Source organism: Arachis stenosperma, chromosome 5 (genome assembly GCF_014773155.1).
Source record: "Arachis stenosperma cultivar V10309 chromosome 5, arast.V10309.gnm1.PFL2, whole genome shotgun sequence".
NCBI lineage: Eukaryota > Viridiplantae > Streptophyta > Magnoliopsida > Fabales > Fabaceae > Arachis > Arachis stenosperma.
In genome coordinates this window covers 87005645-87077733 of record NC_080381.1, presented here as the reverse complement: position 1 = coordinate 87077733, position 72089 = coordinate 87005645, and the positions used below count along the sequence as shown (strand labels likewise).

The 72089-nt window shown below is 40.0% G+C and overlaps 1 non-coding gene across 1 annotated transcript; it reads left to right on the top strand.

Annotated features, from left to right (window-relative positions):
* Positions 1-43091: 43091 nt before the first annotated feature.
* LOC130983337 (small nucleolar RNA R71) lies at positions 43092-43199 on the top strand. The gene has a single exon (XR_009087333.1). It is a non-coding gene; the product is annotated as a small nucleolar RNA R71 (small nucleolar RNA).
* Positions 43200-72089: the final 28890 nt, after the last annotated feature.

Below are 72089 nucleotides of genomic sequence, written 5' to 3'. Positions count from 1 at the left end.
GAGCTCATCAGTGTAACATCACCTTGGCCGTTCGCAAAGTAGGGACTCGACCTCCTCAGACCCCTTCCCCAAGAATCGGGACAAGTGAAGTTCCTCGTTGTAGGGGTGGATTACTTCACAAAATGGATTGAGGCAGAACCCCTAGCTAATTCCACTGCTCAACGAAGTCGGAAATTCTTGTACAGAAATATTGTTACAAGGTGTGGGGTTCCTTACTTCATCACCACAGACAATGGCACTCAATTCACGGACACAGGTTTCAGGAAGTTGGTGGCTGACTTGAAAATAAAGCACCAATTCACATCCTTAGAACACCCACAAGCCAATGGACAAGCAGAAGCTGCCAACAAAGTCATACTAGCTGGGTTAAAACGAAGACTATAGGACACAAAGGGAGTTTCGGCTGAAGAGCTCTCACAAGTCCTATGGGCATATCGGACAACTCCACACTTCACCACGGGGAAGTACCCTTCCGATTGGCTTACGGAATGGAGGCAATGATCCCAGTAAAGATCGAAGAAAGATCCCCCAGAATGATCCTCTATAATGAAGAGGTCAATTCCCAAAACCAAAGGAAAGAACTTGACCTACTTCCAGAAATCCGAGAAAGAACTCGGATCAGGGAGGAAGCGTTAAAGCATCGAATGGCCTCAAGATACTATCAGAAAGTAGTCCGGCGAAGCTTCGCCAATAATGATCTCATTGGTGCATGTAAATTATGATTATCAACAATGGTGCCAATAGACTTGGAGCTCTCAAACGTGAATACCACTTTGTCACAACTTCGCACAACTAACCAGCAAGTGCACTGGGTCGTCCAAGTAATACCTTACGCGAGTAAGGGTCGATCCCACGGAGATTGTTGGTGTGAAGCAAGCTATGGTCATCTTGTAAATCTTAGTCAGGTGGATTCAAATGATTATAATGGTTTTTGAAAATAAATATAAATAAAGCATAAAATAAAGATAGAGATACTTATGCAAATCATTGGTGGGAATTTCAGATAAGTGTATGGAGATACTGTGGTCCTTCTGAATCTCTGCTTTCCTACTGCTTTCATCCACTCCTTCTTACTCCTTTCCATGGCAAGCTGTATGTAGGGCGTCACCGTTGTCAATGGCTACTTCCCATCCTCTCAGTGAAAATGGTCCAAATGCTCTGTCACAGCACGGCTAATCATCTGTCGGTTCTCGATCATGTCGGAATAGAATCCATTGATTCTTTTGCGTCTGTCACTACGCGCAACAATCGCGAGTTTGAAGCTCGTCACCCTCATTCAATCCCTGAATCCTACTCAGAATACCACAGACAAGATTTAGACTTTTCAGATTCTCAAGAATGGCCGCCAATAATTCTAGCTTATATCACGAAGATTCTGATTAAGGAATCCAAGAGATATTCATTCAATCTAAGGTAGAACGGAGGTGGTTGTCAAGCACACGTTCATAAGGACGGATGATGATGAGTGTCACAGATCATCACATCCATCAGGTTGAATTACGAATGATATCTTAGAACAAGAATAAGCTTGAATTGAATAAAAGAATAATAGTAATTGCATTAATTCTCGAGGTACAGCAGAGCTCCACACCTTAATCTATGGTGTGTAGAAACTCCACCGTTGAAAATACATAAGTGATAAAGGTGTTCATTGGTTCCGGCCCCAGAGAGGGAACCAGGATGACCAAGACGTCTAATACAATAGTAAAAAGTTCTATTTATACTAAACTAGCGACTAGGGTTTACAAAAATAAGTCTAAGTGCAGAAATCCACTTATGGGGCCCACTTTGGTGTGTGCTTGGGCTGAGCTTGAGCTTTACACGTGCAAAGGCTTCTTTTGGGGTTAAACACCAAGTTGCAACGTCTGTTTGGCGTTTAACTCTGGTTTGTGACGTTTTTTGGCATTTTACTCCAGAATGCAGCATGGAACTGGCGTTGAATGCCAGTTTGCGTCATCTAAACTCGAACAAAGTATGGACTATTATATATTTCTGGAATGCTCTGGATGTCTACTTTCCAACGCAGTTGACAACGCGCCATTTGAAGTTAATCCAACAACATTAGCAGTCCTTTTTCAGCATGAATAAGATTTTTGCTCAGGTCCCTCAATTTCAGCCAGAAAATACCTAAAATCACCGAAAAACACACAAACTCATAATAAAGTCCAGAAATGGGAATTTTGCATAAAAACTAATAAAAACATCCCTAAAAGTAGCTAGATCCTACTAAAAACTACCTAAAAACAATGCCAAAAAGCGTATAAATTATCTGCTCATCACAACACCAAACTTAAATTGTTGCTTGTCCCCAAGTAACTGAAAATCAAATAGGATAAAAAGAAGAGAATATACTATAAATCTCAAAATATCAATGAATATTAGTTCTAATTAGATGAGCGGGACTAGTAGCTTTTTTACTTCTGAACAGTTTTGGCATCTCACTTTATCCTTTGAAGTTTAGAATGATTGGCATCCATAGGAACTCAGAGTTCAGATAGTGTTATTGATTCTCCTAGTTAAGTATGTTGATTCTTGAACACAGCTACTTTTATGAGTCTTGGCCGTGGCCCTAAGCACTTTGTTTTCCAATATTACCACCGGATACATAAATGTCATAGACACATGACTGGGTGAACCTTTTCAGATTGTGACTCAACTTTGCTAAAGTCCCCAACTAGAGGTGTCCAGAGCTCTTAAGCACACTCTTTTTGCTTTGGATCACGACTTTAACCACTCAGTCTCAAGCTTTTCACTTGAACCTGCATGCCACAAGCACATGGTTAGGGACAGCTTGATTTAGCTGCTTAGGCCTGGTTTTTATTTCTTTGGGCCCTCCTATCCATTGATGCTCAAAGCCTTGGATCCTTTTTACCCTTGCCTTTTGGTTTTAAGGGCTATTGGCTTTTTCTGCTTGCTTTTTTCTTTTTCTTTCTTAAAAATTTTTTTTCGCCACTTCTTTTTCGCAAGCTTGTGTGATTCACTGCTTTTTCTTCCTTCAAGGATCAATTTTATGATTTTTCAGATTATCAATAACATTTCTCTTGTTCATCATTCTTTCGAGAGCCAACAATTTTAACATTCATAAACAACAAGATCAAAAATATGCATTGTTCAAGCTTTCATTCAGAAAACAAAAAGTATTGTCACCACATCAATATAATTAAACTAATTTCAAGGATGAATTCGAAACTCGAGTACTTCTGGTTCTTTTGAATTGAAAATATTTTTCATTTAAGAAAGGTGATGGATTCATGGAATTATTCATAGCTTTAAGACATAGACACTAGACACTAATGATCATGTAGTAAAGACACAAACATAGACAAACATGAAGCTCAAAAATCGAAAAACAGAGAGATAAGAACAAGGAAGTTAAGGAATGAGTCCACCTTAGTAATAGTGGCGCCTTCTCCTTGAAGGACCAATGGTGTTCTTGAGCTCCTCTATGTCTCTTCCTTGCCTTTGTTGCTACTCCCTCATAGCTCTTTGATCTTCTCTAATTTCATTGAGAATAATGGAGTGCTCTTGGTGTTCCACCCTTAGTTGGTTCATGTCATGACTCAATCCTTCTAGAGAAGTGTTGAGTTGTTTCCAATAGTTGTTTGGAGGAAAATGCATCCCTTGAGGTATCTCAGGGATTTCTTGATGATGAGCTTCCTCATGCGTCTCTTGAGATCCATGAATGGGCTCTCTTGTTTGCTCCATCCTTTTCTTGGTGATGGGCTTGTCCTCTTCAATGAGGATGTCTCCTTCTATGACAACTCCAGCTGAGTAGCATAGATGGCAAATGAGATGAGAAAAAGCTAGCCTTGCCAAGGTGGAAGGCTTTTCGGCTACTCTGTAGAGTTCTAGAGAGATGACTTCATGAACTTCTATTTCCTCTCCAATCATGATGCTATGGATCATGATGGCCCGATCCACAGTTACTTCAGATCGGTTGCTAGTGGGGATGATGGAGTGTTGCATGAACCCCAACCATCCTCTAGCCACAGGCCTAAGGTCCAGTCTTTCTAATTGAACCGGCTTACCTTTTGAGTCTCTTTTCCATTGAGCTCCTTCCACACATATGTCCATGAGGACTTGGTCCAACCCTTGATCAAAGTTGACCCTTCTAGTGTAGGGGCGTACATCTTCTTGCATCATAGGCAAGTTGAATGCCAACTTTACATTTTCTAGACTGAAATCTAACCATTTCCCCCGAACCATTGTAAGATAATTCTTTGGATTCGGGTTCATACTTTGATCATGGTTCCTAGTGATCCATGCATTGGCATAGAACTCTTGAACCATTAAAATTCCGACTTGCTGAATGGGGTTGGTAAGAACTTCCCAACCTCTTCTTTGGATCTCATGTCGGATCTCTGGATACTCATTTTTCTTGAGCATGAAAGGGACCTCGGGGATCACCTTCTTCTTGGCCATGACTTCATAGAAGTGGTCTTGATGGGCTTTTGAAATGAATTTCTCCATCTTCCATGACTCGGATGTGGAAGCTTTTGTCTTCCCTTTCTTCTTTCTAGAGGTTTCTCCGGTCTTAGGTGCTATAAATGGTTATGGAAAAACAAAAAAGCTATGCTTTTACCACACTAAACTTAGAATGTTGCTCGTCTTCGAGCAAGAGAAGAAAGAATAGGAGAAAGAAGAAGATATAGAGGAAAGGGAGAGAGAGGTGTATTCGACCAAGAGGGATAAGAGAGGTTAGTGTTGTGTGAAAATAAAGAAGGATGGGGGGGTTTATATAGTGGAGGAAGAGGGAATGGGGTTCGATCATTTAGGGTGGGTTTGAGTGGGAAAGAGATTTTGAATTTGAAGGTAGGTGGGATTTATGGGGAAGAGTGGATGGATGTAAGTGGTGAAGAGGTTGAGGTGATTGGTGAAGGGTGTTTGGGAAAGAGTGTTATTGGATTTTGTGAAGAAGAGAGAAGGTGAGTTGAGGTAGGTGGAGATCCTGTGGGGTCCACAGATCCTGAGGTGATCCTGTAGGGTCCACAGATCCTGAGGTATCAAGGATTTATCATTCCTGCACCAATTAGGTGTGTAAAACGCCCTCTGCATGCAATCCTGGCGTTTAATGCCAGACTTAAGCTTGTTTCTGGCATTAAACGCCCAGATGTAGCATGTTTTTGGCGTTTAACGCCAAACTGATGCTTGTTTCTGGCGTTAAACGCTAGCTTTCCCCAGGGTATAATCCTGGCGTTTAAACGCCAGACTGCTGCTTGTTTCTGGCGTTCAACGCCAGATTCATGCTCTGTTTTGGTGTTGAACGCCAGCCAGACTCTCCTTACTGGTGTTTAAACGCCAGTAGGCTCTTCCTCCAGGGTGTGCTTTTTCTTCTGCTGTTTTTGATTCTGTTTCTAATTTTTGCAATTGTTTTGTGACTCCACATGATCATAAACCTAATAAAACATAAATAGAAATATAGATAAATAAAAATTGGGTTGCCTCCCAATAAGCGCTTCTTTAATGTCAATAGCTTGACAGTGAGCTCTCATGGAGCTTCACAGATGTTCAGAGCATTGTTGGGACCTCCCAACACCAAACTTAGAGTTTGAATGTGGGGGTTCAACACCAAACTTAGAGTTTGGTTGTGGCCTCCCAACACCAAATTTAGAGTTTGACTGTGGGGACTTTGTTTGATTCTGTATTGAGAGAAGATTACTGTGCCTCTTTTCCATGGTTTCAGAGGAAGATCCATGAGTTTTAAACACAAGGTAGTCTCCATTCAATTGAAGGACTAGCTCTCCTCTGTCAACATCAATCACAGCTCTTGCTGTGGCTAGGAAAGGTCTTTCCAGAATGATGGATTCATTCTCATCCTTCCCAGTGTCTAAGATTATGAAATTAGCAGGGATGTAAATGCCTTCAACCTTTACCAACACGTCCACTACTAATCCATAAGCTTGTTTTATTGACTTGTCTGCCATCTCTAGTTGCAGCTTGTACCTCAAAGATCCCTAGTTTCTCCATTACAGAGAGTGGCATAAGATTTATACCTAACCCCAAGTCACATAGAGCCTTCTCAAAGGTTATGGTGCCTATGGTATATGATACTAAGAATTTACCAGGATCTTGTTTCTTTTGAGGTAGAGTTTGCTGAACCCATGTATCTAGTTCACTAATGAGCAAGGGAGGTTCACCTTCCCAAGTCTCATTACTAAACAACTTGGCATTCAGCTTCATGATGGCTCCTAGATATTGAGCAACTTGCTCTTCAGTTACATCTTCATCCTCTTTAGAGGATGAATAGTTCTCAGAGCTCATGAAAATGGTAAAAAAGAGGTTCAATGGAATCTCTATGGTCTCTAGGTGAGCCTTAGATTCCTTAGGTTCCTCAATTTGGAACTCCTTTTTGTTTGTAGGACGTCCAAAGAGGTCTTCCTCATTGGGATTCACGTCCTCTCCTTCCTCTTTGGATTTGGCCATTGTGATTATATCAATGGCCTTGCACTCTCTTTTTGGATTCTCTTCTGTATTGCTTGGGAGAGTGCTAGGAGGAGTTTCAGTGATTTTCTTACTCAGCTGGCCCACTTGTGCCTCCAAATTTCTAATGGAGGACCTTGTTTCACTCATGAAACTTAAAGTGGCCTTAGACAGATCAGAGACTATGTTTGCTAAGCTAGAGGGGCTCTGCTCATAATTCTCTATTTGTTGCTGAGAAGATGATAAAAAAGGCTTGCTATTGCTAAGCCTGTTTCTTTGACAAACCACTATTTTATGGTTTACAATGTGTTTAATTATGTGATTTTATCATGGTCTTTACCCACTTATTCATATAATTAGTATGCATTTATATTTCCTTCCTAAAATTATTACATGATTGAAAACATGCTTCTTTGGTCTTAATTTAGCTAATCTTAATCCTCTCTTATTACCATTCGATGCCTTAATCTGTGTGTTAAGTGTTTCAGGCTTTATAGGGCATGAACAAGTGAGAGATTGGGAAGGAAGCTTGCAAAAATGGAAGGAACACAAGAAATTAAGGAGATGACCAGCAAGAAGTGGCGCGTACACATCAGCGACGCGACCGCGCGGAAGAAAGGAATTCGCAGTGACGCGGTTGCATGAGTGACGCGGACGCGCGGATTGGAAAAGCAGTAGCGACGCGGAGGCATGGACGACGCGCCCGCATGGAAAAGAAAAATGCCGAATGACGCGTCCGCGTGAATGACGCGTCCGCATGACGTGCGCGATCTGCAGAATTTCAAAAGTCGCTGGCAGAGATTCTGGGCCGGATTTCAACCCAGTTTTCGGCCCAGAAACACAGATTAAAGTTAGGGAACATGCAGAGACTCAAGATGCTTTTGATAATTCACAATTTTAGGTCTTAGATGTTGTTTTTAGAGAGAGATATTCTCTCATCTCTCTTAGGATTTAGGATTAGGATTTCTATTAGGATTAGGATTGTTTCTTCATATCAGGTTCAATAATTTATGTTTCTCTTCTACTTTTATTTACTCTGATATTTTTAATTGTGTTTGATTGATGTTGCCCAATCGGCTGATGATATTGTCCATGTTAGAATTGACATTTTTATTTAATATAATTTGAGATATTTCAGATTTATATGTTATGGATGCTTTGGCTTTATCTAATTTATTTTCATTCAAATAGATTTTATTCCCTTTTGGCTTTGGTTGATTAATTGGTAACTCTTGAGTTATCAAACTCATTGTTGACTGAAAATTGGAATTCTTCAAGAATTAATTCGAGATCCAATAATTCTAACTTTTCCCAAGGAAAGACTGGAATTTGAGGATTCGAATTAATTCATCCACTTAACTTACCTTCATAGTTAGAGGTTAACAAAGTGGGAGAAAAATCCAACTCTCATCACAATTGATAAGGATAACTAGGATAGGACTTCTAATTTCTCGCACCTTGCCAAGAGATTTTATAATTGTTAATTTATTTTCCTTTATATCTGTGCCCATTGCCCAAATTCCAAAACCCCAATTTACAAAGCTCATAACCAATAATAAGAACACCTCCTTGCAATTCCTTGAGAAGACGACCCGAGGTTTAAATACTTTGGTTATCAATTTATTTAGGGGTTTGTTACTTGTGACAACCAAAACGTTTGTAAGAAAGTTTGATTGCTTGGTTTAGTAACTATACTTACAACGAGAGTTTACTATACTTTCTAAACCATCAATCTTCAGTTCTTCAAAATGGCGCCGTTGCCGGGGAATTGCAAACGTGTGCCTTATTATTGGTTATTGTAAATATTTTTCAAAAATAAAAAATTCTTTTACTTGTTTATTTGTTTCTTCTTTTCCCCCTTATTTCTGATAACTACTATGAATTCTCACCCCTCTCGCTTTGAGTTTAGTTCTAATTTTGTTGCAAGGAATGGAAGCTATAACAGGAAGATGCATCAAGGTCAAAGCAATCAAAGATGGACGGAGCCAAGAGGATCTGATCAACCCTTTAGGCAACAACACCCTCCTAGATATCACAGATAAAGACCATCCTATAATGCATACCAAGCTGATAGATATGGTGGACCGCTGGTGGACGAAATTGTGATCATCAATATTGGCTCTTTGGTATGTACACAAAAACTATTGTGGCTCTTGGTTAAATTCACAACTCCGTTCAACTAACCAGCAAGTGTACTGGGTCGTCCAAGTAATAAACCTTACGTGAGTAAGGGTCGATCCCACAGAGATTGTTGGTATGAAGCAAGCTATGGTCACCTTGCAAATCTCAGTTAGGCAGATTAAAATTGTTTAAGATTTCGGAAATTAATAATAAGAAAATAATAAAAGGGATAGAATACTTATGCAGATTCATTGGTAGGAATTTCAGATAAGTGAATGGAGATGCTGTATGACTCAAGGACGCCTGCTCTCCTACTGCTTCTACTCAGTCTTTCTTACTCCTTTCCATGGCAAGCTGTGTATAGGGGTTCACCATCAGCGGTGGCTACTTTCAATCCTCTCGGGAAAATGATCCTATGCGGCTGTCACTCGCACGGCTAATCGTCTGGAGGCATCACCCATGGTTGATGGCTACATCCCATCCTCGCAGTGAAAACTAATGCTCACGCACTCACAGTACGGCTAATCACTCCCGCGCCTACTGGAATAGAATCCCTTGATTCTTTTGCGTCTGTCACTAACGCCCGCACTTGCAAGTTTGAAGCACGTCACAGTCATTCATTACCTTTCGGATTCCCAGGATCCTACTCGGAATACCACACAAGGTGAGACTTTCCGGATCCTCATAAATGCCGCCATCTATCTAGCTTATACCACGAAGATTCTGTTGGGAATCTAAGAGATATACATTCAAGCTCGGTTGCATGTAGAACGGAAGTGGTTGTCAATCACGCGCGTTCATAAGTGAGAAGATAATGAGTTATCTAACTCATCACATTCATCATGTTCTTGGGTACGAATGAATATCTGGAATAAGAATAAAAGAGGATTTGAATAAAAGAAATAGAATTCATTAATACTTGAGGTACAGCAGAGCTCCACACCCTTAATCTATGGTGTGCAGAAACTCCACTGTTGAAAATACATAGTAAAAAGGTTCAGGCATGGCCGAATGGCCAGCCCTCTCCATGATCAAGTGACCGAATATTCAAAGAGATTAAACTGTCAAAAGATGTACAATAGATAAATGTCCTATATATACTAGACTAGCTACTAGGGTTTACATGAGTAAGTAATTGATGCATAAATCCACTTCTGAGCTTGATCTATCCACGAGGAGGCTTCTCTTGGAGTTGAACTTCGAGTTATGACGTGTTTTGGGCGTTCAACTCCGGATCATGACGTTTTTCTGGCGTTTAACTCCAGACAGCAGCATGTAATTGGCGTTCAACGCCAGGTTACGTCGTCATTCTTCGAATAAAGTATGGACTATTATATATTGCTGGAAAGCCCTGGATGTCTACTTTCCAACGCCGTTGAGAGCGCGCCATTTGGAGTTCTGTAGCTCCAGAAAATCCATTTCGAGTGCTGGGAGGTTAGAATCCAACAGCATCAGCAGTCCTTTTGTCAGCCTTTTTCAGAGTTTTGCTCAAATCCCTAAATTTCAGTCAGAATTTACCTGAAATCACAGAAAAACACACAAACTCATAGTAAAGTCCAGAAATGTGAATTTAACATAAAAACTAATGAAAACATCCCTAAAAGTAGCTTGAACTTACTAAAAACTACCTATAAACAATGCCAAAAAGCGTATAATTATCCCTCATCACAACCCAAACTTAAATTGTTGCTTGTCCCAAGCAACTGAAATCAATAGGATAAAAAGAAGAGAATATACTATAAATTCCAGAATATCAATGAATATTAATTATAATTAGATGAGCGGGACTTGTAGCTTTGCTTCTGAATAGTTTTGGCATCTCACTTTTTCCTTTGAAGTTTATGATGATTGCTTCTCTAGAACTTAGAATTTCGGATAGTGTTATTGACTTTCCTAGTTAAGCATGTTGATTCTTGAACAGCTACTTATGAGTCTTGGCCGTGGCCCTAAGCACTTTGTTTTCCAGTATTACCACCAGATACATAAATGCCACAGACACATAACTGGGTGAACCTTTTCAGATTGTGACTCAGCTTTGCTAGAGTCCCCAGTTAGTGGTGTCCAGAGCTCTTAAGCACACTCTTTTGCTTTGGATCACGACTTTAACCACTCAGTCTCAAGCTTTTCACTTGGACCTTCATGACACAAGCACATGGTTAGGGACAGCTTGGTTTAGCCGCTTAGGCCTGGATTTAATTTCCTTGCGCCCTCCTATCCATTGATGCTCAAAGCCTTGGATCCTTTTTACCCTTGCCTTTTGGTTTTAAGGGTTATTGGCTTTTTCTACTGCTCTCTCTTTTTTTTTTTCTATTTTTTTTTCGCCATTTTTTTTTCGCAAGCTTCTTCTTGTTCACTGCTTTTTCTTGCTTCAAGAATCAATTTCATGATTTTTCAGATCATCAATACCATTTCTCTTTGTTCATCATTCTTTCAAGAGCCAAATTTTAACATTCATAAACAACAAGATCAAAAGACATATGCACTGTTCAAGCATTCATTCAGAAACAAAAGTATTGTCACCACATCAATATAATTAAATTAAATTCAAGGATAATTCGAATTAATGTACTTCTTGTTCTTTGATTAAAACATTTTCTTTAAGAGAGGTGACGGATTAATGGAATTTATTCATAGCTTTAAGGCATGGTACATACTAATGATCATGAAATAAAGACACAAACATAGATAAACTCAACATTAAAAACCGAAAAACAGAAAAAATAAAACAAGGAATGAATCCACCTTTAGTGGCGTCTTCTTCTTGAGGACCAATGATGTTCTTCAGTTCTTCTATGTCCCTTCCTTGCCTTTGTTGCTCCTCCCTCATTGCTCTTTGATCTTCTTTATTTCTTGGAGAATGATTGAGTGCTCATGATGTTCCACCCTTAATTGTTCCACATTGTGGCTTAAATTTTCTAGGGAGGTATTGAGTTGCTCCCAATAGTTGTTGGGAGGAAAGTGCATTCCTTGAGGCATTGTGATGATGAACTTCCTCATGTTCTTCTTGAGGGCCGTGAGGAACTTCTCTGTTTGCTCCATCCTTTCTTGGTGATGGGCTTGTCTTCTTCAATGGACACATCTCCATCTATGATAACTCAGTGAGTAACATAGATGGCATATAAGGTGGGGAAGGCTAGCCGTGCCATGTGAAGGCTTGTCGGCTATTTTGTAGAGTTCATTGGAGATGACTTCATGAACTTCTACTTCCTCTCCAATCATGATGCTATGAATCATGATGGCCGATCCACAGTAACTTCAGATCGGTTGCTTGTAGGGATGATGGATCTTTGGATGAACTCCACCATCCTCTAGCTACAGCTTGAGGTCCAGTCTTCTTAGTTGGACTGGCTTGCCTTTGGAGTCTATTTTCCATTGGGTGCCTTCCACACAAATGTCCTTAGGACTTGGTCCAACTTTTGATTAAAGTTGACCCTTCTTGTGTAGGGGCGTTCATCACCTTGCATCATGGGTAAGTGAAACGCCAACCTCACATTTTCTGGACTGAAATCTAGTATTTCCCCCGAACCATTGTGATGTAGTTTTTGGATTCGGGTTCATACTTTGATCATGGTTCCTAGTGATCCATGCATTGGCATAGAACTCTTGAACCATTAAGATCCCGACTTGTTGCATGGGGTTGGTTATGACTTCCCAACCTCTTCTTTGAACTTCATGTCGGATCTCCGGATACTCATTTTTTGAGCTTGAAAGGACCTCAGGGATCACTTTCTTCTTTGCCACAACATCATAGAAGTGATCTTGAGGCTCTTGGAGATGAATCTTTCCATCTCCCATGACTCGGAGGTGGAAGCTTTTGCTTTCCCTTTCCCTTTTCTGAGGAAACTCCGGCCTAGGTGCCATGGTAATGGAAAAACAAAAAAGCTTATGCTTTTACACACTAAACTTAAAATTTGCTCGTCCTCGAGCAAGAAAGAAAAGAATATAGAGAAGAAGAAGAGAATATGGTAGAGGGAGAGAGTAGGTTCGGCTATCTGGGAGAAGAAGGGATTTGTGTTGTGTGAAAATGAAGAAATGGGAGGTTATTTATAGGGAGAGGGAGGTGGGAGTTCGGCCATTTTGGGTGGGAAGGGGTGGGAAATTGAATTTGAATTTTATGAGGGTAGGTGGGGTTTATGGGAAGGGGGTTGATGTGAATGGTGAATGGGGTAATTGGGAAGAGGACTTGAGTGATTAGTGAAGGTTTTGGGAAGTGTGATATGGGAAGAGTGAAATGAGATTTGGATTAGGAGAGTGTGATTAGGATTAAAGGTAAGGTGGGAATATGGTAGGTGGGATCTGTGGGTCCACAGATCCTGAGGTGAGGATCCTGTGGGTCCACAGATCCTGAGGTGAAAACAAATACCATTCCTTCACCATATAGCATGTAAAATGCCTTCATGCATCATTCTGGCGTTCAAACACCATTGGTGCATGTTCTGGGTGTTCAACGCCCATGTAATGCATGTTTCTGGCGTTGAACGCCAGTTTCATGCTTGTTCCTGGCGTTCAGCGCCAGTTTGTCCTCTCTGTGCACCATCCTGGCGTTTAACGCCAGGTTGTGCTTGTTTGGGCGTTCAGCGCCAGAATGGTGCTCTGTTCTGGCGTTGAACGCCGGCCAGATGCACCTTACTGGCGTTGAACGCCAGTCTGCGCTGCCTCCAGGGTGAAAAAATTTTTTCTCTGTTTTGACTCTGTTTTAATTTTTTTTGATTTTTTTCGTGACTCCTCATGATCATGTACCTAATAAAAAAAATAACAAAGAAACAAAATAAAATAAAATTAGATAAATAAAATGGGTTGCCTCCCAACAAGCGCTTCTTTAATTCAATAGCTTGACAGTGGCTCTCATGGAGCCACATGGTGATCAGGTCAATTTAGTGTGTAGTCCCAACACCAAACTTAGAGTTTGGATATGGGGTTTGCACACCAAACTTAGAGTTTGGTTGTGGCCTCACAACACCAAACTTAGAGTTGACTGTGTGGGTTTTTGACTTTGAGAGAAGCTCTGAGACTCTTTTGTCATAGAGGGATGGCCATGTGCCTTAACACAAGGTAGTCCCCATTCAATTGAAGGACTAACTCACCTCTGTTGACATCTATCACAGCTCCTGCTGTGGCTAGGAAAGGTCTTCCTAGGATGATGCATTCATCATCTTCCTTCCTAGTGTCTAGGATTATGAAATCAGTAGGGATGTAAAGGCCTTCAACCCTTACTAGCACGTCCTCCACTTTCCATAAGCTTGTCTATGGACTTATCTGCCAATTGTAATGAGACAAGGCAGGTTGTACCTTAATGATCCCCAGCTTCTCCATTACAGAGAGTGGCATAAGATTATCCCTGACCCAAGATCACATAGAGCTTTTTCAAAGCTCATGGTGCCAATGGTGCAGGTATTAAGAACTTGCCAGGATCTTGTTTCTTTTGAGGTAGAGTTCTCTGAATCCAAGTATCTAGTTCACTAATGAGCAAGGGAGGTTCACTTTCCCAAGTCTCATTACCAAACAGCTTGGCATTCAGCTTCATGATAGCTCCTAGTATTGAGCAACTTGCTCCAGTCACACTTCATTCTCTTCAGAGGATGAATATCTTCAAGCTCATGAATGGAAAGGAGATTTAAAGGAATCTCTATGGTCTCTAGATGAGCCTCAGATTCCTCAGATCCTTAATAGGAAACTCCTTCTTGCTTGAGGAACGTCCCAGGAGGTCTTCCTCACTAGGATTTCGTCCTCCTCCTCCCTTGTGCATTCGGCCATATTGACTATGTCAATGGCCTTGCATTCTCCTTTTGGATTTTCTTCTGTATTACTTGGGAGACTATTGGGAGGAGTTTCAATAACTTTCTTACTCAGTGGCCCACTTGTGCTTCCAATTTCTAATGGAGGATCTGGTTCATTCATGAAACTGAAAGTGGCCTTTGACAGATCAGAGACTATATTGGCTAAATTAGAATTGTTTTGTTCAGAGTTCTCTGTCTGTTGCTGAGAAGATGATGGATATGGCTTACTATTGTTCAGCCTATTGCGTCCACCATTGTTAAAGCCTTGTTGAGGCTTTTGTTGATCCTTCCATGAGAAATTTGGGTGATTTCTCCATGATGAGTTGTAGGTGTTTCCATAAGGTTCACCCATGTAATTAACCTCCGCCATGGCAGGGTTCTCAGGATCATAAGCTTCTTCAGAAGCTGCCTCTCTATACTGCTGGATGCATGTTGCAATCCATTCAGATTTTGAGAGTCATGTTGACTTGTTGAGTCAACACTTGTTTTGAGCCAAATGGCATTCAGAGTATCAATTTCAAGAACTCCTTTCTCTGAGGTATCCCATTGTTCACGGAATTCCTCTCAGAAGTGTACATGAACTGGTTATTGCAACCATGTCATGAGCTCTTGAGCCTCTTCAGGCATTTTCTTCAGGTGAATAGATCCACCTGCAGAATGGTCCAATGACATTTTCGAAAATTCAGAGAGACCATAATAGAATATGTCTAATAGGGTCCATTTGAAAAATGTCAGATGGACATCTTTTGGTCAGCTGCTTGTATCTTTCCCAAGCTTCATAGAGGGATTCACCATCTTTTTTTTGAAGGTTGAACATCACTCTCAACTTGCTCAGCTTTTGAGGAGGAAAGAATTTATCCAAGAAGGCAGTGACCAGCTTATCCCATGAGTCCAGGCTATCCTTGGGTTGTGAATCCAACCATATTCTAGCTCTGTCTCTTACAGCAAAAGGGAAAAGCATGAGTCTGTAGAATTCAGTTAAAAACTGATAAGGATCTTCAAATGGAAGTCCATAAAACTTGCAGTTTTGTTGCATTAAAGCAACTAGTTGAGGCTTAAGCTCAAAGTTATTGGCTCCAATGGCAGGAATGGAGATGCTTCTTCCATCAACTTGGACTTGGCTTTGTAAGTCACCAAGCATTCCTTGCATTATTATTATTTTCGGCTGCCATCTCCTTCTCTTGTTCGAAAATTTCTGAGAGATTGTTTCTGGATTGTTGTAATTTAGCTTCTCTTAATTTTTTCTTCAGAGTCCTTTCAGGTTCTGGATCTATTTTAACAAGAGTGCCTTTTTCCCTGTTCCTGCTCATATGAAAGAGAAGAAAACAAGAAAAGAAAGAGGAATCCTCTATGTCACAGTATAGAGATTCCTTTATGTTAGTAGAAAAAGAAGGGGGTAGAAGAATGAAGAAGAATTCGAATTTTTAGATGAAGAGAGGTGAAGAGAAGTGTTAGTAATTAAATAATTAAATAGAATAAGACGAGAGAGAGGAGAAATTTGAAAATAATTTTGAAAAAGAGTTAGTAATTAAAATTAGAGAAAAATGTAATTAAAATTAAAATGAAACAATTAGATTAAAAATAATTTTTGAAAAAGGGGTGAGATATTTTCAAATTAGAGAGAAAAGTAGTTAGTGTTTTGAAAAAGATAAAAACAAACAAAAGTTAGTTATTGAAAAATTTTGAAATTATTTACTTCACTAACAAGAAACTACAAGATAAGATTCTAGAACTTAAAGATTGAACCTTTCTTAACAAGAAAGTAACAAACTTCAAAATTTTTTTGAACCAATCACATTAATTATTAGTGAATTTTCGAAAATTAGATGTAAAGATAAGAAAAAGATTTTAAAAATATTTTGAAAAAGATTTTTGAAATTTTCGAAAAATAAAAAAAATGAAAAAGACATGATTTTTGAAAAGATTTTGAAAGAGATTTTTAAAATTTGAAATTTTGACTTGACTTGTAAGAAACACTAATTTTAAAAATTTTTTGACCAAGTCAACCCAAAATTTCGAAAATTTGGAGGGAAATAAGGAAAAGATATTTTTTTTTATTTTTGAATTTTTAATTATGAGAGAGAAAAACAACAAAAATACTCAATGCATGAAATTTTTAGATCAAAACAATGAATGCATGCAAGAATGCTATGAATGTCAAGATGAACACCAAGAACACTTTGAAGATCATGATGAACATCAAGAACATAATTTTGAAAAATTTTTGATGCAAAGAAAACATGCAAGACACCAAACTTAGAAATCTTTAATGCATGGACTCTAACAAACAAAAAATGCATATGAAAAACAACAAACAACACAAAACAAGAAATCATCATGATCAAACAAGAGGACTTGTCAAGAACAACTTGAAGAACATGAAGAACACTATGAATACATGGAATTTTCGAAAAATGCAAGAAAAATTTTTAAAGCATGCAATTGACACCAAACTTAAAACATGACACAAGACTCAAACAAGAAACACAAAATATTTTTGATTTTTATGATTTTATGATTTTTTTTGGATTTTTATTAATTTTTTTCGAAAACAAAGTTGAAAAAAGAAAAAAAACGAAAATAATAAAAAAATATTTTTGAAAGATTTCTCAAAACTTTTTGAAAAGAAAATTACCTAATCTGAGCAACAAGATGAACCGTCAGTTGTCCATACTCGAACAATCCCCGGCAACGGCGCCAAAAACTTGGTGGACGAAATTGTGATCATCAATATTGGCTCTTTGGTATGTACACAAAAACTATTGTGGCTCTTGGTTAAATTCACAATTCCGTTCAACTAACCAGCAAGTGTACTGGGTCGTCCAAGTAATAAACCTTACGTGAGTAAGGGTCGATCCCACAGAGATTGTTGGTATGAAGCAAGCTATGGTCACCTTGCAAATCTCAGTTAGGCAGATTAAAATTGTTTAAGATTTCGGAAATTAATAATAAGAAAATAATAAAAGGGATAGAATACTTATGCAGATTCATTGGTAGGAATTTCAGATAAGTGAATGGAGATGCTGTATGACTCAAGGACGCCTGCTCTCCTACTGCTTCTACTCATCTTTCTTACTCCTTTCCATGGCAAGTTGTGTATAGGGTTCACCATCAGCGGTGGCTACTTTCAATCCTCTCGGGAAAATGATCCTATGCGGCTGTCACTCAATTAATAATAAGAAAATAATAAAAGGGATAGAATACTTATGCAGATTCATTGGTAGGAATTTCAGATAAGTGAATGGAGATGCTGTATGACTCAAGGACGCCTGCTCTCCTACTGCTTCTACTCAGTTTCTTACTCCTTTCCATGGCAAGTTGTGTATAGGGTTCACCATCAGCGTGGCTACTTTCAATCCTCTCGGGAAAATGATCCTATGCGGCTGTCACTCGCGGCTAATCGTCTGAGGCATCCCATGGTTGATGGCTACATCCCATCCTCGCAGTGAAAACTAATGCTCACGCACTCTGTCACAGTACGGCTAATCACTGGTTGGTTCCCGCGCCTACTGGAATAGAATCCCTTGATTCTTTTGCGTCTGTCACTAACGCCCAGCACTTGCAAGTTTGAAGCACGTCACAGTCATTCATTACCGGAATCCTACTCGGAATACCACAGACAAGGTTAGACTTTTCGGATTCCCAGGATCCTACTCGGAATACCACAGACAAGGTGAGACTTTCCGGATCCTCATAAATGCCGCCATCTATAGCTTATACCACGAAGATTCTGTTGGGGAATCTAAGAGATATACATTCAAGCTCGGTTGCATGTAGAACGGAAGTGGTTGTCAATCACGCGCGTTCATAAGTGAGAATGATAATGAGGGTTATCTAACTCATCACATTCATCATGTTCTTGGGTACGAATGAATATCTTGGAATAAAAATAAAAGAGGATTTGAATAAAAGGAAATAGAATTTCATTAAACTTGAGTACAGCAGCTCCACACCCTTAATCCATGGTGTGCAGAAACTCCACCGTTGAAATACATAAGTAAAAGAGGTTCAGGCATGGACGAATGGCCAGCCCTCTCTCATGATCAAGTGACCGAATATTCAAAGAGATTAAACTGTCAAAAGATGTCTAATACAATAGATAAATGTCCTATATATACTAGACTAGCTACTAGGGTTTACATGAGTAAGTATTGATGCATAATCCACTTCCGGGGCCATTTGGAGTTCTGTAGCTCCAGAATCCATTTCGAGTGAGGGAGGTCAATCCAGATCAGCAGTCCTTTTGTCAGCCTTTTTCAGAGTTTTGCTCAAATCCTAAATTTCAGTCAGAATTTACCTGAAATCATAGAAAAACACACAAACTCATAGTAAAGTCCAGAAATGTGAATTTAACATAAAAACTAATGAAAACATCCCTAAGAGTAGCTTGAACTTACTAAAAACTACCTAAAAACAATGCCAAAAAGCGTATAAATTATCCGCTCATCAACCGCCTAGTAGCTACCAACAAGCCCCACGTATGCTCAGAGACCATCCTCACAACATAACTTTGAACCACCACACTCACAAGCCCCTTTCCACCATTCACCTCCATATGACCCTAATTCTCATTCACCACACCAACTACCATATGAACCATACCCAGAACCACCACCTCAATATACACCATCTCCATATCCATATCAAGATGAACCACTTCCGTGTTATGAACCTTTTCTCCCAACAAATGAACCCTCCTATTCACCCCAAACCTCCATGGAAAGCAAACGTGCCTCTATCACTAGTCTCGCCTCTACTCTTCAAGCACTTATATCCCGCTTGGGCCAACCCTCTACACCCAATATTCAACCCACAAGCTCCAATGCACTTCCATCCCAACCACATAATGATCTACCCATCCCATCACCACCATCAGTGGAAGAGCACCAACATCCATCAATCTAAGAGCAACATGATCCCACTGATATATAATTGACATGGAACAAGAGAGGGATGATCATCTTCGTGAATCCATACTTCATAAGGAGCTAGAGGAGGCACTAAAGGTGCTAGTAGAGACCCTTGAAGTTGACAGCGCGACTGAAGAACTAGTGAAAAAAGACGACAAGGAGGATTTTGTGCTTGAAGGTGAAGAAATAGTTGAAAAGAAAATCATCGAGGATGAATACGATTTCATACTTCAATACCTGGATCAAGCAAGAAATCGATTACCTTTCCAACGTTCGGATATTCAAAGAACCCCCATGGTTTCATGTGGGAAATCTACTGAAGAACATAGCAGGAAGGAGAAATTGGGCACTCTGGTGGATAGTAAGCAAAACGATTTGATATTGGAACAGGTGGAGGAAGCCGGAATTATTGAAAAAGAAGAGAAGGCAGTGGTTGAAGACTTAAGAGATGCTGAACCTCCATGGAAAAGTCAAGTTACAGAGCATCCTTCAAAGACGTTTGAAGCTGATGTTGAGGAGGATGTACAACCTCCAAAGCATATCATAGTTGAAGACTTTGAGGAGATGATCAAGAGATGGATTCAGTCATTAATGAATTCTTATCTACATTTGAATCCTTTCCCATTGGACTTGACATGGAGATTAAAGAAGAAAAAGCACAACCTCCCATGCCCTTGGTGCAAAATAAAGAAGACATTGAATCGGAAGAAATCCACCAAGAGGAAGAGGTTGATATTGAAGAAGATTGCAAAGAGGTGGAAGATGTCGAAGAAGAGCACAAGGAAGTGAAACCTGAACGTTCATTAGAAACACCTCCCCCTAAGTTGCCATCATCCTTCACAACATTCAAGTGGGTGAAATTCATATCCCTTAGCTTTCTAATTCCACTTGAATATGGGCTAGTGGAGACGGATGGTCAACTTAGAGCTCTCTGTGGCATTAAGAGTAAGAAGAAGATGGTCAGTGATAAGATTTATCCTACAAGGTTCAACATGGTTGTGTGCTCAAAATTTAAACGCAAAGGTTGGTGTAAAGCTCAACTGAATGGGTCTAGGAAGTTGTTTGGCCACTTTAGTGAGGATTCAGATTGCCTATCACCCGGTTGGAACACTAATGATCAACAAGAAGACGGGTGCAAAAGCAAGGTTTGGGACCCTGGAATTCAATCTAGAAATCAATACTCTTGGGGCCTTGTCACTTGCTTTAACTTACTTGAAGGCTTTCTACGCCTAGTTTGGGATCCCAGAGGCTACTGGAATTCTAAACACTGGTGGAGATTCCTGGATCAGTACAAGCACAAGCCACCAGAACAAGGAGCTCACCAGAATGTCCAACTTAAGGACTTTAACTAAAAGTGTTAGGTAGGAGACAACCCACCATGGTATGATCGTTCCTTTTTCAGTTTAAATTTTAGTCTGTTTTTGAGTTTTGATTGAACCTGGAATTTTGCATAACATTCTTTGCATCTGCATTTGCATCTTATTCGAAAAAAAAATCGCACGCGACGCGACAGTCGTTGACGCGTCTGCGTCACCAGTGCGTTGGGAAGAAAAGAATTGAACAGAGAGTCACGCGAGAGCGTGGCTGGCGGCGCGCCTTTAGCATAATTTGACCCCACGCGACCGCGTCGCTCACGCGATCGCGTCATGTGGGAACTTTGGCCTCCCACGCGACCGCGTCACCCACGCGGCCGCGTGCCATGAAAATCGACGTGAAAAGGGTGCATAGCCGAAAGTTATGTTGGATGGTGCTGGACTGGTACTGAAAGCACAACCTTACCACGCGGACGCATGGCTCACGCGTCCGCGTCTTATCCCCATATTGGCCACTCACGCGATCGCGTCACCCAAAATTTGGCAAAATAAGATTTTAAACAGAGAGTTGTGCGAGCGCGAGGCTGCCCTCGCGCCAGTAGTGTAAAACGTGTCACGCGACCGCGTGACCGATGCGATCGCGTGACCGATGCGACCGCGTCGATTAACTTCAAACACAAGTCACGCGACCGCGTGCCCCACGCGTCCACGTCACTTGCACCGCACAACTTATCCTAATTTGCCAAATATCTTATCTTTTCTTCCCCAATCCTAATTTTTCCCTCCCTCCTTTCTTACTCACTTCTTTCCCTTCTCATTCTTCTTCTCTTTCATTTTATTTATTTGCATATTCCATTCATTGCATTTTAATTTAGTGTATATTCTTCCTTCTTTTCTAAATTCATTATTTTTCCTTTGGTGTTGACTTTTCTTATTTAACTGTTGCATCTTCTCTTGAATTATTTTTGGTGCTTAGTGACTTGTTTTATTCTGGTTAGGTAATATTATTTATATCAATGCCAATCTTTTATACCTATATCACTTTTGCATTGACATGGATTTATATTATCTCTCCTTACCCACACTCTCTTCCCTCATTTTTGCACATTTTTACATTATTGATATGCCATGTGTCTCTACTGTTTTTTTTTTCACTTGCATGTTGTAGCTACCATGCAATTGAGACCCCCATTATTTGGCATTAACCCACCCAGACTTTATTTATATTCTTATTTTTATTTCTGGGTTACTTTATCTTCTTTTCCCTCTTCTTTCAGGATGGCCACCACAAAGGGAGAGGAAAAGCTTCTTACTGGGGAGACAAACAAGTTCATCTGCTCAATCTTTGGAGAAAGGCATCGGTTGGAGCAGCCCGTCCACTTATATATCTTAGCATGCACTGAGGACGATGCAATCTTTAAGTGTGGGGAGGTCGATACCGATCTCCATGGGTTAGTTATTTTCTGACTCAACACCAATGTTTAAACTTCTCTGTAGTTAGTTCTTGCATTTGCATGTTTGATTGCATTATAGTTAGATTTTGTGCATATTTTACCACCACTTGGTTGAAGTAATAAATTTCTTTTCAAGACTTTATTTCACTAATTTAAATTAAAAATTAAAATTTTCTATGTGTTAAATTTGTTTGAAGTTGTATTTGGAACATGGTTTTTGAGCCAAAGAACACACAACATGTGAGATTTGAGCTTAATTGTATGGTTACAATATTTAACCATAAAATTTTATTCTTGTGTGTTTTTCTTCTCTATGATTGCAATCTTTATTTTGTTCCAGTCTATATGTCCAATATTTAGTGTATTTACATGTTTGCATATGATTGAGGCCATTATTTGATTTTAGCTCACTTATCCCAAATAAGCCTACCCTTTACATCACCCTTGTTAGCCACCTTGAGCCTTTTAATCCCCTTCTGTTCTATAACCACATCACTAGCCTTAAGCAGAAAAACAAAAGTAAAAATTCCAAATTGAATCTTTGGTTAGCTTAAGATAGAGATTATGTATCAACTAAGTGTGGGGAAATTGAGGGAACATGGGTTAATAAAAGGAATGTATCATGTTATTAATTTTGAAGATTGAGAAATTCGGGAACCTACTCATATAAAACAGAAAATTAAAAAAATTCCATATGCATTGATATGTTATTTTAGTTTTTATGTCTCTATAAAAATATGTATATATATATATATATATATATATATATATATATATATATATAATATAAATAAATAAATAAGGGGACAAAATTACCCCAATGTTAAGTTAATAAAAGATCAATGCATATGTGACATAAATCAAAAGAAAAGTTGACACATGAGTATGTGATATAAAAGTGGGAATTATGGGCAGCTAGGCATGATTTTAGAAATTATATAGAATGTATGTATGATAGGTGATAGCTCAGGTTACTCAAAGATTCAATTTATAGCTCACTTAGCCATACATATATCCTCACCCTTGCCTTGGCCCCATTACAACCTTGAAAAGACCTCATGATGTGTGCATGGGTATACTAAATATTTGTTGATTAGTTAGATGAAGGACAAAGTTTAGAAAGCATGATTAGGGAAGAATAGAGTGATTGACCTTAGACACTTGAGAGATTAGAGTGATATACACTACTAGTGAGGGTTCAGTGCTTGATTTTATGTTCCCTGCTTTCATGAGCTATCTTCTTACAAGTTTACCTGTCTTTTATTGTGTAATTTTAATTAGTAAAATTTGATTCATGTTTGTCTTGAAAAAGCTTATTTACTTTTAACCAAATAGGTAGAATCAACTTTGCATGTAGTTGCATTCACATTCATAGGTTGCATTGCATAAGTCTTGCCTTTCCCTACTCATTTATTTGGTCTCCTTGAATTTAGCATGAGGACATGCTAATGTTTAAGTGTGGAGAGGTTGATAAACCACTATTTTACGGTTTACAATGTGTTTAATTGTGTGGTTTTATCATGGTCTTTACCCACTTATTCATATAATTAGCATGCACTTATATTTCCTTCCTAAAATTATTACATGATTGAAAACATGCTTCTTTGGTCTTAATTTAGCTAATCTTAATCCTCTCTTATTACCATTCGATGCCTTGATCTGTCTGTTAAGTGTTTCAGGCTTTATAGGGCATGAACGAGTGAGAGATTGGGAAGGAAGCTTGCAAAAATGGAAGGAACACAAGAAATTGAGGAAATGACCAGCGAGAAGTGACGCGTACGCGTCAGCGACGCGACCACGCGGAAGAAAGGAATTCGTAGTGACGCGGCTGCATGAGTGACGCGGACGCGCGGATTGGAAAAGCAGAAGCGACGCGGAGGCATGGACGACGCGCCCGCATGGAAAAGAAAAACGCCGAATGATGCATCCGCGTGAATGACGCGTCCGCGTGACGTGCGCGATCTGCAGAATTACAAAAGTCGCTGGCAGAGATTCTGGGCCGGATTTCAACCCAGTTTTTGGCCCAGAAACACAGATTAAAGTTAGGGAACATGCAGAGACTCAAGATGCTTTCGATAATTCAAAATTTTAGGTCTCAGATGTAGTTTTTAGAGAGAGAGGTTCTCTCCTCTCTCTTAGGATTTAGGAATAGGATTTCTATTAGGATTAGGATTGTTTCTTCATATCAAGTTCAATAATTTATGTTTCTCTTCTACTTTTATTTACTCTGATATTTTTAATTGTGTTTGATTGATGTTGCCCAATCGGCTGATGATATTGTCCATGTTAGAATTGACATTTTTATTTAATATAATTTGAGATATTTCAGATTTATATGTTATGGATGCTTTGGCTTTATCTAATTTATTTTCATTCAAATAGATTTTATTCCCTTTTGGCTTTGGTTGATTAATTGGTAACTCTTGAGTTATCAAACTCATTGTTGACTGAAAATTGGAATTCTTCAAGAATTAATTCGAGATCCAATAATTCTAACTTTTCCCAAGGAAAGACTGGAATTTGAGGATTCGAATTAATTCATCCACTTAACTTACCTTCATAGTTAGAGGTTAACAAAGTGGGAGAAAAATCCAATTCTCATCACAATTGATAAGGATAACTAGGATAAGACTTCTAATTTCTCGTACCTTGCCAAGAGATTTTATAATTATTAATTTATTTTCCTTTATGTCTGTGCCCATTGCCCAAATTACAAAACCCCAATTTACAAAGCTCATAACCAATAATAAGAACACCTCCCTGCAATTCCTTGAGAAGACGACCCGAGGTTTAAATACTTCGGTTATCAATTTATTTAGGGGTTTGTTACTTGTGACAACCAAAACGTTTGTAAGAAAGGTTGATTACTTGGTTTAGTAACTATACTTACAACGAGAGTTTACTATACTTTCTAAACCATCAATCTTCAGTTCTTCATTCTTCCACCATTATTAAAGCCTTGTTGAGGCTTTTGTTTATCCTTCCATGAGAAATTTGGATGATTTCTCCATGAGAAATTATAGGTGTTCACATAGGGTTCACCCAGGTAATTCACCTCTGCCATTGCAGGGTTCTCAGGATCATAAGCTTCTTCTTCAGAAGATGCCTCTTTAGTACTGTTGGATGCATTTTTCCATCCATTCAGACTTTGAGAAATCATGTTGACTTGCTGAGTCAACATTTTGTTCTGAGCTAATATGGCATTCAGAGCATCAATTTCAAGAACTCTCCTCTTCTGAGGCGTCCCATTACTCACAGGATTCCTCTTAGAGGTGTACATAAATTGGTTATTTGCAACCATGTCAATGAATTCTTGAGCTTCTGCAGGTGTTTTCTTTAGGTGAATGGATCCACCTGCAGAATGGTCCAGTGACATCTTAGAGAACTCAGACAGACCATAATAGAATATATCCAAAATGGTCCACTCTGAAAGCATGTCAGAAGGACACTTTTTGGTCATCTGCTTGTATCTATCCCAAGCTTCATAGAGGGATTTACCATCTTTTTGCTTGAAGGTCTGAACAACCACTCTAAGCTTGCTCAGCTTTTGAGGAGGAAAGAACTTAGCCAAGAAGGCCGTGACCAACTTATCGCACGAGTCCAGGCTATCTTTAGGTTATGAGTCCAACCATGTTCTAGCCTTGTCTCTTACAGCAAAAGGGAAAATCATGAGCCTGTAGACTTCAGGATTTACTCCGTTAGTCTTAACAGTCTCACAGATCTGCAAGAATTCAGTTAAAAACTGATAGGGATCTTCTGATGGAAGTCCATGAAACTTGCAGTTCTGTTGCATTAGAGCAACTAGTTGAGGCTTTAGCTCAAAATTGTTTGCTCCAATGGCAGGAATTGAGATGCTTCTTCCATAAAAGTTGGAAGTAGGTGTAGTATAATTGGTGCACAAAATTGTGATCATCAATGGCGCCATCAACATGGTACGCTCAATTGTAATCTCAACTCTTTATCATAACTTTGCACAACTAACCAGCAAGTGCACTGGTCGTCCAAGTAATAAACCTTACACGAGTAAGGGTCGATCCCACGGAGATTGTTGGTATGAAGCAAGCTATGGTCATCTTGTAAATCTCAGTCAGGCGGATTCAAATGGTTATGGAGGATTCATGATTAAAAGATGAATAAAACATAAAATAAAGATAGAGATACTTATGTAATTCATTGGTGAGAATTTCAGATAAGCGTATGGAGATGCTTTGTCCCTTCTGTCTCTCTGCTTTCCTACTGTCTTCATCCAATCCTTCTTACTCCTTTCCATGGCAAGCTGTATGTTGGGCATCACCGTTGTCAATGGCTACAGTCCCGTCCTCTCAGTGAAAATGTTCAACGCGCTCTGTCACAGCACGGCTATTCAGCTGCCGGATCTCGATCATGTCGGAATAGAATCCAGTGATTTTTTTGTGTCTGTCACTAACGCCCCACAATCGCGAGTTTGAAGCTCGTCACAGTCATTCAATCCTTGAATCCTACTCAGAATACCACAGACAAGGTTTAGACCTTCCGGATTATCTTGAATGCCGCCATCAATTCTAGCTTATACCACGAAGATTCCGATTAAGGGATCCAAGAGATATCCACTCAATCTAAGGTAGAACGGAGGTGGTTGTCAGGCACACGTTCATAGGTGAGAATGATGATGAGTGTCACGGATCATCACCTTCATCAAGTTGAGGAACAAGTGATATCTTGGAACAAGAATAAGCTGAATTGAATAGAGAAACAATAGTAATTGCATTAATACCTGAGGTAGAGCAGAGCTCCACACCTTAATCTATGGTGTGTAGAAACTCCACCGTTGAAAATACATAAGAACAAGGTTCAGGCATGGCCGTGAGGCCAGCCCCCATGATCTAAGAACTAGACGTCCAAAGATAGCTACCAAGATGAGAATACAATAGCAAAAGGCCCTATTTGTAGAGAACTAGTAGCTTAGGGTTTACAAAGATGAGTAAATGACATAAAAATCCACTTCCGGGCCCACTTGGTGTGTGCTTGGGCTGAGCATTGAAGCATTTTCGTGTAGAGACTTTTCTTGGAGTTAAACGCCAGCTTTTGTGCCAGTTTGGGCGTTTAACTCCCATTCTTGTGCCAGTTCCGGTGTTAAACGCCAGAATTTTTGAGCTGACTTGGAACGCCTGTTTGGGCCATCAAATCTCAAGCAAAGTATGAACTATTATACATTGCTGGAAAGGCCATGATGTCTACTTGCCAACGCAGTTGAGAGCGCGCCAATTGGGCCTCTGTAGCTCCAGAAAATCTACTTCGAGTGCAGGGAGGTCAGAATTCAACAGCATCTGCAGTCCTTTTTAGCCTCTGAATTAGATTTTTGCTTAGATCCCTCAATTTCAGCCAGAAAAAACTTGAAATCACAGAAAAACACACAAACTCATAGTAAAGTCCAGATAAGTGAATTTTAACTAAAAACTAATGAAAATATAATAAAAACTAACTAAAACATACTAAAAACATACTAAAAACAATGTAAAAAAGCGTATAATATAAAATTAAATAATATAAAAAGAAGAGAATATGCAATGAATTCCAAAAACATCTATGAAGATCAGTATTAATTAGATGAGCGGGGCTTTTAGCTTTTTGCCTCTGAACAGTTTTGGCATCTCACTCTATCCTTTGAAATTCAAAATGATTGGCTTCTATAGGAACTCAGAATCCAGATAGTGTTATTGATTCTCCTAGTTAAGTATGATGATTCTTGAACATAGCTACTTTATGAGTCTTGGCCGTGGCCCAAAGCACTTTGTCTTCCAGTATTACCACCGGATACATACATGCCACAGACACATAACTGGGTGAACCTTTTCAGATTGTGACTCAGCTTTGCTAGAGTCCCCAATTAGAGGTGTCCAGGGTTCTTAAGCACACTCTTTTTGCCTTGGATCTCAACTTTATTTCTACCCTTGCCTTTTGGTTTAAAGGGCTATTGGCTTTTTCTGCTTGCTTTCTCTCTCTTTTTCTCTTTTTTTTTTCGTGTACTCTCTCCTTTTTTTTTTTGAATTCACTGCTTTTCTTGCTTCAAGAATCATTTTTTATGATTTTTCAGATCCTCAGTAACATGTCTCCTTTTTCATCATTCTTTCAAGAGCCAACATTCATGAACCACAAATTCAAAAGACATATGCACTGTTCAAGCATACATTCAGAAAACAAAAGTATTGCCACCACATCAAAATAATTAATCTGTTATAAAATTTGAAATTCATGCAATTCTTCTCTTTTTCAATTAAGAACTTTTTTCATTTAAGAAAGGTGATGGATTCATAGGACATTCATAACTTTAAGGCATAGACACTAAGACACTAATGATCATGTAATAAGACACAAACATAGATAAACATAAGCATAATTTTTGAAAAACAGAAAAATAAAGAACAAGGAGATTAAAGAACGGGTCCACCTTAGTGATGGCGGCTTGTTCTTCCTCTTGAAGATCTTATGGAGTGCTTGAGCTCCTCAATATCTCTTCCTTGCCTTTGTTGCTCCTTTCTCATGATTCTTTGATCTTCTCTAATTTCATGGAGGAGAATGGAATGTTCTTGGTGCTCCACCCTTAGTTGTCCCATGTTGGAACTCAATTCTCCTAGGGAGGTATTGATTTGCTCCGAATAGTTTTGTGGAGGAAAGTGCATCCCTTGAGGTATCTCAGGGATTTCATGATGAGGAATTTCCTCATGTCCATGAGTGGGATCTCTTGTTTGCTCCATCCTTTTCTTAGTGGTATTCATGGGAACTTGGTCCAACCTTTGATCAAAGTTGACCCTTTTTGAGTTTGAAGGGGACCTCGGGGATCACCTTCTTCTTGGCCACAACTTCATAGAAGTGGTCTTGATGCACCCTTGAGATGAATCTCTCCATCTCCCATGACTCGGAGGTGGAAGCTTTTGCCTTCGCTTTCCTCTTTCTAGAGGTTTCTCCGGCCTTAGATGCCATAAATGGTTATGGAAAAACAAAAAGCAATGCTTTTACCACACCAAACTTAGAAAGTTTGCTCACCCTCGAGCAAAAGAAGAAAGAAGAGAGTAGAAGAAGAAGAAATAGAGGAGATAGAGGTGGCTTTGTGGTTTGGCCAAGGGGGAGAAGTAGTGTGTAGGTTATGTGAAAATGAAGGAGTGAAGATGAGTTTATATAGGAGTAGAGAGGGGGTTTATGGTTCGGCCATTATGGGTGGGTTTAGGAGGGAAAGTGGTTTGAATTTTGAATGGTGAGGTAGGTGGGGTTTTATGAAGGATGGATGTGAGTGGTGAAGAGAATAGTGGGATTTGATAGGTGAGGGGTTTTTGGGGAAGAGGTGTTGAGGTGATTGGTGAATGGGTGAAGAAGAGAGAGAGTGGTGGGGTAGGTGGGGATCATGTGGGGTCCACAGATCCTGAGGTGTCAAGGAAAATTCATCCCTGCACCATGTGGCGAGCAAAAATGCTCCTTCTACCAATTCTGGCGTTAAACGCCGGGCTGGTGCCCATTTCTGGCGTTTAACGCCAACTTCTTGCGCCTTCCTGGCGTTTAACGCCAGTCTGGTGCCCCTTTCTGGCGTTAAACGCCCAGAATGGTGCCAGACAGGGCGTTAAACGCCCATTTGCTGCCCTTACTGGCGTTTAAACGCCAGCAGAGTTTCCTCCAGGGTGTGCTATTTTCCTTTCTATTTTTCATTCTGTTTCTGCTTTTTTAATTGATTTTGTGACTTCCCATGATCATCAACCTATATATAAAAAAAACATAAAATAACAATGGAAAATAGATAAATAGAACATTGGGTTGCCTCCCAACAAGCGCTTCTTTAATGTCAGTAGCTTGACAGTGGGCCCTCATGGAGCCTCACAGATGTTCAGAGCAATGTTGGAACCTCCCAACACCAAACTTAGAGTTTGAATGTGGGGGTTCAACACCAAACTTAGAATTTGGTTGTGGCCTCCCAACACCAAACTTAGAGTTTGACTGTGGGGGCTCTGTTTGACTCTATTTTGAGAGAAGCTCTTCATGCTTCCTCTCCATGGTTACAGAGGGATATCCTTAAGCCTTAACCACAAAGGATTCTTCATTCACTTGAATAATCAATTCTCCTCTGTCAACATTAATCATAGCCTTTGCTGTGGCTAGGAAGGGTCTCCCAAAGATGATGGATTCATCCATGCACTTCCCAATCTCTAGGACTATGAAATCAGCAGGGATGTAATGGCCTTCAACCTTTACCAGAACATCCTCTACAAGTCCATAAGCTTGTTTCTTTGAATTGTCTGCCATCTCTAGTGAGATTCTTGCAGCTTGTACCTCAAATATCCCTAGCTTCTCTATTACAGAGAGAGGCATGAGGTTTATGCTTGACCCTAGGTCACACAGAGCCTTCTTAAAGGTCATGGTGCCTATGGTACAAGGTATTGAGAACTTCCCAGGGTCCTGTCTCTTTTGAGTTAATCTCTGCCTAGTCAAGTCATCCAGTTCTTTGGTGAACAAAGGGGTTTCATCCTCCCAAGTCTCATTACCAAATAACTTGTCATTTAGCTTCATGATTGCTCCAAGATACTTAGCAACTTGCTCTTCAGTGACATCTTCATCCTTTTCAGAGGAAGAATACTCATCAGAGCTCATGAATGGCAGAAGTAAATCCAATGGAATCTCTATGGTCTCAGTGTGAGCCTCAGATTCCCATGGTTCCTCATTAGGGAACTCATTGGAGGCCAGTAGACATCCATTGAGGTCTTCCTCAGTGGCGCTCACTGCCTCTTCCTCCTCTCCAAATTCGGCCATGTTGATGGCCTTACACTCTCCTTTTGAATTCTCTTATGTATTGCTTGGAAGAGTACTAGGAGGGAGTTCAGTAACTTTCTTACTCAGCTGACCCACTTGTGCCTCCAAGTTTCTAATGGAGGATCTTGTTTCAGTCATGAAACTTTGAGTGGTTTTGATTAGATCAGAGACCATGGTTGCTAAGTCAGAGTGGTTCTGCTTAGAATTCTCTGTCTGTTGCTGAGAAGATGATGGAAAAGGCTTGCCATTGCTAAACCTATTTCTTCCACCATTATTGTTGTTGAAACCTTGTTGAGGTCTCTGTTGATCCTTCCATGAGAGATTTGGATGATTTCTCTATGAAGGATTATAGGTGTTTCCATAGGGTTCTCCCATGTAATTCACCTCTTCCATTGAAGGGTTCTCAGGATCATAAGCTTCTTCTTCAGATGAAGTGTCCTTAGTACTGCCTGGTGCCGCTTGCATTCCAGACAGACTTTGAGAAATCATATTGACTTGCTGAGTCAATATTTTGTTCTGAGCCAATATGGCATTCAGAGTATCAATCTCAAGAACTCTTTTCTTCTGATTCGTCCCATTGTTCACAGGATTCCTTTCAGAAGTGTACATGAATTGGTTATTGATGAGCGGATAATTTATACACTTTTTGGCATTGTTTTTAGTATGTTTTTAGTATGATTTAGTTAGTTTTTAGTATATTTTTATTAGTTTTTAGTTAAAATTCACTTTTCTGGACTTTACTATGAGTTTGTGTGTTTTTCTGTGATTTCAGGTATTTTCTGGCTGAAATTGAGGGTCCTGAGCAAAAATCTGATCCAGAGACTGAAAAGGACTGCAGATGCTGTTGGATTCTGACCTCCCTGCACTCGAAGTAGATTTTCTGGAGCTACAGAAGCCCAATTGGCGCGCTCTCAACGGCATTGGAAAGTAGACATCCTGGGCTTTCCAGCAACATATGATAGTCCATACTTTGCCCAAGATTTGATGGCCCAAACCGGCGTAGCAATTCGGCCTCAGAAATTCCAGCGTTAAACGCCGGAACTGGCATAAAACTTGGAGTTAAACGCCCAAACTGGCATGAAAGCTGGCGTTTAACTCCAGAAAAGGTCTCTACACTTGAAAGCTTCAATGCTCAGCCCAAGCACACACCAAGTGGGCCCGGAAGTGGATTTTTCTGTCATTTACTCATTTCTGTAAACCTTAGGTTACTAGTTTACTATTAATAGGATCTTTTGACATTGTATCTGTACCTCATGACACTTTACACGTTTTCTTTGTGTACCTTCCACAGCATGAGTCTCTAAACCCCATGGTTGGGGGTGAGGAGCTCTGCTGTGTCTTGATGGATTAATGCAATTACTACTGTTTCTTATTCAATCATGCTTGCTTCCATTCTAAGATAATACTTGTTCTTAATCCGGATGAATGTGATGATCCGTGACAATCATCATCATTCTCAACTATGAACGTGTGCCTAACAACCACCTCCGTTCTACCTTAGATTGAGTAGTTATCTCTTGGATTCTTTAATCGGAATCTTCGTGGTATAAGCTAGAACTGATGGCGGCTTTCAAGAGAATCCGGAAGGTCTAAACCTTGTCTGTGGTATTCTGAGTAGGATTCAATGACTGAATGACTGTGACGTGCTTCAAACTCCTAGCAGGCGGGGCATTAGTGACAGACGCAAAAGTATCGATGGATATTATTCCGGCCTGACCGAGAACCGACAGCTGAATTCCGCTATGCTGTGACAGAGCATATGCAATCGCTTTCACTGAGAGGATGGGAGGTAGCCATTGACAACGGTGAAACCCTACATACAGCTTGCCATGGAAGGAGCCTTGCGTGCTTGAAGAAGGAGACAGTAGGAAAGCAGAGATTCAGAGGATGGAGCATCTCCAAAACCCCAACCTATTCTCCATTACTGCAATACAAGTAACCATTTCATGTTCTTCTGCTTTTTACAATCAATCCTGATAATTTTTGATATCCTGACTAAGATTTACAAGATAACCATAGCTTGCTTCAAGCCGACAATCTCCGTGGGATCGACCCTTGCTCACGCAAGGTATTACTTGGACGACCCAGTGCACTTGCTGGTTAGTTGTGCGGGATTGCAAAAGTGTGATTGCAATTTCGTGCACCAAGTTTTTGGCGCCGTTGCCGGGGATTGTTCGAGTTTGGACAACTGACGGCTTATCTTGTTGCTTAGATTAGGACTGTTTTATTTTTGTTGGTTTAGAGTCTTTTAGTTGAGTCTAGTTTCATATTTTAAGTTTGGTGTCAATTGCATGCTTTTGCTTTTCTTTTAATTTTCGATTTTTGCATGTTCTTAGTCCCTTTTTGAGTCAGAAAAATTCTAAGTTTGGTGTCCTCTTTGTGTTTTTCCCTTAAAAATTTTCGAAAAAATTAGTGTTTGATTTCTAAAAATTTTAAGTTTGGTGTCTCTTTGTGTTTTTCTCTTTCCTCTTTTCAAAAATCAAATCTTTTTCATAAACATTTTTCAATCATATCTTTTTAATTGCTATTTTCAAAATCTTTTTAATTGACTAATTGATTCAGTTCTCAATTTGCTTTGATCTTATTTTCTTTTTGATTTTCGAATTTTTATTTTAATTTTCCTTTGTTTTATTTTATTTTTTTCGTTAATTCAAAAAAAAAAACAAAATTTATCTCTTTGCAATTATTATCGTTTCCCTTTTGTCCATTATGGACTTAAGTGGGATTAATCAGTCCAAAAGGACTCTGGGGTCATATGCTAACCCCATTACAGCTGCATATGGGAGTAGCATCTGTACACCTCCCTTCAAAGCAAGCAGCTTTGAGCTGAATCCTCAACTCATTATCATAGTGCAGCAAAATTGCCAGTATTCCGGTCTTCCACAGGAAGAACCTACTGAGTTTCTGGCACAGTTCTTACAAATTGCTGACACAGTACATGATAAAGAGGTAGATCAGGATGTCTACAGACTATTACTGTTTCCATTTGCTGTAAAAGATCAGGCTAAAAGGTGGTTGAATAACCAACCTACAGCAAGCATAAAGACATGGAAACAGTTGTCAGACAAATTCCTGAATCATTTTTACCCTCCAAAAAGGATGACACAGTTAAGACTGGACATCCAAGGCTTTAAACAAGAGGATAATGAATCCCTTTACAATGCCTGGGAGAGGTATAGAGGTATGCTAAGGAAATGTCCCTCTGAAATGTTTTCAGAGTGGGTACAGTTAGACATTTTCTACTATGGGCTTACAGAAAAAGCTCAGATGTCTTTAGACCATTCTGCTGGTGGATCTATACACATGAGGAAGACAATTGAAGAAGCTCAAGAGCTTATAGACACTGTTGCTAGAAACCAATACTTATATTCTAGCAATGAGTTCGTTCCAAAAGAGGAAGTCATGGCAGTAGTCACTGACTCTAATCCTCAAGAACAGATAATTGAGCTTAATCAACAATTACTCCTGATGACAGAACAGTTAGCAGAATTTAAAGAGATGCTCTATGAAACTAAAGTTGCTAACAAGAGCATAGAACTGCAGTTGAATCAAGCAAAACAGCAAATATCTAAACAGATAACAGAGGAGTGTCAAGCAGTTCAATTGAGGAGTGGAAAGACCTTGAATAACACTGCTCAAAAGAGTAAAAAGCCAAACAGGGAACAAATGACAGAGGATAACCAAACCACTGTTCAAAATCCCTCTGAAGACAGTAAGAGCCCAGAGAGGAATGATATTGGCGTTCAAACGCCAGAAAGGGAAGGAAAGTTGGCGTTAAACGCCCATTCCTTGCTCAGTTCTGGCGTTCAAATGCCAGAAAAGGGAGAGAAGTTGGCGTTTAACGCCCAAACTTCACCCATTCCTGGCGTCCAAACGCCAAGGGAAGACCAGACACCAGAGAGTGCTGACAGTAATCCCTCTAAAAAGGCTTTTTCAACCACTTCTGTAAGGAATAAACCTGCAGCATCTAAGGTTGAAGAATATCAAGCCAAGATGCCTTATCCTCAGAAACTCCGTAAAGCGGAACAGGATAAGCAATTTGCCCGCTTTGCAGACTATTTAAGGACTCTTGAAATAAAGATTCCGTTTGCAGAGGCACTTGAGCAAATACCTTCTTATGCTAAGTTCATGAAAGAGATCTTAAGTCATAAGAAAGATTGGAGAGAAAATGAGAAAGTGTTTCTTACTGAAGAATGCAGTGCAGTCATTTTGAAAAGCTTACCAGAAAAGCTTCAAGATCCTGGAAGCTTTCTGATACCATGCACATTAGAAGGCACTTGCACCAAGACAGCTCTATGTGATCTTGGAGCAAGCATCAATTTAATACCTGCATCCACTATCAGAAAGCTTGGGTTGACTGGAGAAGTCAAACCAACCAGGATATGCCTCCAACTTGCTGATGGCTCCATTAAACATCCATCAGGCATAATAGAGGACATGATTATCAAGGTTGGGCCATTTGCCTTTCCAACTGACTTTGTGGTGCTGGAAATGGAGGAGCACAAGAGTGCAACTCTCATTCTAGGAAGACCATTCCTAGCAACTGGACGAACTCTCATTGATGTACAAAAAGGGGAAGTAACCTTGAGAGTCAATGAGGATGAGTTCAAGTTAAATGCTGTAAAAGCTATGCAGCATCCAGACACACCACATGACTGCATGGGCGCTGACATTATTGACTCTCTGGTAGAAGAGATCAATATGGCTGAAAGCCTAGAATCAGAGCTTGAGGACATCTTCAAAGATGCTCAACCTGATCAAGAAGAACCAGAGGAGGCAAAGGAATTTTCGAAAATTCCTCAGGAGGAGGATAAGCCTCCTAAGCCTGAACTCAAACCACTACCACCATCCCTGAAATATGCATTTCTGGGAGAGGGTGACACTTTTCCAGTGATTATAAGCTCTGCTTTAAATTCACAGGAAGAGGAAGCACTGATTAAAGTGCTAAGGACACACAAGACAGCTCTTGGGTGGTCCATAAGTGATCTCAAGGGCATAAGCCCAGCTAGATGCATGCACAAGATCCTATTGGAGGATAATGCCAAACCAGTGGTCCAACCACAGAGGAGGCTAAATCCTGCCATGAAGGAGGTGGTGCAGAAAGAGGTCACTAAATTACTAGAGGCTGGGATTATTTATCCTATTTCTGATAGCCCCTGGGTAAGCCCTGTCCAAGTTGTTCCCAAAAAGGGAGGCATGACAGTGGTTCATAATGAAAAAAATGAACTGGTTCCTACAAGGACAGTCACAGGGTGGCGCATGTGTATTGACTACAGAAGGCTCAACACAGCCACCAGAAAGGATCATTTTCCTTTACCATTCATAGACCAAATGCTAGAAAGACTAACTGGCCATGATTATTACTGCTTTTTGGATGGCTATTCAGGCTACAACCAAATTGCAGTAGATCCTCAGGACCAAGAAAAGACAGCATTCACTTGCCCTTCTGGCGTGTTTGCCTACAGGAGGATGCCTTTTGGTCTGTGCAATACACCTGTAACCTTTCAAAGGTGCATGCTCTCTATCTTCTCAGATATGGTAGAGAAATTTCTGGAAGTCTTCATGGATGACTTTTCAGTATATGGAGACTCATTTAGCTCCTGTCTTAATCACCTAGCACTTGTCTTGAAAAGGTGCCAAGAGACTAACCTGGTTTTAAACTGGGAGAAATGTCACTTTATGGTGACTGAAGGAATTGTCCTTGGGCACAAAATTTCAAGCAAGGGAATAGAGGTGGATAAGGCAAAGGTAGAGGTAATTGAAAAATTACCACCACCTGCCAATGTTAAGGCAATCAGAAGCTTTCTGGGGCATGCAGGATTCTACAGAAGGTTTATAAAAGATTTTTCGAAAATTGCAAAACCCTTAAGTAACCTGCTAGCTGCTGACACACCATTTGTGTTTGACACACAGTGTCTGCAGGCATTTGAGACCCTGAAAGCTAAGTTGGTCACAGCACCAGTTATCTCTGCACTAGATTGGACATTGCCATTTGAACTAATGTGTGATGCCAGTGACCATGCCATTGGTGCAGTGTTGGGACAGAGGCATAACAAGCTTCTGCACGTCATTTACTATGCCAGCCGTGTTCTAAATGACGCACAGAAGAACTACACAACCACAGAAAAAGAGTTACTTGCAGTGGTCTATGCCATTGACAAGTTTAGATCCTATCTAGTGGGATCCAAAGTGGTTGTGTACACTGACCATGCTGCTCTTAAATACTTACTCACAAAGCAGGATTCAAAACCCAGGCTTATAAGATGGGTGTTGCTTCTGCAAGAGTTTGATATAGAAATAAGAGACAGAAAAGGGACAGAGAACCAAGTGGCTGATCATCTGTCCCGAATAGAACCAGTAGCAGGGGCGTCCCTCCCTTCTACTGAGATTTCTGAGACTTTCCCAGATGAGCAACTCTTTGCCATTCAGGAAGCTCCATGGTTTGCAGATATTGCAAATTTTAAAGTTGTAAGGTTCATTCCCAAAGAGTACAGCTACGTGCAGAGAAAGAAATTAATTTCAGATGCCAAGTACTACCTCTGGGATGAACCATATCTCTTTAAGAGATGTGCTGACGGAATGATCCGCAGATGTGTACCCAGAGAAGAAGCACAAAGGATCCTATGGCACTGCCATGGATCACAGTATGGAGGGCATTTTGGAAGTGAGCGAACAGCCACTAAAGTCCTCCAGTGTGGCTTCTACTGGCCTACTCTCTATAAAGATTCCCGAGAGTTTGTGCGTAACTGTGACAGTTGCCAAAGAGCTGGTAACCTGCCTCACGGATATGCCATGCCTCAACAAGGGATATTAGAGATTGAATTGTTTGATGTATGGGGAATTGACTTCATGGGGCCATTTCCACCATCATACTCAAACACTTACATTCTGGTGGCAGTGGACTACGTATCTAAGTGGGTAGAAGCAATTGCTACACCCACTAATGATACCAAGACTGTACTGAAATTCCTCCAGAAAAACATCTTCAGCAGGTTTGGTGTTCCCAGAGTACTAATCAGTGATGGGGGCACCCATTTCTGCAATAAACAGCTATACTCTGCTATGGTTAGATATGGAGTCAGCCATAAAGTGGCAACTCCGTATCATCCACAGACAAATGGGCAAGCTGAAGTCTCTAACAGAGAGCTAAAAAGAATCCTAGAACGGACTGTGATAGCCCGGAGAAAGGATTGGGCAAAGAGCTTGGATGATGCTCTGTGGGCATACAGAACAGCATTCAAGACTCCTATAGGAACTTCTCCAAACCAATTGGTGTATGGGAAGGCCTGTCATTTGCCTGTGGAACTGGAACATAAAGCCTACTGGGCAACCAGATTCCTAAACATGGATGCACAGTTAGCTGGAGAAAAGAGATTACTTCAGCTAAATGAGCTAGAAGAGTTCAGACTCAATGCCTTTGAAAATGCAAAAATTTATAAGGAAAAGGCAAAGAAGTGGCATGACAAGAAATTGTCAACCAGAGTCTTTGAGCCAGGACAAAAAGTTCTGCTCTTCAACTCCAGGCTCAAACTGTTTCCAGGAAAACTCAAATCTCGGTGGAGGGGTCCGTATGTGATTACAGGAGTCTCACCATATGGGTATGTTGAGCTTCAGGATATTGATTCTGACAAAAAGTTCATTGTTAATGGACAGAGAATCAAGCATTATCTTGAAGGAAATTTTGAGCATGAATGCTCAAAACTGAGACTTGAGTGATTCTCAGTGAAGGTCCAGCTAAAGACAGTAAAGAAGCGCTTGCTGGGAGGCAACCCAGTCATTAGGAGGTTGTATGAATTGTTCTTACAGAGGCAAGTATCAAAAATGAAGGAATTCACAGAGTTACCGAAGGATTCAGCTCAAAAAGCAGAGAAAATGAGCTTACTAGCGAAAAAACGCCAGTAAGGGGCATTTTGGGCGTTAAACGCCAGAATAGGTACCATTCTGGGCGTTTAACGCCAGTAATGGTACCATTTTGGGCGTTAAACGCCAGAATGGGCACCATTCTGGGCGTTTAACGCCAGGTGTGCAGCATCCTGGGCGTTTTGGAAAAACGCCCAGTGATAAAGGATTTCTGGCGTTTAACGCCAGCCAGGGCACCTGGCTGGGCGTTAAACGCCCAAAAAGGGCACCAAGTGGGCGTTAAACGCCAGAATGGGTGCCATTCTGGGCGTTTAACGCCAGAAAGGTGGGGGGACCACAATTTTGTTTTCAAATCAGATTTTTCCAAACTTTCCTTTTCTTACCCATATTTTTCTACAAAAATACATTTCAATCTCTCATCATTCACTTTCTAATTTTCAAATATCGAAAATCACTCTTCAAATCTTTCAAATCATTCCCAAATTTTGTTCAAAAAAATCACCCTTTTCTCAATTTCTCTCCATATCTTCTCAAATCTCCTTTCAATTTTTCGAAAAACTCCCCTCCCCACCTTATAAATACACGTTTGGTTCCCTCTCTCCATCACACCATTCGAATTTCCTCTTCCTCCCCCTCTCTTCTCTCTTCTCTTTTGCTTGAGGACAAGCAAACCTCTAAGTTTGGTGTGCTTTTCCGTGATCACTAAGCCAAGATTTATCAAGATCATGGCTCCTAAGGGAAAACAAACCAATTTAAGAGGAAAGAAAGAGACTAATCCAAAGAATCTTTGGAATCAAGAGAAGTTCTTAACCAAAGAGCATAAAGACCATTATCACAAAATAATGGGCCTGAGGTCAGTGACCCCGGAAGTTAAATTTGATCTGAAAGAAGATGAATATCCGGGGATCCAAGAGCAAATTCGAAACAGAGGATGGGAAGTTCTAACCAATCCTGAGATAAAGGTTGGAAGGAACATGGTTCAGGAATTCTACTCAAATCTGTGGCTGACAGATAAGCAGAGAATGACTGGAACTGCTTACCATACCTACAGAACTATGGTCAGAGGGAAAGTTATGTACTTCCATCTGGACAAAATAAGAGAAATCTTCAGACTACCTCAACTGCAAGATGATCCTAACTCCTTTAATAGGAGGATGGTGAGAGTAGATAAAGGGTTGGATCAAGTTCTAGAGGACATATGCCTCCCTGGAACTAAGTGGATAACCAATTCAAAGGGTGTCCCAAACCAACTCAAGAGGGGAGACCTCAAGCCAATTGCAAGAGGTTGGCTAGACTTTATTGGGCGTTCCATATTGCCCACTAGCAACCGTTCTGAGGTCACCATCAAGAGGGCAGTGATGATTCATTGCATTATGCTTGGAAAAGAAGTGGAGGTCCATCATGTGATTGCTTGTGAGATTTACACAATTGCAAATAAGAATTCCACTGAAGCCAAATTGGCTTACCCAAGCTTGATCTCCTTGCTCTGTAAAGAGGCTGGGGTGAAGATGGGAGTAGATGAGTTCATACCCATTGAACACCCAATCACCAAGAAGTCAATGGAAGGACAAATGCAAGACAACTCTATCAAAAGGAGGGCGCAGGAGTTCCTCCCTGAATTCCCTGAAATTGGCTACTGGGCCAGCCTAGAAGCGTCTATCACCAAGTTGCAAGAAACTATGGAGCAACTGAAGGAAGAACAGCAGAATCAGAACTGCATGCTCTGCAAATTGCTGAAGGAACAAGAGAAGCAGGGGCGTGAACTCCAAGAGATGAAACGCCAAAAGCTCTCCTCTCAAGCTGAGGGAGCATCCACTTCTCAAAATCAAGGTTGTTGAGTCCTAACTCTGTGAAAACCTCTATCATTAGGAGCCTAGTTTAAATTTTTGTTTTCTAATTTTTTCTTTTAGTTTCATCTTATATCTATTTTTGAGTCTTGTTCTTAATTCATAATTAATAAAATTTAAAGTTCATGCCTTAAAGATATGAATGTCCTATGAATCCATCACCTCTCTTAAAAGAAAAATGCTTTAATCACAAAAGAACAAGAAGTACAGGATTTTGAATTTATCTCTGAAACTAGTTGAATTAGTTTGATGTGGTGACAATACTTTTTGTTTTCTGAATGAATGCTTGAACAGTGCATGTGTCTTTTGAATTTGTTGTTTTAAGAATGTTAAAATTGTTGGCTCTTGAAAGAATGAGGAGAAAGAGTACTGTTATTGAGGATCTGAAAAATCATCAAATTGATTCTTGAAGCAAAAAAAAAAAAGCTGTGAAAAAAAAAATTTTTGAAAAAAAAAGAAGAAGAAAGAAAAGGAAAAAGAAAAAGAAAAAGAAAGAAATAAAGTTGTGAACCAAAGCAAAAAGAGTGTGCTTAAGAACCCTGGACATCTCTAATTGGGGACTTTAGCAAAGCTGAGTCACAATCTAAAAAGGTTCACCCAATTATGTGTCTGTGGCATGTATGTATCCGGTGGTAATACTGGAAGACAGAGTGCTTTGGGCCACAGCCAAGACTCATACACTAGCTATGTTCAAGAATCATTATACTTAACTAGGAGAATCAATAACACTATCTGAGTTCTGAGTTCTCATAGATGCCAATCATTCTGAACTTCAAGGGATAGAGTGAGATGCCAAAACTGTTCGGAGGCAAAAAGCTACTAGTCCCGCTCATCTAATTGGAGCTATGTTTCTTTGATATTTTGGAGTCTATAGTATATTCTCTTCTTTTTATCCTATTTTGATTTTCAGTTGCTTGGGGACAAGCAACAATTTAAGTTTGGTGTTGTGATGAGCGGATAATTTATACACTTTTTGGCATTGTTTTTAGTATGTTTTTAGTATGATTTAGTTAGTTTTTAGTATATTTTTATTAGTTTTTACTTAAAATTCACTTTTCTGGACTTTACTATGAGTTTGTGTGTTTTTCTGTGATTTCAGGTATTTTCTGGCTGAAATTGAGGGTCCTGAGCAAAAATCTGATCCAGAGACTGAAAAGGACTGCAGATGCTGTTGGATTCTGACCTCCCTGCACGCGAAGTGGATTTTCTGGAGCTACAGTAGCCCAATTGGCACGCTCTCAACGGCATTGGAAAGTAGACATCCTGGGCTTTCCCGCAATATATGATAATCCATACTTTGCCCAAGATTTGATGGCCCAAACCGGCGTAGAAATTCGGCCTCAGAAATTCCAGCGTTAAACGCCGGAACTGGCATAAAACTTGGAGTTAAACGCCCAAACTGGCATGAAAGCTGGCGTTTAACTCCAGAAAAGGTCTCTACACTTGAAAGCTTCAATGCTCAGCCCAAGCACACACCAAGTGGGCCCAGAAGTGGATTTTTCTGTCATTTACTCATTTCTGTAAACCTTAGGTTACTAGTTTACTATTAATAGGATCTTTTGACATTGTATCTGTACCTCATGACACTTTACACGTTTTCTTTGTGTACCTTCCACAGCATGAGTCTCTAAACCCCATGGTTGGGGGTGAGGAGCTCTGCTGTGTCTTGATGGATTAATGCAATTAGTACTGTTTCTTATTCAATCATGCTTGCTTCCATTCTAAGATAATACTTGTTCTTAATCCGGATGAATGTGATGATCCGTGACAATCATCATCATTCTCAACTATGAACGTGTGCCTGACAACCACCTCCGTTCTACCTTAGATTGAGTAGTTATCTCTTGGATTCTTTAATCGGAATCTTCGTGGTATAAGCTAGAACTGATGGCGGCTTTCAAGAGAATCCGGAAGGTCTAAACCTTGTCTGTGGTATTCTGAGTAGGATTCAATGACTGAATGACTGTGACGTGCTTCAAACTCCTAGCAGGCGGGGCGTTAGTGACAGACGCAAAAGTATCGATGGATATTATTCCGGCCTGACCGAGAACCGACAGCTGAATTCCGCTATGCTGTGACAGAGCATATGCAATCGCTTTCACTGAGAGGATGGGAGGTAGCCATTGACAACGGTGAAACCCTACATACAGCTTGCCATGGAAGGAGCCTTGCGTGCTTGAAGAAGGAGACAGTAGGAAAGCAGAGATTCAGAGGATGGAGCATCTCCAAAACCCCAACCTATTCTCCATTACTACAATACAAGTAACCATTTCATGTTCTTCTGCTTTTTACAATCAATCCTGATAATTTTTGATATCCTGACTAAGATTTACAAGATAACCATAGCTTGCTTCAAGCCGACAATCTCCGTGGGATCGACCCTTGCTCACGCAAGGTATTACTTGGACGACCCAGTGCACTTGCTGGTTAGTTGTGCGGGATTGCAAAAGTGTGATTGCAATTTCGTGCACCAGTTATTTTCAACCATTTCAATGAGTTATTGAGCTTCTGCAGGCGTCTTCTTCAGATGAAGAGATCCTTCAACAGAGCTATCCAATGACATCTTGGACAGTTCAGACAGACCATCATAGAGGATACTTGTGATGCTCCATTCAGAAAGCATGTCAGAAGGACACTTTTTGATCAATTGTTTGTATCTTTCCCAAGCTTCATAGAGGGATTCACCTTCCTTCTGTCTGAAGGTTTGGACTTCCACTCTAAGCTTACTCAATTTTTGAGGTGGAAAGAACTTTGCCAAGAAGGCATTGACTAGCTTTTCCCAAGAGTTCAGGCTTTCTTTAGGTTGTGAGTCTAACCATATCCTAGCTCTGTCTCTTACAGCAAATGGGAATAGCATAAGTCTGTAGACCTCAGGGTCAACCCCATTGGTCTTGACAGTGTCACAGATTTGCAAGAACTCAGCTAAAAACTGATGAGGATCTTCCAATGGAAGTCCATGGAACTATCAATTCTGTTGCATTAGAGAAACTAATTGAGGCTTAAGCTCAAATTTGTTTGCTCCAATGGCAGGGATAGAGATGCTTCTCCCATAGAAGTCGGGAGTAGGTGCAGTAAAGTCACCCAGCACCTTCCTTGCATTGTTGGCATTGTTGTTGTTTTCGGATGCCATGTCTTTTTCTTATTTGATGATTTCTGTTAGGTCCTCTACAGAGAGTTGTGCTTTAACTTCTCTTAGCTTTCGCTTCAAGGTCCTTTCAGGTTCAGGGTCAGCCTCAACAAGAATGCTTTTGTCTTTGCTCCTACTCATATGAAAGAGAAAAGAACAAGAAAATATAGAATCCTCTATGTCACAGTATAGAGATTCCTTGAGGTGTCAGAGGAAAAGAAAAATAGAAGGAAGAGGTAGAAGGATTCGAACTTATCAAGAAAGATAGAGTTCGAATTGTACATTGAGGAGGAGTGTTAGTCCATAAATAGAAGGATGTGAGAAGAGGGGAAGAAATTTTCGAAAATTAAAGTGAATTAATTAAAAGAAATTTTAAAAATCATTGATTTTCGAAAATTAAAGTGGGAAAGAAATTAAGTAATTTTGAAAAAGATTTTGAAATTAGAAATCAAAAAGATTTGATTGAAAACTATTTTGAAAAAGATGTGATTAGGAAGATATGATTGAAAAGTTATGGTTTTAAAAAGATTTGATTGAAAAGATATGATTGAAAAACAATTTAAAAAATTTGATTTTTAAAATTAATGACTTGGCTAACAAGAAATTTAAAAGATATGATTCAGACATTAAACCTTTCTCATCAGAAAAGGCAACATACTTGAAATGTTGAATCAAATCATTAATTGTTAGCAAGTATTTTTGAAAATGAAAAGAAATTAATTTTGAAAATATATGATTGAAAAGATATGATTTGAAAAAGATTTGATTTTGGAAAATTTTGAAAACTTGAAAAAAAAAATTGAATTAAAAACAGAATCCTCCCTCGTGTGCCATCCTGGCGTTAAACGCCCAGAATGGTATACATTCTGGCGTTTAACGCCCAAAACTCACCCCTTTTGGGCATTAAACGCCCAGCCAGGCACCCTGGCTGGCGTTTAAATGCCAGTTTTCCTTCCTCTCTGGGCGTTTTGAACGCCCAGCCTTTTTCTGTGTAATTCCTCTGCTGTATGTTCTGAATCTTCAATTCTCTGTATTATTGACTTGAAAAGACACAAATTAAAAATTTTTTGGATTTTCAATAATGAGGAATAATCAAAATGCAACTAAAATCAAATAAACAATGCATGCAAGACACCAAACATAGAAGTTTGTATACTACTGACACTAACAAATTGAGAATGCATATGGGAAACATCAAAACACACGAAACAAGGGAATTTAAAGATCAGAGCAAGGAAATCATCAAGAACAACTTGAAGATCAATTAAGACACATGAATGAATGCAAGAAGAATAGAAACATGCAATTGACACCAAACTTAAAATGCGACACTAGACTCAACAAGAAACATAAAATATTTTTGGTTTTTATGATTTTGTAACTTTTTTAGATTTTTTTGAAATTTGAGTGAAAAAGAAAATAAGGATATCAATATTCTTAATGAGAATTCCAGGAATCATGCAATGTTAGTCTAAAGCTTTAGTCTAAAGAAATTAGACATGGCTAGCCAAGCTTCAGCAGGACATTACATTCAAGAGCTAAATTGATGAGGATCAATTAGCTTTGGTGATGATAAGAACATCACCGTGAAACTCTAGAATTCATGCTAAAAAATTCTGAAAAATATCTAATCTAAGCAACAAGATGAACCGTCAGTTGTCCAAACTCAAACAATCCCCGGCAACGGCGCCAAAAACTTGGTGCACGAAATTGTGATCACCAATGGAGCCATCAACATGGTACTCTCAATTGCAATCTCAACTCTTTATCACAACTTCGCACAACTAACCAGCAAGTGCAGTGGGTCGTCCAAGTAATAAACCTTACGCGAGTAAGGATCGATCCCATGGAGATTGTTGGTATGAAGCAAGATATGGTCATCTTGTAAATCTCAGTCAGGCGGATTCAAATGGTTATGGAGGATTCATGATTAAAAGATGAATAAAACATAAAATAAAGATAGAGATACTTATGTAATTCATTGGTGAGAATTTCAGATAAGCGTATGGAGATGCTTTGTCCCTTCCGTCTCTCTGCTTTCCTACTGTCTTCATCCAATCCTTCTTACTCCTTTCCATGGCAAGCTGTATGTTGGGCATCACCGTTGTCAATGGCTACAGTCCCGTCCTCTCAGTGAAAATGTTCAACGCGCTCTGTCACAGCACGGCTATTCAGCTGTCGGTTCTCGATCATGTCGGAATAGAATCCAGTGATTCTTTTGCGTTTGTCACTAACGCCCCACAATCGCGAGGTTGAAGCTCGTCACAGTCATTCAATCCTTGAATCCTACTCAGAATATCACAGACAAGGTTTAGACCTTCCGGATTCTCTTGAATGCCGCCATCAATTCTAGCTTATACCACGAAGATTCCGATTAAGGGATCCAAGAGATATCCACTCAATCTAAGGTAGAATAGAGGTGGTTGTCAGGCACACGTTCATAGGTGAGAATGATGATGAGTGTGACGGATCATCACCTTCATCAAGTTGAGGAACAAGTGATATCTTGGAACAAGAATAAGCTGAATTGAATAGAGAAACAATAGTAATTGCATTAATACCTGAGGTAGAGCAGAGCTCCACACCTTAATCTATGGTGTGTAGAAACTCCACCGTTGAAAATACATAAGAACAAGGTTCAGGCATGGCCGTGAGGCAAGCCCCCATGATCTAAGAACTAGACGTCCAAAGATAGCTACCAAGATGAGAATACAATAGCAAAAGGTCCTATTTGTAGAGAACTAGTAGCTTAGGGTTTACAAATATGAGTAAATGACATAAAAATCCACTTCCGAGCCCACTTGGTGTGTGCTTGGGCTGAGCATTGAAGCATTTTCTAGAGACTTTTCTTGGAGTTAAACGCCAGCTTTTGTGTCAGTTTGGGCGTTTAACTCCCATTCTTGTGCCAGTTCCGGCGTTAAACGCCAGAATTCTTGAGCTGACTTGGAACGCCTATTTTGGCCATCAAATCTCGGTCAAAGTATGGACTATTATACATTGCTGAAAAGCCCAGGATGTCTACTTTCCAACGCAGTTGAGAGCGCGCCAATTGGGCTTCTGTAGCTCCAGAAAATCCACTTTGAGTGCAGGGAGGTCAGAATCCAATAGCATCTGCAGTCCTTTTTAGCCTCTGAATCAGATTTTTGCTCGGATCCCTCAATTTCAGCCAGAAAATACCTGAAATCACAAAAAAATACACAAACTCATAGTAAAGTCCAGAAAAGTGAATTTTAACTAAAAACTAATGAAAATATAATAAAAACTAACTAAAACATACTAAAAACATACTAAAAACAATGCCAAAAAGCGTATAAATTATCCGCTCATCAATAATCACCAAGCATACTCCTTGCGCCTCCACCATTGTTATTGGGTTTGGCCATATCTTTCTCTTTTTCGAGCTTCTTTGTAAGGTTTTCTCTGAATTGTTGTGCTTTAGCTTCTCTTAGCTTCTTCTTCAGAGTCTTTTCAGGTTCAGGATCTGCTTCAACAAGAATATTCTTGTCCTTGCTCCTGCTCATATAAGAAAGAAGAGAACAGAAAATAATAATAGGGATCCTGTTTACCACAGTAGAGAGATTCCTTTATGTGAGTAGAAGAATAAAAGAATAGTAGAGGAGAAGAGAGAAATTCGAACACAGAGAAGAAGAGAGGGTTCGAATTTTTAGATGAAGAGAAGTGTTAGTAAATGAATAAATAAATAGAAGAAGATGAGAGAGAGAAATTCGAAAATTGTTTTTGAAAAATAGTTAGTGATTTTCGAAAATTATGAGAAGAAATAAAATTAAAATAAAAATTTGAAACAATTAGTTTAATTAAAAAAATTTTGAAAAAGAGGGAGGTAATTTTCGAAAATTAGAGAGAGGAAAGTAGTTAGGTGGTTTTGAAAAAGATAAGAAACAAACAAAAAGTCAATTAGTTAATTGAAAAAGATTTGAAAATCAATTTTGAAAAGATAAGAAGTTAGAAAAGATTTTGAAATCAAATTTTTGAAAAGGATATGATTTGAAAAAGATATGATTGAAAAGATATTTTGAAAAATATTTGATTTTTAAAATTAAAATTGATTACTTGACTAACAAGAAACTAAAAGATATGATTCTAGAATTTAAAGATTGAACCTTTCTTAACAAGAAAGTAACAAACTTCAAATTTTTGAATCAATCACATTAATTGTTAGCAAAGTTTTCAAAAATTTGTATTAAAATTAAGAAAAATATTTTGAAAAATATTTTTTAAAATTTTCGAAAATATAAAAGAAAAATGAAAAAGATTTGATTTTTTTGAAAAAGTTTTGAAAAGATAAAATTTTTAAAATTGAAAATTTGACTTGACTTATAAGAAATAGCTAAGTTTTAAAAATTTTTGACTAAGTCAACTCAAATTTTCAAATTTTTGAGAGAAATAAGAAGATATTTTTTTGATTTTTGAATTTTTAATGAGGAGAGAGAGAAACACAAAAATGACTCACAACATGAAAATTATGAATCAAAACACAAGATGCATGCAAGAACTCTATGAATGTCAAGATGAACACCAAGAACACTTTGAAGATCAAGATGAACATCAAGACTTATTTTTGAAAAATTTTCAAGAAAAGAAAAATATGCAAGACATCAAACTTAGAAATTTTCAATGCTTAGACACTATGAATGCAAAAATGCATATGAAAAACAACAAAAAACACAAAACAAGAAAATATGAAGATCAAAAAAGAAGACTTGTCAAGAACAACTTGAAGATCATGAAGAACATATGCATGAATTTTCGAAAAATGCAAAAGTTTTTAAAACATGCAATTGACACCAAACTTAAAAATTGACACTAGACTCAAACAAGAAACACAAAATATTTTTTATTTTTATGATTTTATTAAATTTTTTTGGATATATTTTTTTTGTATTTTATTATTTTTTCGAAAATTATTTTTTTTGAGAAATGAAAACAAAAAAAGAATTTTGAATGATTTTTAAAACTTTTTGTAAAGAAAATTACCTAATCTGAGCAACAAGATGAACCGTCAGTTGTCCAAACTCAAACAATCCCCGGCAACGGCGCCAAAAACTTGGTGCGCGTAAGTTGTGATCATCAACAATGGCGCCAAAAGACTTGGAGCTCTCAAACGTGAATCACACTTTGTCACAACTTTGCACAACTAACCAGCAAGTGGACTGGGTCGTCCAAGTAATACCTTACGCGAGTAAGGGTCGATCCCACAGAGATTGTTGGTATGAAGCAAGCTATGGTCATCTTGTAAATCTCAGTCAGGCGGATTCAAATGATTATAATGATTTTCGAAAATAAAGATAAATAAAGCATAAAATAAAGATAGAGATACTTATGCAAATCATTGGTGGGAATTTCAGATAAGTGTATAGAGATACTGTGTTCCTTCTGAATCTCTGCTTTTCTACTGCTTTCATCCAATCCTTCTTACTCCTTTCCATGGCAAGCTGTATGTAGGGCGTCACCATTGTCAATGGCTACTTCCCATCCTCTCAGTGAAAATGGTCCAAATGCTTTGCACAGCACGGCTAATCATCTGTGGGTTCTCGATCATGTCGGAATAGAATCTATTGATTCTTTTGCATTTGTCGCTACGCCCAACAATCACGAGTTTGAAGTTCGTCACAGTCATTCAATCTCTAAATCCTACTTGGAATACCACAGACAAGGTTTAGACTTTCCAGATTCTCAAGAATGGTCGCCAATAATTCTAGCTTATACCACAAAGATTCTGATTAAGGAATCCAAGAGATATTCATTCAATCTAAGGTAGAACGGAGGTGGTTGTCAGGCACACATTCATAAGGATGGATGATGATAACTATCACGGATCATCACATCCATCAGGTTGAAGTACGAATGATATCTTAGAACAAGAATAAGCTTGAATTGAATAGAAGAATAATAGTAATTGCATCAATTCTCGAGGTATAGCAGAGCTCCACACCTTAATCTATGGTGTGTAGAAACTCCACCATTGAAAATACATAAGTGATAAAGGTGTTCATTGGTTCTGGTCCCAGAGAGGGAACCAGGATGACCAAGACGTCTAATACAATAGTAAAAAGTTCTATCTACACTAAACTAGCTACTAGGGTTTACAGAAATAAGTCTAAGTGTAGAAATCTACTTCTGGGGCCCACTTTGGTGTGTGCTTGGGCTGAGCTTGAGCTTTACACATGCAGAGACTTTTTTTGGGGTTAAACGCCAAGTTGTAACGTCTGTTTGGCGTTTAACTCTGGTTTGTGACATGTTTCTGGCGTTTTACTCCAGAATGTAGCATGGAACTGGCGTTAAATGCAGTTGATATCGTGCCATTTGGAGTTCTGTAGCTCCAGAAAATCCATGTCGAGTGCAAGGAGGTCAGAATCCAACAACATCAGCAGTCCTTTTTCAGCCTAAATAAGATTTTTGCTCAGGTCCCTCAATTTCAGCCAGAAAATACCTGAAATCACAAAAAAGCACACAAACTCATAGTAAAGTCCAGAAATGTGAATTTTGCATAAAAACTAATAAAAACATCCCTAAAAGTAGCTAGATCCTACTAAAAACTACCTAAAAACAATGCCAAAAAGCGTATAAATTATCCGCTCATCACTCATCCTAATCTGATATGACATCGGAGCAGGTCAATTAGGAGAAGGAAAGCTAGTAGCCAAAAGACCATACCAAGTTGTTCAGTGGTACTGGGGAAAGGTCACCATAAAGTGTCCGACCTCAAGGGGCGAGAGCTACCAAGGTCATGGCATACCTGCAATCTAAGAAAGGCACCAGGCCGAGATCTAAAAGATTGCCCGACCTAGAAGGGTAAGCACTAACATGTACACACTCTTATTCATGTCTTCATTTTTTTGTTTAAAAGTTTGCAGATTCCCTAAAAAGTTTCCTACCAAGACGCCCAATTGCGACAGGTCGGCAAGGTGAAAACCAAATTCATCGCCCGAGCACGACAGATCGGCAAGGTGAAAACCAAATTCACCGCCCGATCATGACAAGGTCGGCAAGATGAAAACCAAATTCATCATCCGAATACAAAGCTACAGGTCGGCAAGATGAAAACCAAATTCATCACCCGATCACGATGAAAACCGAATTCAGCGTCCGATTTCGACAAAGATCGGCAAAGTGAAAACCAAATTCACTGCCCGATCAAGATAAAGCTACAAGTCGGCATGGTGAAAATCAAATTCACCGCCCGATCATGACAAGGTCGACAAAAAGTTATAAAAAGTAATCCATAGCTAAGGCTTGGCCAGCCCTGACTAAAAATGGATTACTAGAAATAACTTAGGATGGACAGACGCAAAGAAGTCGGACCAATCGACCAAAGCGACAAAAAGTTATCAAAAGTGATCCATAGGAAAGGACCTGACGAGGTCTTAACAAAAATGGGTTGCTAGAAATAACTTAAAGACGGACCGACATAAAGAAGTCGGACCAGTCAAACAGCAAAAGTTATAAAAAGTAAATCCATAGAAAAGAGGCCTGGCCAACCCTGAAAATGGATTACTAAAAATAACTTAGAAAGGACTGACATGACGAAGTCGGCCAAAAAAGCTACAAAAAGTTATAAAAAGTAATCCATAAAAAGAGACCTGACAAGGTCCAAATAAAATGGATTACTAGAAATAACTTAGAAGGGATCAAGACGAAGAAGTCGGCCCAAGACAATTAAAGCGACAGAGTTATAAAAAGTAAACCCAAAGGATTACTAAAAACAACTTAAGACACAGTTCTGCCCAAAAAGCCACGACTCCACGACAAGGATATCAAAATTGTTCAGACTAACTAAAAAGGGTTCTATGAGAACACTAAAAAGTTGTCGGAAAAATTAGCCCCAAGGATCATCTTGACAAACAAAAAGAGATCGGACAACAAAAGTACCAACATTCTATAAAAGATCCACAAAAGGGACAAAGACATCTCGCAACGGCCAGAGGAAGGCCAGTAATGCTTTGCTGAAAGGTACTGTTCCGAGGGTTACCTGAAACTGTAGGTCGATCTCGAACGAGATCTTCTGTACTGGTCGGAGCTGTTGTGTCCGATTTGATGATGGTAATCGGAGCCACCGTGTCCAACTTGTTGGACTTGGTGGTGGTGCTGATCCTTCGTCACCGGAGGGTGGTGGTACCTGCAAGGGACTCCGATGCTTAAGTTAGCAAGGGTATTAAGCAGGTTTTTTGTAGAATCAGAGTATGAGTTATACCTGGGTGCTCCAGTGTATTTATAATAGTGTGAATAACCTTTCAGGAGATAAGATAGTTATCTTATCTTATCTTTGAGTAAAGTCATCTTTATCTTTAAGGGAACCGCCCTTATCTTTTCTAGGCTTGGGCTGCCATTAGATTTGGGTCATGTTCCTCTGTTTGGGCCTCCTTGGGCCTCTGTAGCAGTTTGGCTGACCTCTTTTATAAAGAGGTCGGGTAGTCCTGATCTTTGAACAAGTCGGTCGTCTTGACTTCGATCAGGCCGGGTCGTGCAGCTCGACCCGAGGCATGAACAATGCCCCTGCTTGACCTCGATTTTTTTAGAGGTCATGTCTTTTTGTACTTCACCTTCTTTTGATGAGGTCTAGCTCGAGCATTTTTGTTGATCCTGTTTTGTAGAGCTTTTGAATATGAAGCGTTTCTTCTCACTCCTTTAATTGCTTTGTGCGTTGCGCTTTCCTTGGGAACGTGCGAGGGTTTAAATACTCATTAACTCCTCGCCGTTTCCTTTTACTACCCTCTTTGTATCATCATTTGAATTTTCAAAGCATCAGTCTTTCTTTTTTCACTTCTCTTTTTCTGACTGTTGGTGTTTTACCCTTTCCTTTCTCAAGTTCTTCCGTTCTCATGCTTCGCGGCTTCTTCGTCGCTTCTTTTGTCATCTCCTTCTTCTTTAACAGGTTGGTTTTCTTTTTCTCTTCTTTTACTTTCCATGCCATTCTTTTCTTTGCATTTGAAAAGTTTTGATCTTGCTGGATTTTGCATTTGGAAAGCTTGAATCTTTCCTGTGTTTTTGTCGTGCCTAGTTGCCTGTGATGCGTGTTCTAAGGGTTTTTTTTCGTTCTGTATGAACCTTCTCTTGTTTGCTGATAGTTGATGCTCCTAGGGCTTTTGAATGCTTTGTTACTGTCTCTGATTGTGTCTTATGATTTGAAGCTTTTTTGGAATAATGAGCTGTTTGATTCTGAGAAAGGTTGCGTCTTTGGTGATTTCTATTTGGCATGCTTTGATGTATGATAGTTCCTTTTGTAACGAGATGGTGATTTTGATGACTCTTTGATTTGCTTGTTTGAGAAGAGGGTTATTTGTTGAGACATGTCGAGACATAAGTTTTAGTCCTTACTTCATTGCTGCCTCCAAAGGGTGCCTGGTGTGCGAAATTGTGATCACTACTTTTCACAACTCAAATAATCCCTAGTAATGGCCCCAAAAACTTGGTGCTCAATACCATGGCATAAACACAACTTTGCACAACTAACCAGCAAGTGCACTGGGTCGTCCAAGTAATAAACCTTACGCGAGTAAGGGTCGATCCCACGGAGATTGTTGGTATGAAGCAAGCTATGGTCACCTTGTAAATCTTAGTCAGGCAGACTCAAATGGGTATAGATGATGAATAAAACATAAAGATAAAGATAGGGATACTTATGCAATTCATTGGTGAGAACTTCAGATAAGCAAATGGAGATGCTTTGTCCCTTCCGTCTCTCTGCTTTCCTACTGTCTTCATCCAATCCTTCTTACTCCTTTCCATGGCAAGCTTATGCAAGGGTTTCACCGTTGTCAGTGGCTACCTCCCATCCTCTCAGTGGAAATGTTCAACGCACCCTGTCACGGCACGGCTATCCAGCTGTCGGTTCTCGATCATGTCGGAATAGAATCCAGTGATTCTTTTGCGTCTGTCACTAACGCCCCACAATCGCGAGTTTGAAGCACGTCACAGTCATTCAATCATTGAATCCTACTCAGAATACCACAGACAAGGTTAGACCTTCCGGATTCTCTTGAATGCCGCCATCAGTTCTAGCCTATACCACGAAGACTCTGATCTCACGGAATGGCTGGCTCGGTTGTCAGGCGAGCGCTCGGTTGTCAGGCGATCAACCATGCATCATGTATCAGGAATCCAAGAGATATTCACCCAATCTAAGGTAGAACGGAGGTGTTAAATTTTGCTATCTGATTTATTACCTTATTTTCCTGAGTTGTTTTGGTAGTAATCCAGTTTTCTCTTTTTCTTGTTGTAGGACTAGTTGATCTCATGTCTTCTCGCAAAAATATTATCGAGATATCCTCCCAGGTCCCTGATGGCATGGCCGACTGGGTAGATTATATGGTTCTTATGTGTGTTTCACTGGTTGATTCTGAATTTTGTGAGCAGCTTAGGAAGTTTTATAGGGTTTGAAGTAATGGCAGTGATGAAAAGAATTATGAGCTTGTATCCCCTACTTCTGAAGAGAGAGTTTGTTTTTCTACTCGGGTTATTAGAGACCTGATGCATAAAAACTTGTCTCTCAACAAATTTCCCTTCGGCAAGTATACCGAATTGTCGTCAAGTAAAAACTCATAATAGAGTGAGGTTGAATCCCACAAGGATTGATTGGTCAAGCAATTTTAATTAGAAGATTATGCTAGTTGAGCTAAACAGGATGTAGTTGAGAATTACAGAAAATTAAATGGCAGGAAAGTAAATAACAGAAAATAAAGTGCAGAATCTTAAATGGGGATTTGGGGCAATGAGCTTGAAAATAAATGACAGAAAGTAAAGAGAATGGGTAAGATCAAAAATGGGGAAATCATTGGGTTCAGGAGATGTTGCATTCTCCGGATCAAGTTCATTCTCATCTCTTCCTCAATCAATGCATTCATTGATCTCCTTGGCAATCTTAAGTGATTGGATCCCAATTCCTTGGCAATCCAATCTCTCTAAGCTTGAACAATTTCCCAATTCCTTGATTTAATTGCTCATGGGAAGAGATGAAGTGTGGTCACTGATTATATCACATGTATTTCCAAATCAAAATGTTGGGAGGATTATATGTCACTATATCCGTCCAAACCCCAATTTGGTCCAACATGAGAAAGCATTTCTAGCATGATCTCCTCATCCCTTTTCCAAGGTTCAGAGGAGATCCAATTATGGAGAGTTTCTTTCCCAAGATAACAATCCAATTAGATGAAGATCGAAAGCTTTCTAGTAAGATCAAGAGAAAAGAAAGAAGAAGAAGAATGAAAACTATAATTGATCCATCAAATTATAACAGAGCTCCCTAACCCAATGAAAGAGGTTTAGTTGTTCATAGCTCTAGAAATAAAAAATGGCAGAAAAGAAGAATCCATACTAAAAGTGCAGAAAAGTAAATATACAGAGGTAGTTCTCCCAAGTGCCAAGCTTCTCTATAGTTTAAAACTACTCCTATATATACTACTCCTCTTGATCTTCTAGTGAGTTCTTCAAGTCTTAGATGTGGACTCTGGATCTTGAGTTGAAGCAGTTCTAATCTTTAGTGGGCCCAGCTTGCAGAGAAGTATGAATTAGGCATGGGCGTTAGTGAGATTAACGTTAAGTGACATTGTGGGTTCGAGAACGTTAGTGGCAATCACTTTTTCCACTAACGTTCCACCCTCAAATACCTCACGTTAACTCCAACGTTAGTGGCACTAACGTGACCACTAACGTTGCCTTCTAAATCTTTGCTAACGTTATTGGGACTCACTTTTCCCAATAACGTTGGCTTATACCCCTTTCGCAAGCGTTATTGGGACTCACCTTTCCCAATAACGTTGCTATGTGCCTTTTGTCCCTACGTTAGAGTTCACGTTAGTGTAACTAACGTGGCTCTTAACGTGGGTATTGGTGCACGAAATTGCAATCACACTTTTTGCAATCCCGCACAACTAACCAGCAAGTGCACTGGGTCGTCCAAGTAATACCTTGCGTGAGCAAGGGTCGATCCCACGGAGATTGTCGGCTTGAAGCAAGCTATGGTTATCTTGTAAATCTTAGTCAGGATATCAGAAATTATCAGGATTGATTGTAAAAAGCAAAAGAACATGAAATTGTTACTTGTATTGCAGTAATGGAGAATAGGTTGAGGTTCAGAGATGCTCCATCTTCTGAATCTCTGCTTTCCTACTGTCTTCTTCATCAAACACGCAAGGCTCCTTCCATGGCAAGCTGTATGTAGGGTTTCACCGTTGTCAGTGGCTACCTCCCATCCTCTCATTGGAAATGTTCAACGCACCCTGTCACGGCACGGCTATCCATCTGTCGGTTCTCAATCAGGCCGGAATAGAATCCAGTGATTCTTTTGCGTCTGTCACTAACGCCCCGCCCTCAGGAGTTTGAAGCACGTCACAGTCATTCAGTCATTGAATCCTACTCAGAATACCACAGACAAGGTTTAGACCTTTCGGATTCTCTTGAATGCCGCCATCAGTTCTAGCTTATACCACGAAGATTCTGATTAAAGAGTCCAAGAGATAACTACTCAATCTAAGGTAGAACGGAGGTGGTTGTCAAGCACACGTTCATAGTTGAGAATGATGATGATTGTCACGGATCATCACATTCATCCGGATTAAGAACAAGTGTTATCTTGGAATGGAAGCAAGCATGATTGAATAAGAAATAGTAGTAATTGCATTAATCCATCAAGACACAGCAGAGCTCCTCACCCCCAACCATGGGGTTTAGAGACTCATGCCGTGGAATATACACAAAGAAACGTGTGAAAATGTCATGAGGTCATAAGGTGCGGATACAATGTCAAAAGATCCTATTAATAGTAAACTAGTCACCTAAGGTTTTACAGAAATGAGTAAATGACAGAAAAATCCACTTCCGGGCCCACTTGGTGTGTGCTTGGGCTGAGCAATGAAGTAATTTCGTGTAGAGACCTTTTCTGGAGTTAAACGCCAGTTTTCATGCCAGTTTGGGCGTTTAACTCCAAGTTTTATGCCAGTTCCGGCGTTTAACGCTGGAATTTCTGAGGTCGGATTGCTAAGCCGGTTTGGGCCATCAAATCTTGGGTAAAGTATGGACTATCATATATTGCTGGAAAGCCCAGGATGTCTACTTTCCAATGCCGTTGAGAGCGCGCCAATTGGGCTTCTGTAGCTCCAGAAAATCCACTTCGAGTGCAGGGAGGTCAGAATCCAACAGCATCTGCAGTCCTTTTTGGTCTCTGGATCAGATTTTTGCTCAGGACCCTCAATTTCAGCCAAAAAATACCTGAAATCACAGAAAAACACACAAACTCATAGTAAAGTCTAGAAAAGTGAATTTTAACTAAAAACTAATAAAAATATACTAAAAACTAACTAAAAGATACTAAAAACATACTAAAAACAATGCCAAAAAGCGTACAAATTATCCGCTCATCACAACACCAAACTTAAATTGTTGCTTGTCCCCAAGCAACTGAAAATCAAAATAGGATAAAAAGAAGAGAATATACTATAGACTCCAAAATATCAAAGAAACATAGCTCCAATTAGATGAGCGGGACTAGTAGCTTTTTGCCTCCGAACAGTTTTGGCATCTCACTCTATCCTTTGAAGTTCAGAATGATTGGCATCTATAAGAACTCAGAACTCAGATAGTGTTATTGATTCTCCTAGTTAAGTGTAGTGATTCTTGAACATAGCTAGTGTATGAGTCTTGGCTGTGGCCCAAAGCACTCTGTCTTCCAGTATTACCACCGGATACATACATGCCACAGACACATAATTGGGTGAACCTTTTTAGATTGTGACTCAGCTTTGCTAAAGTCCCCAATTAGAGGTGTCCAGGGTTCTTAAGCACACTCTTTTTGCTTTGGTTCACAACTTTATTTCTTTCCTTTTCTCTTTCTTTTTTTTCGAAATTTTTTTTTTTGTATTCACTGCTTTTTCTTGCTTCAAGAATCAATTTGATGATTTTTCAGATCCTCAATAACAGTTCTCTTTCTCCTCATTCTTTCAAGAGCCAACAATTTTAACATTCTTAAAACAACAAATTCAAAAGACATATGCACTGTTCAAGCATTCATTCAGAAAACAAAAAGTATTGTCACCACATCAAGCTAATTCAACTAGTTTCAAGGATAAATTTCGAAATCCTGTACTTCTTGTTCTTTTGTGATTAAAGCATTTTTCATTTAAGAGAGGTGATGGATTCATAGGACATTCATAACTTTAAGGCATAAATTTTATTAATTATGAACTAAGAACAAGACTCAAATATAGATATAAGATGAGACAAAAAAAAATAAAAATAGAAAACAAAAGAAAATCGCAAAAAATAGGCTCCTAATGATAGAGGTTTTCACAGAGTTAGGACTCAACAACCTTGATTTTGAGAAGTGGATGCTCCCTCAGCTTGAGAGGAGAGCTTTTGGCGCTTCATCTCTTGGATTTCACGCCCCTGCTTCTCTTGTTCCTTCAGCAATTTGCAGAGCATGTAGTTCTGATTCTGCTGTTCTTCCTTAAGTTGCTCCATAGTCTCTTGCAACTTGGTGATAGATGCTTCCAGGCCGGCCCAGTAGCCAATTTCAGGAAATTCAGGGAGGAACTCATGCGCCCTCCTTTTGATAGAGTTGTCTTGCACTTGTCCTTCCACTGACTTCTTGGTGATTGGGTGTTCAATGGGTATGAATTCATCTACTCCCATCTTCACCCCAGCCTCTTTACAGAGCAAGGAGATCAAGCTTGGGTAAGCCAGTTTGGCTTCAGTGGAATTTTTATTTGCAATTGTGTAGATCTCACAAGCAATTACATGATGGACCTCCACTTCTTTTCCAAGCATGATGCAATGAATCATCACTGCTCTCTTGATGGTGACCTCAGAACGGTTGCTAGTGGGCAATATGGAACGCCCAATGAAGTCTAGCCAACCTCTTGCAATTGGCTTGAGGTCTCCCCTCTTGAGTTGGTTTGGGACACCCTTTGAATTGGTTATCCATTTAGTCCCAGGGAGACATATGTCTTCTAGAACTTGATCCAACCCCTTATCTACTCTCACCATCCTCCTATTGAAGGAATCAGGATCATCTTGCAGTTGAGGCAATTAAAGATTTCTCTTATTTTGTCCAGATGGAAGTACATAACTTTCCCTCTGACCATAGTTCTGTAGGTATGGTAAGCGGTTCCAGTCATTCTCTGCTTATCTGTCAGCCACAGATTTGAGTAGAATTCCTGAACCATGTTCCTTCCAACCTTTGTCTCAGGATTGGTTAGAACTTCCCATCCTCTGTTTCGAATTTGCTCTTGGATCCCCGGATATTCATCTTCTTTCAGATCAAATTTTACTTCCGGGATCACTGACCTCAGACCCATTATTTTGTGATAATGGTCTTCATGTTCTTTAGTTAAGAACTTCTCTTGATTCCAAAGATTCTTTGGATTATTCTCTTTCTTGCCTCTTAAATTGGTTTGTTTTCCCTTAGGAGCCATGATATTGATGAATCTTGGCTTAGTGATCACGGAAAAGCACACCAAACTTAGAGGTTTGCTTGTCCTCAAGCAAAAGAAAAGAGATAAGAGAGGGGGAGGAAGAGGAAATTCGAATGGTGTGGTTGGAAGAGGGGGAACAAACGTGTATTTATAAGGTGGGGATGGGAGTTTTCGAAAAAAAAAAGGAATTTGAAAGGAGATTTGAGAAGATATGAAAAGAAATTGAGAAAAGGGTGAAATTTTTGAACAATGTTTGTAATTGATTTGAAATAAATTTGAAAAATGGTTTTGATTTTTGAAGATTTGAAAGTGAATGATGAATGATTGAAGTGTGATTTTGTAGAAAAGTATGGGTAAGAAAAGGAAAGTTTGAAAAAATTTGATTTGAAAACAAAATTGTGGTCCCCCCACCTTGCTGGCGTTAAACGCCCAGAATGGTGCCCATTCTGGCGTTTAACGCCCAAAATGGTACCATTACTGGCGTTAAACGCCCAGAATGGTGCCCATTCTGGCGTTTAACGCCCAAAATGCCCCTTACTGGCGTTTTTTCGCCAGTGAGCTCATTTTCTCTGCTTTTTGAGCTGAATCCTTCTGTAACTCTGTGAATTCCTTCATTTGTGATACTTGCCTCTGTAAGAACAATTCATACAACTTCCTAATGACTGGGTTGCCTCCCAGCAAGCGCTTCTTTACTGTCTTTAGCTGGACTTTCACTGAGGATCACTCAAGTCTCAGTTTTGAGCATTCCTGCTCAAAATTTCCTTCAAGGTAATGCTTGATTCTCTGTCCATTAACAATGAACTTTTTGTCAGAATCAATATCCTGAAGCTCAACATACCCATATGGTGAGACTCCTGTAATCACATACGGACCCCTCCACCGGGATTTGAGTTTTCCTGGAAACAATTTGAGCCTAGAGTTAAAGAGCAGAACCTTTTGTCCTGGCTCAAAGACTCTGGTTGACAACTTCTTGTCATGCCATTTCTTTGCCTTTTCCTTATAAATTTTTGCATTTTCAAAGGCATTGAGTCTGAACTCCTCTAGCTCATTTAACTGGAGTAATCTTTTTTCACCAGCTAACTGTGCATCCATGTTTAGGAATCTGGTTGCCCAGTAGGCTTTATGTTCCAGTTCCACAGGCAAATGACAGGCCTTCCCATACACCAATTGGTATGGAGAAGTTCCTATAGGAGTCTTGAATGCTGTTCTGTATGCCCACAGAGCATCATCCAAGCTCTTTGCCCAATCCTTTCTTCGGGCTATCACAGTCCGTTCTAAGATTCTTTTTAGCTCTCTGTTAGAGACTTCAGCTTGCCCATTTGTCTGTGGATGATACGGAGTTGCCACTTTATGGCTGATTCCATATCTAACCATAGCAGAGTATAGCTGTTTATTGCAGAAATGAGTGCCCCCATCACTGATTAGCACTCTGGGGACGCCAAACCTGCTGAAAATGTTTTTCTGGAGGAATTTCAGTACAGTCTTGGTATCATTAGTGGGTGTAGCAATTGCTTCTACCCGCTTAGATACATAGTCCACTGCCACCAAAATGTAAGTGTTTGAGTATGATGGTGGGAATGGCCCCATGAAGTCAATTCCCCATACATCAAACAATTCTATCTCCAATATCCCTTGTTGAGGCATGGCATATCCGTGAGGCAGGTTACCAGCTCTTTGGCAACTGTCACAGTTACGCACAAACTCTCGGGAATCTTTATAGAGAGTAGGCCAGTAGAAGCCGCACTGGAGAACTTTAGTGGCTGTTCGCTCACTTCCAAAATGTCCCCCATACTGTGATCCATGGCAGTGCCATAGGATCCTTCGTGCTTCTTCTCTGGGTACACATCTGCGGATCACTCCGTCAGCACATCTCTTAAAGAGATATAGTTCATCCCAGAGGTAGTACTTGGCATCTGAAATTAATTTCTTTCTTTGCACTCTACTGTACTCCTTGGGTATGAACCTCACAGCTTTATAGTTTGCAATATCTGCAAACCATGGAGCTTCCTGAATGGCAAAGAGTTGCTCATCTGGGAAAGTCTCAGAGATCTCAGTAGAAGGGAGGGACGCCCCAGCTACTGGTTCTATTCGGGACAGATGATCAGCTACTTGGTTCTCTGTCCCTTTTTTGTCTCTTATTTCTATATCAAACTCTTGCAGAAGCAACACCCATCTTATAAGCCTGGGTTTTGAATCCTGCTTTGTGAGTAAGTATTTAAGAGCAGCATGGTCAGTGTACACAATCACCTTTGATCCCACTAGGTAAGATCTAAACTTGTCAATGGCATAGACCACTGCAAGTAATTCTTTTTCTGTGGTTGTGTAATTCGTCTGTGCATCATTTAGAACACGGCTAGCATAATAAATGACATGCAGAAGTTTGTTATGCCTCTGTCCCAACACTGCACCAATGGCATGATCACTGGCATCACACATTAATTCAAATGGTAATGCCCAATCTGGTGCAGAGATGACTGGTGCTGTGACCAGCTTAGCTTTCAGGGTCTCAAATGCCTGCAGACACTGTGTGTCAAACACAAATGGTATGTCAGCAGCTAACAGGTTACTCAAAGGTTTAGCAATTTTCGAAAAATCCTTGATAAACCTTCTATAGAATCCTGCATGCCCTAGAAAGCTTCTGATTGCCTTAACATTGGCAGGTGGTGGTAATTTTTCAATTACCTCTACCTTTGCCTTATCCACTTCTATTCCCTTGCTTGAAATTTTGTGCCCAAGAACAATTCCTTCAGTCACCATGAAGTGACATTTCTCCCAGTTTAAAACCAGGTTAGTTTCTTGGCACCTTTTCAGGACAAGTGATAGGTGGTTAAGACAGGAGCTGAATGAGTCTCCATATACTGAAAAGTCATCCATGAAGACTTCCAGAAATTTCTCTACCATATCTGAAAAGATAGAGAGCATGCACCTCTGAAAGGTTGCAGGTGCATTGCACAGACCAAAAGGCATCCTTCTGTAGGCAAACACGCCAGAAGGGCAAGTAAATGCTGTCTTCTCTTGGTCCTGAGGATCTACTGCAATTTGGTTGTAGCCTGAATAGCCATCCAAAAAGCAGTAGTAATCATGGCCAGCTAGTCTTTCTAGCATTTGGTCTATGAATGGTAAAGGAAAATGATCCTTTCTGGTGGCTGTATTGAGCCTTCTGTAATCAATACACATGCGCCACCCTGTGATTGTCCTTGTAGGAACCAGTTCATTTTTTTCATTATGAACCACTGTCATGCCTCCCTTTTTGGGAACAACTTGGACAGAGCTCACCCAGGGGCTATCAGAAATAGGATAAATAATCCCAGCCTCTAGTAATTTAGTGACCTCTTTCTGCACCACCTCCTTCATGGCAGGATTTAGCCTCCTCTGTGGTTGGACCACTGGTTTGGCATTATCCTCCAACAGGATCTTGTGCATGCATCTAGCTGGGCTAATACCCTTGAGATCACTGATGGACCACCCAAGAGCTGTCTTGTGTGTCCTTAGCACTTGAATCAGTGCTTCCTCTTCCTGTGAATTTAAAGCAGAGCTTATAATCACTGGAAAAGTGTCACCCTCTCCCAGAAATGCATATTTTAGGGATGGTGGTAGTGGTTTGAGTTCAGGCTTAGGAGGTTTATCCTCCTCCTGAGGAATTTTCGAAAATTCCTTTGCTTCCTCTAGTTCTTCTTGATCAGGTTGAGCATCTTTGAAGATGTCCTCAAGCTCTGATTCTAGGCTTTCAGCCATATTGATCTCTTCTACCAGAGAGTCAATAATGTCAGCGCCCATGCAGTCATTTGGTGTGTCTGGATGCTGCATAACTTTTACAGCATTCAACTTGAACTCATCCTCATTGACTCTCAAGGTTACTTCCCCCTTTTGTACATCAATGAGAGTTCGTCCAGTTGCTAGGAAAGGTCTTCCTAGAATGAGAGTTGCACTCTTGTGCTCCTCCATTTCCCGCACCACAAAGTCGGTTGGAAAGGCAAATGGCCCAACCTTGACAATCATGTCCTCTATTATGCCTGATGGGTGTTTAATGGAGCCATCAGCAAGTTGGAGGTATATCCTGGTTGGTTTGACTTCTCCAATCAACCCAAGCTTTCTGATAGTGGATGCAGGTATTAGATTGATGCTTGCTCCAAGATCACATAGGGCTGTCTTGGTGCAAGTGCCTTCTAATGTGCACGGTATCAGAAAGCTTCCAGGATCTTGAAGCTTTTCTGGTAAGCTTTTTAGAATGACTGCACTGCATTCTTCAGTGAGAAACACCTTTTCAGTTTCTCTCCAATCTTTCTTATGGCTTAAAATTTCTTTCATGAATTTAGCATAAGAAGGTATTTGCTCAAGTGCCTCTGCAAACGGAATCTTTATCTCAAGAGTCCTTAGATAGTCTGCAAAGCGGGCAAATTGCTTATCCTGTTCCGCTTTGCGGAGTTTCTGAGGATAAGGCATCTTGGCTTGATATTCTTCAACCTTAGATGCTGCAGGTTTATTCCTTACAGAAGTGGTTGAAGAAGCCTTGTTAGAGGGATCACTGTCAGCACTCTTAGGTGTCTGATTTTCCCTTGGCGTTTGAACGCCAGAACTGGGCAAGGAATGGGCGTTTAACGCCAGCTTTCCTTCCCTTTCTGGCGTTTGAACGCCAATAAAATTCCTCTCTGGGCTCTTACTGTCCTCAGAGGGATTTTGAACAGTAGTTTGTTTGTCCTCTGTCAATTGTTCCTTGTTTGGCTTTTTGCTCTTTTGAGCAGTGTTATTCAAGGTCTTCCCACTCCTCAATTGAACTGCTTGACACTCCTCTGTTATCTGTTTAGATATTTGCTGTTTTGCTTGATTCAACTGTAGTTCTATGTTCTTATTAGCAACTTTAGTTTCATGGAGCATCTCTTTAAATTCTGCTAACTGTTCTGTCATCAGGAGCAATTGTTGATTAAGCTCATTCATCTGTTCTTGAGGATTAGGATCAGTGACTAATGCCATGACTTCCTCTTTTGGAACGAAATCATTGCTAGAATATAGGTATTGGTTTCTAGCAACAGTGTCTATAAGCTCTTGAGCTTCTTCAATTGTCTTCCTCATGTGTATAGATCCACCAGCTGAGTGGTCTAAAGACATCTGAGCTTTTTCTGTGAGCCCATAGTAGAAAATGTCTAACTGTACCCACTCTGAAAACATTTCAGAGGGACATTTCCTTAGCATACCTCTATACCTCTCCCAGGCATTGTAAAGGGATTCATTATTCTCTTGTTTAAAGCCTTGGATGTCCAGCCTTAGCTGTGTCATCCTCTTTGGAGGGTAAAAATGATTCAGGAATTTGTCTGACAACTGTTTCCATGTCTTTATGCTTGCTGTAGGTTGGTTATTCAACCACCTTTTAGCTTGATCTTTTACAGCAAATGGAAACAGTAATAGTCTGTAGACATCCTGATCCACCTCTTTATCATGTACTGTGTCAGCAATTTGTAAAAATTGTGCCAGAAACTCAGTAGGTTCTTCCTGTGGAAGACCGGAATACTGGCAATTTTGCTGCACTATGATAATGAGTTGAGGATTTAGCGCAAAGCTGCTTGCTTTGATGGGAGGTGTACAGATGCTACTCCCATATGCAGCTGTAATGGGGTTAGCATATGACCCCAGAGTCCTTTTGGACTGATTAATTCCACTTGAGTCCATAATGGACAAAAGGGAAATGATGATGATTGCAAAGAGATAAATTTTGTTTATTTTTATTTTTTTTTTGAAATAACCGAAAAAATATAAAATAAAATAAAATAAAATAAAACAAAAGGAAAATAAAATAAAAAAATTCAAAAATCAAAAGGAAAATGAGATCAAAGCAAATTGAGAACTGAATCAATTAGTTAATTAAAAAGATTTTGAAAATAGCAATTAAAAATATATGATTGAAAAATTTTTATGAAAAAGATTTGATTTTTTAAAAAGAGGAAAGAGAAAAACACAAAAAAGACACCAAACTTAAAATTTTTAGAAATCAAACACTAATTTTTTTTCGAAAATTTTAAAGGAAAACACAAAGAGGACACCAAACTTAGAATTTTTATGAATCAGGAAGGGACTAAGAACATGCAAAAATCGAAAATTAAAAGAAAAACAAAAGCATGCAATTGACACCAAACTTAAAATATGAAACTAGACTCAACTAAAAGACTCTAAACCAACAAAAAAATAAAACAGTCCTAATCTAAGCAACAAGATAAGCCGTCAGTTGTCCAAACTCGAACAATCCCCGGCAACGGCGCCAGAAACTTGGTGCACGAAATTGCAATCACACTTTTTGCAATCCCGCACAACTAACCAGCAAGTGCACTGGGTCGTCCAAGTAATACCTTGCGTGAGCAAGGGTCGATCCCACGGAGATTGTCGGCTTGAAGCAAGCTATGGTTATCTTGTAAATCTTAGTCAGGATATCAGAAATTATCAGGATTGATTGTAAAAAGCAAAAGAACATGAAATTGTTACTTGTATTGCAGTAATGGAGAATAGGTTGAGGTTCGGAGATGCTCCATCTTCTGAATCTCTGCTTTCCTACTGTCTTCTTCATCAAACACGCAAGGCTCCTTCCATGGCAAGCTGTATGTAGGGTTTCACCGTTGTCAGTGGCTACCTCCCATCCTCTCATTGGAAATGTTCAACGCACCCTGTCACAGCACGGCTATCCATCTGTCGGTTCTCAATCAGGCCGGAATAGAATCCAGTGATTCTTTTGCGTCTGTCACTAACGCCCCGCCTTCAGGAGTTTGAAGCACGTCACAGTCATTCAGTCATTGAATCCTACTCAGAATACCACAGACAAGGTTTAGACCTTCCGGATTCTCTTGAATGCCGCCATCAGTTCTAGCTTATACCACGAAGATTCTGATTAAAGAGTCCAAGAGATAACTACTCAATCTAAGGTAGAACGGAGGTGGTTGTCAAGCACACGTTCATAGTTGAGAATGATGATGATTGTCACGGATCATCACATTCATCCGGATTAAGAACAAGTGTTATCTTGGAATGGAAGCAAGCATGATTGAATAAGAAACAGTAGTAATTGCATTAATCCATCAAGACACAGCAGAGCTCCTCACCCCCAACCATGGGGTTTAGAGACTCATGCCGTGGAATGTACACAAAGAAACGTGTAAAAATGTCATGAGGTCATAAGGTGCGGATACAATGTCAAAAGATCCTATTAATAGTAAACTAGTCACCTAAGGTTTTACAGAAATGAGTAAATGACAGAAAAATCCACTTCCGGGCCCACTTGGTGTGTGCTTTGGCTGAGCAATGAAGTAATTTCGTGTAGAGACCTTTTCTGGAGTTAAACGCCAGTTTTCATGCCAGTTTGGGCGTTTAACTCCAAGTTTTATGCCAGTTCCGGCGTTTAACGCTGGAATTTCTGAGGCCGGATTGCTAAGCCGGTTTGGGCCATCAAATCTTGGGTAAAGTATGGACTATCATATATTGCTGGAAAGCCCAGGATGTCTACTTTCCAATGCCGTTGTGAGCGCGCCAATTGGGCTTCTGTAGCTCCAGAAAATCCACTTCGAGTGCAGGGAGGTCAGAATCCAACAGCATCTGCAGTCCTTTTTGGTCTCTGGATCAGATTTTTGCTCAGGACCCTCAATTTCAGCCAGAAAATACCTGAAATCACAGAAAAACACACAAACTCATAGTAAAGTCCAGAAAAGTGAATTTTAACTAAAAACTAATAAAAATATACTAAAAACTAACTAAAAGATACTAAAAACATACTAAAAACAATGCCAAAAAGCGTACAAATTATCCGCTCATCAGGTATGCTTCACCTTCGAGAGTGTTAGTGACACTTACCTTTGTCACTAATGCTCCAAATGCCCCTACTCTCCACGTTAGAGCTCACGTTAACTAAGTTAACATGACTTTTAACGTAGTAGAGAATGCTATCTTCCAACGTTAGTGATAAAAGTGAGTGTCACTAACGTTGGCTCATCAATCCTCAACTCCACATTAACTCTCATGTTAGTGGTCTTAACGTGACCACTAACGTAGGCAATGCTAGTTGATCCAACGTTAGTGACAAAGGTGAGTGTCACTAACGTTGGCATTGTTCTTCTCTTCCACGTTAGAGTTCACGTTAACTAAGTTAACGTGACTCTTAACGTGGCTCATTGCCAAGTTTTGGAACGTTAGTAGTGTTCATTTTTACCACTAACGTTGGAGGAGAACGTTATTGGTGTTCACGTTTTCCCCTAATGTTGGAGTTCTCTTTTGTCTCCACGTTAACTACCACGTTAACTTAGTTAACGTGGCAAGTAACGTGAGCTATTGATGGCTTCGCAGGTGTTATTGGTGATCACTTTTCTTATTAACGTTGCAAGCTATTTACCATTCCACGTTAGTGTTCACATTAACTAGATTAACGTGAGTACTAACGTGGTTCTTCCTTGCTTCCTTTGCCCTGAAATCAAGCAAATAAAGTGCATTAAAGCTCTAGCCAAAGTCATGAGATTATGCATCATCAATTTATCATGCAATTCTAGCAAAATCCTCATGAAATAATATGAAATTCATAATAGTTGCTTGAATCAAGGTGTAAGTGTATTTTCATCCAAAACTTGCCTTATTCACTAAGAAAATGCATGAAACTGCCCTAAAAAAGTAAAGAAAAGGTCAGTGAAACTGGCCTAGATGCCCTGGCATCACAACACCAAACTTAATGCTTGCTTGTCCCTAAGCAAGTACTGAAACATAGGAAGAATGAAATGAAAAAACAAGAAGATAATATAGAAGTAAAATTCCTGGTTTATGGGGTTTCATGCATAGCAACTTAGGTTCTTTCCTTTTTAGGTTTCAAGCCTTTATCAATTCCTTGGTCACTTTCTTGATTGCATCCTTTGAGACTCCTTTCTTGTTGATCCTTCCTTCTTTTTCAAAGTTTATTACCTTCTTCTTTTGGCTAAGTGCTCTGTAAGAGGGCGACTCTTTATGATAAGCTTTCAGCCAACACTCCTGTTCCGGGGGTTACCTGAAACGTGTAGCTCGGTCGTCTGGAGAGGCCCGAGGTGGGGGTTCCGGGACCCGAGCTTGATATGCAGAGTGGTTGGTGGTTGTACCTGCAATGACACTCCGATGCTTAAGTTAGCATGGGTCCAAGCAGATATGTGTAAATGTGGAATGAATGTCATACCTGGGTGCTCCAGTGTATTTATAGTAGTTGGCCGTGATCTTCCCTGGATAAGATATTCTTATCTTATCTTATCTTTTTGGGAGTTTTATCCCTATCTTTGTGGAACCGCCTTTCCTAGGCCTTTTTGGCTTTTAGGTTTTGGGCTGTGTTCCTTTGTGATGGGCCTTCTTTGCTCTTTGTCCGAGGTCCGACCTTAAGGCGTGAGCCTTGGACGAGGTCGGACCTTTTGTGAATTTGCCGAGTTTGGAGGAGCTCGGTCAGGGTATGAACAGTGCCCCTGCCCGAGTTCGTCCTTTTTGGGAGGTCGAGCTCGGGCATAGTAGTTTTTTAAATTTCAAAAATGACCGTTTCCTGCATTTATTGCATTTTACCGTTTTTCCTCGATTTCCGTTCGGGCTCTGTGGAGGCTTTATTTATTTGCCCCTTTTCCTCTTTCTCTGCATTTTTCTCTCTATCCTTTTCGAGCACTGCTTCTTTTTTTTACTCTGCTTCCCTGAATCTTTCTGTGTGCTTTTCCGGGGTTTCCTCTGTGCCGCCGTCTTGTTCTCCTTGTTTCGGAGCTCTTCGTCTTCGTTTCTTCTTGTTTCGGAGCTTTTTCGCCTTCGTTTCTTTTTCCAGGTTTGTTTTCCCATATTTTTCCTTTCTTGTGATCATATGCTTCTGTTCTTTGTGTGGCTCTTTGTTTTGTTTCTTTTTCTTTATGCCTGGGTTGCCCCAAAAAGAGGCGCCGCCACTGCTGTTGTTTGTATATGGGGGGGGCTCTTTTTTTGTTCTCTGGTGTTTTCGCTCCGGGTTTTTGCTTTCTTCTTTACATGATTTTTGCTTGCTGTTGTATTCTTCTTTGTAGGTAGGAATTTTAATGTCTCGAAAGGTTCTTCAGGCGATGTCGACTAAGATTCCACGGGGTCTTGGTTGGGTAGACCCTCTTCCTCTAAGAGTCCCTTCTGTGGTAGATTCTGAGTATTTAGCTAGGTTCCGTAGGCACAGTAGCATATGTGAAAATAGAGAGTCTGAGAGGGATTATGAACTAGTGGCCCCGGATTCCGAGGAGAGAGTGTGCTTCCCGCCTTTAGAGAGTTCCGAGAAGCTCTTCTTTTATGCTTATGATTGTTTTTTCTCTAAGCTGGGTGTCCGACTTCCTTTTACCGACCTGGAGTCCGAGGTGTTGTGGTCTTGTAACCTTGCCCCTACGCAGCTCCATCCAAATTCATGGGCGTTTTTAAAGCTGTTTCAACTTTTGTGTCAGTTTTTGGGGGTCCCTCCCTCTATTTCTCTTTTTTCCTATTTGTTTGTGTTGACGAAGCCGGGGTCGGGTGGAGGGAAGGTATCTTGGGTCTCTTTTAGGGCTAACCAGGGAAGGAAGTTTTGTACCCTGTATGATGAGTCCTTTCATGATTTTAAGAACTTTTATTTCAAGGTCCGGGCTACTGGAGATGTCCGACCTTTCTTTCTAGATGAGAGTGGGGAGCCTTCTTTTCCTCTTTGTTGGCAGGAGAATGTAGTGTCTACTAAGTATACTTTTGAGAGTCTAGATGAGGTGGAGCAGGCTTTTGTGGGTGTGGTGAGCAATTTATGGGGTCGGGCACCTCACTTGGACACGAAGAAAATGTTGGGAGATCCAAGCCTTCTCCGTTCCGAGTTAGGTAGTTCCCGACCTCTCCGAGATTCATCTTTTTTAGTATTTTTGGCTTTGCTTGTTTTGGTGGAATTTCTGTTGTGGTAATCCTTTTCTTTTATTTCTGCAGAGATGTCTTCTCAGGCGGATTCCATGAAGTTCCTTCGTCGGACGAAGAAGTCTGTGGCTACTCGGAATATTGAGGCCGGGGGGGCTTCTGCCCGATCTTCTCCTGAGAAGACTACTGTGGGTGTTACTACTCGGTCAAAAACTATTCCGACTCCCCAGTTCCGAGCTATGAATCAAGATCCTCCGACCTCTGGACCTGCTACCTCTTCTCCTCTTTCGTCCCCGGGTCCTCCTCCCAAGAAACAGAAGACCTCTCAAGAGCCTGCGGGTTTTAATGACAAGGATTTCGATGCTCTTGGTTGGGTTGAACAGCATATTCTCCCTCAGACTTTTATTTCTACTGATGATGTGTCTATGGAGCACCATTTTCAGTATATGGCGCGGAGCTGTGTCCGGATGGCTAGTCTTCATGCCGCTATTGCCCGGGAGTTCAAGAAAGCCCCTATTGGTGCGACCAGTTCCCGACTTGAGAAAGCTCAATCCGAGTTTGAGAGAATTAGTAAACTGAAGGCTGCTAGGATTGCTGAGCTGGAGGAGTCTTTGGAGAAGGAGAAAGCTAAAGCTACTGCGGCTGTGGCGGCGGCGAGTTCGTCCGAGGAGATGGCGAAGGCGGCGAAGGAGAATTATACTCGGGCACTTGTCGAGCTTGTGGAGACAAAGGAGAAGTTGCGATCTGCTCAGGATGACTTTTACGAGCTAGAAGGGCATGTGGCTAAGGGTATGGATGCTATGTATGAAAATTTGAAGGCTCAGGTCCGGGTTCTTGCTCCTGACCTGGATCTGAGCTTATTCAGTATGGATAACGTTGTTGTGGAGGGAAAGATTGTTCCTGCTCCCAACGAGGATGAGGTTCCGGTGTCCGACCCCAAGGTTCCGGTGTCCGACCCTGAAGTTCCGGCTGCGAACCCGACTTCACCTTTGGTCGGGGACGGATCTGGTGTGGAGGTTTTAAACCGAGATGACGGTGCCGTTGATGCTGTCCCGATTTCTATGTTTCTTCCGCAGCCTTCTGATGTGGCGTCCGGAAAGGATCTTTGATTCTCTGTGATCTTTTTATCTTTTGGTTTTTTGCCCGGCCTGTGGGCTCTTTTGTTTTTGGATGGTTTCTGTGAATGCTTTGGACACCCTTTTTGCTTTTGGCTACTTTGTAGTAATTTTTTAGCTTATTATGCGGTGTTTTTGTTCGCGTTTTGACTTTGTTGCTCCGCTTTTATGCTTTTTAGTTGTTTTTTGGATAACAACTTTTTAGCTAGCGCTCGATTTCGTTTTTTCGCTCGTACTTTTTTAGTTGTTTTTTGTATAGCAACTTTTTAGTAAGCGTTTTCGAAATCTTTGTTTTCGCCGTTTTGACTTGTTGCTCCGCTTTTATGCTTTTTAGTTGTTTTTTGGATAACAACTTTTTAGCTAGCGCTCGATTTCGTTTTTTCGCTCGTACTTTTTTAGTTGTTTTTGTATAGCAACTTTTTAGTAAGCGTTTTCGAAATCTTTGTTTTCGCCGTTTTGACTTGTTGCTCCGCTTTTATGCTTTTTAGTTGTTTTTTTGGATAACAACTTTTTAGCTAGCGCTCGATTTCGTTTTTTTGCTCGTACTTTTTTAGTTGTTTTTGTATAGCAACTTTTTAGTAAGCGTTTTCGAAATCTTTGTTTTCGCCGTTTTAAGGCTTCCTTCTCGGGTTCGGGCTTTTTCTCGGACCTCGGGTTGGGCGGTCGAGTACACCCTTCGTTGGGTCCGACCTTTCATTGGTCGGCCTTTTAAGTTATTTTTGTAATCTCTTTTTATTTGGCTTCTTTGAGCCTTTTTCAGAGTTACTTTTATAACTTCTCACATTAATTTGAACCTCGTCGCTTTTATCCTTGCCGACCTTGTGTGGTCTCTCGGCAATGATTTTTTGCGTTTTGTCGAGCATAAATTAATGCGCCTTGGCGGGGTACTTTTTCAGGATTTGTTTTATCACGAGGAAGAACAAAAGAACATAGAAAAATTTGATTAGTATTAAAAAAGAAAGAATATTTACAGAGTGTTTACCCTTGACTAGGTCGGGGTGCCTTACTTGACCGGGTGTCTCGTTTAAAAACCCTTGTAGGGAAAAAGAGTACACCTCGGGTCAAATTTTTCTAGCTGTAGTACCGTCTTAGATTACAGGCGTGCCAGG